The 71,666-nt window shown below is 48.8% G+C and overlaps 1 protein-coding gene across 1 annotated transcript; it reads left to right on the forward strand.

The window, feature by feature from the left end:
- The first annotated feature begins 5,566 nt into the window (after positions 1 to 5,566).
- LOC112061245 (antigen WC1.1-like) lies at positions 5,567 to 59,138 on the forward strand. The gene is made up of 14 exons (XM_065584743.1): positions 5,567 to 5,667; positions 12,492 to 12,806; positions 13,261 to 13,572; positions 28,410 to 28,727; positions 39,497 to 39,811; positions 40,800 to 41,114; positions 42,850 to 42,912; positions 42,999 to 43,313; positions 47,822 to 47,959; positions 55,265 to 55,360; positions 56,346 to 56,429; positions 57,097 to 57,186; positions 57,609 to 57,761; positions 58,708 to 59,138. Exons 3-14 carry the CDS (start codon positions 13,515 to 13,517, stop codon positions 58,830 to 58,832), a joined length of 2,070 nt encoding a protein of 689 aa, XP_065440815.1. The 5' UTR covers positions 5,567 to 5,667; positions 12,492 to 12,806; positions 13,261 to 13,514; the 3' UTR covers positions 58,833 to 59,138.
- Positions 59,139 to 71,666: the final 12,528 nt, after the last annotated feature.

Genomic DNA, 71,666 nt, shown 5'->3' on the forward strand with positions numbered 1-71,666 from the left:
CATGCAGCTTTAACTTAAAATAATCCCAGGCTTCTTCTGCCTTTAGATCCATTAATATGTTTGCCCAATCCACTTCCCTTACCAGTCCTCTTAATTTGTTAAAATTAGCCTTTTTAAAATTATAAACCCTAGTCTTTGATTTAATTCTGTTACTCCTTCCATTTAGTTTAAACCGAATTAGCTCATGATCACTGGAGCCCAAGTTGTCCCCTACAACCACTTCCTCAACGAGGTCCTCACTACTCACCAAAACCAAATCCAAAATGGCCTCCCCCCTCGTCGGTTCAGCTACCACTTGATGAAGGAATTGATCAGCAAGCACATCTAGGAACATCTGAGCCCTATTATTGCTACTAGCATTTGTTCCCCAATCTATATCTGGGAAGTTAAAGTCCCCCATAATTACACAATTCCTATTAGTATTTACTTCCCTAAATACATTAAATAGTTCTTTATCCATATCCTGGGTTGATCCTGGCGGTCTATAGCACACCCCAAGCACTATCCCCGGAGAGGCTCTAGTAGTTCTTTTACCCAGTGTGAGTATTGCCCAGACGGACTCCGTCTTATCTATTCCATCAACTATTATTTTTTTACAGCTTAACTCATTATTGACATACAATGCCACCCCCCACCTTTACTTTTGTTCCGGTCGTTCCTAAACAGCGCATACCCTTCCATACCTGTATTCCAGTCGTGACTGCCGTTCCACCACGTTTCAGTTATTCCTACGATATCCGGTTTCAATTCTCGGACCAGGAGCTCCAATTCCTCCATTGTGTTACCTAGGCTTCTCACACTGTTGTATAAACATCCTAATCTATGCCGTTTAGCCTGTCTCCCATTAGTAATGCAATTTGTTACAGACCCCTTACTGTTCATTCCCCCTCTCCTTCTTATGTCCAATCCCATCCCCCTGGCCATATCTCCTCTTATCTCATCACTCGCCTTTTCAATGTTGAAATCTGGTGTGAAGATTAACTGTACATCTCCCAACCGTCTCCCCCAACTTCCTAGTTTAAAGCTATTTTGATGAGATGAGCCAGCCTCCCTCCCAGAAGTCTATTTCCTTCCCTACTCAGGTGAAGTCCATCCCGTGAGAACAGCTGTCTGTCCCCGAAAGCCTCCCAGTGGCCATACATTCCAAAGCCCTCCTTATAGCACCACTCTCTTAGCCAACTATTTATTCTCACAATCCTATCAGCCCTTTGCTGCCCTTCTCTAGGAACAGGCAGAATCCCACTAAAGATAATCTGAGCCTCTATCTCCTTGAGCGTCTTACCCAGCCTGGCATAATCTCCCTTGATTCTCTCTAACGAGAACCTAGCCGTGTCATTCGTTCCTACATGAAGGATTATCAAGGGGTTCTTACCTGCTCTTTTTAGTATACTTTTCAACCGCAGGTCCACATAGCATATCTTTGCGCCCGGTAGACAGCACACCCTTCTGTTTTCTGGGTCCGCCCTGGTCACAGGCCTGTCTAATCTCCTCAGTAAAGAGTCCCCAATCACATACACCTGCCGTCGCCTGGCAACAGTGCGATCCACTAATCTATTCTCTGATCCCTCTAGTCCTAATCCGTGTCTGTTCCTATCTTCCCTTATACTCCCCCTTGTGCCTTCCTGAATCCTCTGGGGGCCCAGATTTGGTGCTGTCTCCATCAACTCCTCCCCTCTCTCTATTGGACTAGCCGCTCTTCTCTTCTTCCTCACCCTCCCACCTTCAGTCACCACCTGCTGCCCCTCCTCCTCGTTATCCAAACACCCAAACCTGTTCCTGAGTTCTATTTCCCCCTCACTAGCCCTCCTTTTCCTTGGCCTGCTTCTCATGGTCACATGCTTCCTCCGCCCTTGTTCTCCTCCTAACATTCCCCCCTCACTGTCCTCTACCTCTGCTTCCACCTGCACCCCTGAGCATTCCCCTTCAGTCCCTCCTTGCCTGTCCTCCATCAGCTGCTCGAACCCCCATCTAAACTCCACCAGGGTATCTATCTGCATCTCCAACCCCTTAATCTTTTCTTCCAGTAACGCTATTAGGCGGCACTTCATGCAAACATACCTCTGTTCCGGGTCACCTGCTAGAACTATATACATACCACAGCTTTCACATGCAGCCATCTGCATTCTGTTTGCTGCAGCTTGGCTCATGGCTGCCGCGGTCTCTGCCCACAGCACCTGGGGACACAGAGCACACCACACACCGCGCCCTCCTGCCTCCCCTTCCACCTCCCCCTGCAAACTCCCACTCAAACTCCCCTGTTAGCAGCCCTGTTTGCTCCCTCCTGTGCCGCTGCTCGCAGCTGTGCCGCTGCCTGGCTGGGCGGCCGCTTTTATGGTTAGAATCAAACTGATTTTTTTATCATTATTTTTCAGGCCTGCTAGTGACTAAATTATTCACCAGCTCTACTCATTAATGATGAACTCCAATCCTTCTTGTTTATTATCCAGACTCCTAGAATTGGTGTATAGGCCATTAAATAATTATGTCTTTCCACGTCCTTTGATGCTTTGATTTATTTCATTCTCAACATCATGTTTTGTGCTAAAGGAGTGCTTATTTGTTCCCCCTTTCCCCCCCGTCACCTTTTGTTGTTAGTTTAATGCCCTCCTGACTAGTCTAGCCAACTTGTTCCCTAGAGCAGACGTTCTCAAACTGTGGTCCATTGACCATCAGTGGTCTGCGAGCTCCATTCAGGTGGTCCACAGATAGTTCCCTCTAAGGTGCATGCCTGGGCAGCCACACACAAGAGAATGAAGGGCCACCCACCTAATTAGTGGAGACATTCAGGTGTGGTTCCGCTAATTAGGTGCCTGGACCCTGGAGAAGATGCACATGTAAGGTGAGGTGGTGGCCTTGGGGGGGGGGGAGGGGTAGGTGGGAGGGGCAGTGGGGTGAGAAGAGAGGATGTGGGGAATTTGGGACATATAGGGTTGCGGTGTCCAGAGAAAGAGGTGACTTTCCCCAGCTCCAGGGCTGCGGCTGCCTGTGAGACCCCGCCCCCCGCTTCCCAGCCCAGCTTGGTGGCTGACGCGGCGGGGAGACCCCACTCCTTTCCAGCCCCAACTCGGGGGCTGCTGCGGCAGGGGAGAGAGGGCACATCCATCGCATTAGATAGGTAAGACTAGTAATATTAAAATATGAGTTGTGTGCTTTTATTTGTAGAACAAAAGAAAGGTTAATTATTATTAAAGTTTTTTTTATATAGCACTTTTATGCAAAGCGCTTTACAATAGTTAGGTAATGGTACAAACTAAATTTGAAAAGATCATTAAATGGTCCGCCAAGACCCTCAACAATTTTCAAGTGGTCCGCGAAAAAAAAAAAAAGTTTGAGAACCACTGCCCTAGAGGATTAGTTCCCCTTCCACAGAGCTGGAGGCCATCCAAACTGTACCGCCCCCTCTCCCCATAGAATGTTCCACAAAACCCAAACTCTGTACCTTACACCACTTACCTAGCCAGTGGTTCACTTGCAGAATTTTCTGCTTTCTATTTTCCTTTGCTTTCAGAACAAAAAAGGAACTCTGAGAAGATCACTCAGACATTCTTCTCTTTCAGCACCTAAATTCCCTGACACTATCTATAATCTGTGAGGTATCTCAGGAAGCAGTGTCATTAGTGCCAATATGCACCATCACCAGTGGATCGTTGCCCACTGACTTCAGAAGCCTATCCAGTCTTGGAGTGATGTCTCATGTCTTGGCTCTGGGAAGACAGCACACCTCCTGTTGTCCAGCTGTCCCTTGCAGAATGTTCTTTCCATTCTTAGGTGTGGTCTACACCAGTGGTTCTCAACCAGGGGTCTGGGGCCCCCTGCGGGGGCATGAGCAGGTTTCAGGGAGTCTGAGAAGCAGGGCCAGCATTGAACTCGCTGGGGCTCAGGGCAGAAAGCTGAAGCTCCACCGCATGGGGCCCACACCCCTGGTTGAAACCAAAGCCTGAGCAACTTAGTTTCGTGGGGCTCCCTGTGGCATGGGGCTCCAGGCAATTTTTCCTTTGGGACCAGTTCCTTCCTTCCTTCAATATGCTTCCTGAAACTGGCTGTCCAAGAGCTCCTAGGCTCTCAGGTGCTCCGTAGTGTCTGCACCTCTCCTTCCAACCAACAATATTTTGTTCCAGGTCAGCCACTTTATTCTTCATACACAGGAAGACCCATCTGGTTTCAGGCAGGAAAGAAAAAAATGGCACATCCAATCACAGTCACTGTTTTATCACTGGCCATCATGGTATTGAGCAGAGAACTGTACCTAAAAAGAAACCTCACACAGTCCCTCCTATAGACCCCCTCCAAAACTCTCCTGTTTGCGGCTTCTGTTCACCTGCTCTGGAGTTCATCTGACAACTGATCTATATACAAAGCCTCTCTGCTCAGCTCCATCCCCTTGCTAACAGAGAGGAATTACCCATTCAGAGACTTCAGACACCAGGGCTGATCAAGATCCAAAGATCCCAGCCACATGGCCCTCATTGAGACAAATAAACAGACCTGTCTCATCTAGCCAAGCAGCCACACAATCCTCACTGAAAACAAACAGAGGGGCCTTTTGAGACCCCTCACAAAGTCTCTCTAAAGGCATGATCTGCAGGTATGCTCTCTGAGACTCCCTGGATGAGGTCAGGGGTGGGGGTGCCACCTGGCTGGGGAAAGGCAAAGAGATTTTTGGAGTCAGCAGCACCAGCAATAGGAAGGGAGCTGTATCTGCCCTCTCTTCCAGTAATAAACACATGTTCTGCTCTTACTGAGCTTGTGCAAAAGTCACCATTCCAGGGAATCTCCCTGTTCCTGCAAGCAAACAAAGACTGCAAGGTCACCCAATGAATCAGTGAATTAAAAACCAAGAAGCTGTTTTCTTTTCCATGTATTTTCAAAAGTGTGTAAGTGAATTAGGCACATAAGTCCCATTGGCTTTTGGTGGGACTTGTGGTCATAAAAAGTGTTTTTGGAAGTTTCATCTTTTGTCACTACTTTGACATTGAAAGCCTTTTGTTCTTATGGTTCTGATTTAGACACTAACCCAATCACTATTGTGTGTCACTGAAGCAGAACACAACATCCTTCCTAAGAAATGCCAACACATGCACACTAACACTCTGCTTTGTGTTCTACCTATGCACTACCAAGAATTGTCACTGTCTTTCCCCAGCCCCCAGCAGTGTCACACTTTGCCCTCTTATTCAAACTCTCTCTTATCACTGGAACACAGGAACTGGCATACAGGGTAAAGGGCTACCCTATTTAATAAATGTCTTTTCTGTTGGGAGAAGGTGCCCTTCATTTTGTCCCCATGAAGGCATGGGAGAGGCTATGGGATGGTAGTGTAATCAGCATGCATTGATGAATGTATTGACTCTCTAGGTCACATTGAGGTCAGGCTGATTGGAGCGGACACTGCCTGCTCAGGACGTGTTGAAGTCAAACATGGGAAAACATGGGAGACAGTCTGTGATTCACACTTAGATTTCAAAGCTGCTACCGTTATCTGCAATGAATTAGGGTGTGGACAGGCTGTAGCCACATTGGAAGCAGCTCACTTTGGAGAAGGACGTGATCTGATCTGGAAGGAAGCGTTCCAGTGTGTGGGGAATGAGTCTCTTCTTGAGAAATGTCCCAGGATCTCGCCTCCTAACACATGCTCCCATGCTAATGATGTTGGCGTATTGTGCTCAGGTAAGAATTCATTCTGATCACTTTAATAGGTCACTAACATGGGCCCTACAGCTGGGCTGCTCAGTCTCTTTTCTCCCACATCTACATATCCCTCCTGTGAACCGACTTCCAAGAAGACTTTGTGTGTTTCCATGTTGCTCCAAAGAATTCCTGTCTGCTAGAGAGGGTGGCTCCACTCTCCCATCACCTAGGGGGAGCCAAGCTGTGATGGCGGGAAACCTCATTATCTTTCTCACATTCCTCATTCTATTTCAAGTCTCTCCAATAAACGGGGACAATTCGATTCACTTTTCTCCCACTACACAAATAGGATCCCAGCAGAGCTCTTATTCCCCTTATCCTCCACTAGTGACATGTTCTCCACTGCTGAGCAGTCTCCTCCCTACTCAGATAGATCTGTAAAGGGAGGGGGCAGGGTGTACTGGCCAGAGAACAGAAGCACAAATCACAAGACCTGGTCTTTGTTTCACACTCTGCTGATGTATTTAATAATGTTCCATGTCTCAATTTCCCCATCTGTAAAATGGAGACAACAATATACTACCTACCTCAATGAGTGGCTGTGAGGCTTAACTTCATTAGTGTAAAATGCTTTCAGGCACTTGAATGCATACTGCTATGAAGGAGCCAGGTGTTATTTTAAACTTACTTGACAGAATTGGAGCAGTTGTGGCTACTTTTATATTATTGCCCTGCAATGGGGGTTGGCTTTTTGCCACCCATTCATACAGATCTGATTATTAGAGACTAGCTGAAAGCCCGTGCTATTGCATGGGTGTAATTTGTAAAGTCATATGAAGCAACAATAACTTCTGGAAGCAAATATTAGGCAACAAACATAGAAAGAATATAAATTAAAAACATTTGCATTGTCAAATTGCAATGTACTGTGGCAAATTGCCAGCACTATTATGATGCATCCTGCATTTTCTCCTCTTGTGGGGGTTCACAGTGCCATTTCTCACCCCTGAACTGGGGTATCAACTGTACCATTAGCATCCCAGAAAAGGGGAGTGGAGAGGAAGGGACCCAGGTCCTCCCTCTACTCCAGGTCCAAGCCCAGGGACCCTAGGGATAGCAGTGAACCACTTGAAATAGCAATTCCTTCCCCTGGGCTACTTCCCTCTCCCGCCCTTCAGCTTGTGGGGCTTCATGCCCTCTCTCCGCTTGGACCAAGTTTCTCCCAACCCCTTGTGTCTGTAGAGTCCCTCTGCTCTGCACAAGCCCGGTTTCCCTTTACCTAGGGTCTTGGTCTTCTGGCCCGCCACAACACTTCTCCAAACTGCTCTCTGCTCCAACACCAAACCATTCTGCTTCAACTCCTCCAACTGTCTAATTGAAGCAGGGTTTTTTAATCAGGTGACTAGCTTCAGGTGCTCTAATTGGCTTAATTGGTTTCAGGTGCTCCAATTAATTTGTAGCAGCCTCTCTTCCCTCTACTGGGAATAAGGCTCTCATCATCCTGGGGCTTACATATCTCCCATCAATCACTCTCCTGCTACCCTCTGTCCATGCTATATCACAGTATGCACATGTGATACCTTTAGCTCCTATCACCTAACTCAGCATTTCTCAAACTCGAGTCCCTGAGGGTACTCCAGGGGGTCAGCAAGCCCCACTGATCAACTCCTCTTCCTCCCTCAACTCCTCCCCCTCCCTGCCAGCGCCTCCTTCACGCTGGGGAACAGCTGTTCCCCAGCGTGAAGGAGGCGCTGGCAGGGAGGTGGAGGTGCAGGGACCCTGGGTCCGCACCGCTCCCGGAAGCGGCCAGTATGTCTCTGTGGCCTTGGGTGGGGGGGGCAGGGGGTTTCTGCATGCTGCTCCCAGCCCAAGTGCCGACTCTGCAGCTCCCATTGGCCAGGAACCACTGACAGCGGTATATGCCACTCTTTTTCGGGAGCTGCTCGAGTTAAGCACCGCCAGCCCAGAGCCCTCACTCTGTTCCACACCCCCACCCCAGCCTAGAGCCTGCATCCAAACTCCCTCCCAGATGCGGCACCCCTCACCCACTCCTGCACCCAAACTCCTTCCAAAATCCCACACCCTGCACCCCCTCCTATGCCCAAACTACCTCCCAGAGCCTGCACCCCCTTCTGAATCCCAATTCCCTGCACCAGCCTGGTGAAAGTGAGTGACGGTGGAGCAGAGCAAGTGACAGAAGGAGGGGGGATGGAGTGAGCGAGGGTTTGGCCTCGGAGAGGGGGAGGGACAGGGGCGTGGCGTTGGAGAAGAGGCAGGGAAGGGGGCAGAGTAAGGGCTGAGCAGTGCGAGGTGGGGGTCCCCCCCAAATTTTTAAATCAAAATGGGGGTCCTCTTTCCTCTAGACTTAACATGCCCCATTTTTTAAACTTTTCTTCATAGGTCAGGTTTTCTAAACGTTTTATCATTTTTGTTGTTCTCCTATAGACTATCTCCACATACAAAAGATTGTCCACCTCTTTTCTAGTACACCAGCTGAAGCCTAACCAGTGCCAAGTAGAGCAGAACAATTACCTCCCATGTCTTACATATGACACTTATGTTAATGCACCTCAGAATGATATTAGCCTTTTTCACAATTGCATAACACTATTGAGTCATATTCAATTTGTGGTCTACTGTTACCCCCAGATCCTTTTCAGCAGTACTACTTGTAGTAGGAAGAGAACCTGAGACATAAGCCCTTGTATCAGAGGCCTGGTATGAGACAGGACCCTGCTCATAGAACCTGGCAAGAACTGGGTGGATGTTGCAGAACTACACATTCCGAAGAAGTGCTAGGCACAGAGTACTTATGTAAACACATGCCGATATCAAGTGGTACCAGAATATCCCAATATCTAGGATGGTACAAAAACATTCCCCAAGAATAACAGGAACATACTGACCCCTCCTAAAAGGTCCCCTCGGACTCTCTAGTCCATCTTTCCACCTAGACAAACTGGACTTAATTGTAATTGGTCACTTACACCAAAAATCACATCACATTTAGATTGCTCAGAGTGCCAGGAGACCAGTCACTTACCTCAGATCAGTTGGTACCCTAGATCTTACACCAAAGACAACTCTGGTAGCCAATTCTATAGTAAACTAACTAAAGGTTTATTAGCTAAGGAAAAGAAATGAGAGTTATTCAGAGGTTAAGGCATGTCAAATATATGTACTGGTGAGTCACAGTCTATAATTCCAAATGGTAGCAGAGATGTAGGCATCTGCCAGTTTCCCAAACATCTACCCAGAATAACTCAGGGGATCTCCATCTTCTCATCCAGTTATTCCATCTTGTTAGAATCCAAACAGTCCAGAGATTGAGAATCTTTCCCTGATTACATACTTACAGCTTCTTTTCACAGAAAACAAGTCGACAGGGTCACTATCCACATGGACTCTTCCTTTGATGACAGAGAGTGAGGAATGCATTTTGAGTCTTTGACCTCTGATCATTATACACAATGCCCACTTGCTTTGAAATTAGTACTTTTTTATTAGAGCTCTTCATTTGCATTCCACAAGGCTTCTTTTTCAATGAGATGTTTTCAGCTGAAAGAAAACACCCCAGGGAGATGAATTCACCTGAAACAATATCCCTAAGATGTGTGTACTGCTCCGTTTCTGTCTGTGGGTATTCCATTCCCCCCCACCCACAAACACACCAGTTCAGGAGAGTTTTTGATATGTGTCAAAGATAACCATTCCCAGCTCCTCACCCCATCTCAGCAGTGTGATGTTGGCAGGGGTGAAAGTAACATAAAAGACTTACTGATAAGGGGCCCAGCTCTGGGACCCCAGAAGGGGCAGGGATTTGGGCGGAAGGGAGGGGCTGGGGGTCAGCATCCCCCAGCCAGCCCATGTGAGCTTCCTGGCCCATGCCACCTGTGGCTCCGGTAGCAATTTAAAAGGTCCCGGGGCTCTGGCCGCTTTCACGGTAGTGGCGGCCAGGACCCCTGGGCTCTTTTAAATCAGTGGGCCCCGGGGCAGCTGCCCCTTTTACCCCACGCCTGTCGGCATCCCTGCCGGTAGGTTCCCTGCCAGCAGAGCCGCTGACGTGGGGTGCAGGAAAAAGGGGCAGCAACGTTAAAGGAAAGGAAAGACCCCTCTAGAACCTGGCTTACATGAGGAGGCCAGGAAGGCGGTCAAACCCCCATAGACAAGCAGGGCTCCCCAGATCCTGGCACACACATAGGGACAGGTAGTGCAGCTCAAGCACCACTAGGGCTTCAAGGACCTCTAGATCCCAGGTCCCGGGCGGGCGGGGGGGGAGGGGGTAGAAGTGGGGCTCAGACTCCTGCATCAATGCAAGTTCTTTCCAGAACCTGGGTCATATTGGGGGGCAGGGCCATAGATGGGTTGGGGGTCCCTAAATCATTGCACACACACATAGGAGGGAACTGTGGGGCTGACAAGTGCTCCTGCCCCTATTCTCCACCAGTCCCACATCACTCACCATCATGTCCACCTTCCCAGCATCCCACCCCTCCACTCCCATTCCCTCAAACCCCATTCCCTCTGTGATGGGTTCCCCCCCTCTCGGGGTGCCACCTGGAACTGGGGTACCACTGAACCCACCTGACCCACCAGCCTGGGCTTCCTTTACACTGTACTGCTCTGACCAGCCTGTCAAGCCCTCTCCCAGGCTCCAACAAATGTACAGGTAGGGACACACCCAGCTGCAGCTTCACACAGATGCTGAGATCAGCTCTGCATGGGAAGGCTCAGCTAAGGAACTGCCCAGTTACTCAAGTGCACACCCCATTCTGGAGGGTAAACCCAAAGTTATACTGTCTTGCGCTGCACAGAGAACTATACAGCATAAGCTCATGAAATTTGGCCCCTCCCTGAGTGTGGAGGAAGATCTGCAACAGCTTTTGCCCCCAGTTATGAATTCCACACTCTGGTTTTAAACTAAAAAACAAAAACAAATGTATTGACTACAAAAGAAAGATGTTAAGTTATTATAAGGGATAGCAAACAGATCAAAGTCGATTACCAAGCAAATAAAACAAAAACACAATCTAAGCTTAACATACTTACAAAATTGGTTATAAGTAGCAAATTGCAGATTCTTGTAGGCAACCTGTACTTGCTAGCTGCTTAAAACTCCAGATATTCCTTTCACAGGCTAGAAAACCCTCCGTAGTCCAGTCTTTTATTTCTCAGGTGTTTTCAGCAGTCTTCTTTCTTGGGTGGGGAGTCAGAGAAGGACAAACCCTGATGATGTCGCTCCCCTGCCTTAAATATTTTTTCCATATGGCGGGAACCCTTTGTCTCCCAGTTTGATTCCCATGCCCTGACAGTGGAAAAAGCACTAGTATTATCACAGAGTCTAGTATCAGGTGACATGGTCACATGTTTCTGTAGGGCCACAGCAGCCATGAGACAAGGAAGGCTCCCCAGTGGGAGATTAGTATCTTCTAAGGCCTATTGTTTTTATTAATGACCTTTTCCAGCCAGTCATCTAGACTGATTGCATTCTGTCTAGTGGGTGTTCCCAGGTGTAAACACATTTGTAATAGATGTATAGACATTATGCCTATCTTCAGATACCAAAATGATACATTCATACAAATATGATAATCATATTCAGTAAATCATAACCTTTCCAATGATATCTTACATGATCCACCTTGCATAAAATACATCTTAGTTATGCAATAATCATATCATAACCATATCTCTATGAAGGAAATGGGACGTAGTGTCACACCCTCCCCATCATCTGATCCCCCAACCTCTCTCCCCCTAGTCCCACCTACTCTTCCACCACCCTTCCCTCCCATTGAGCTCCTTCCAAATATTCCACTGTACTCAGATTACATTTTTCCCAAATAAAAATCCCCCTTTAAGAGAGGCAGATTGGAGGAGTACACCTGCTTTTTAATTTATTTATTTTTCCAGGTTGGTGCCCAACTTCAGTGACCACTATTTATCTTCAAAGCCACCCATGTCTCATAGTTTACTGGTAGTTTTCCAAATAGCTAGCCCCTCTCACTGCACATGCGTAATATAATACTTTAGGTGCACAAGTAGGCAAGCAAATTTCTCAAGCACCTCACTGGAGAAGTGAATTCTTTTTGAAATAAAATTTTAATTTGATTTCCCTCAAAGGGCTGGTTGATGCCATACACTCTGTTGTGGGTAACCTTTGAATGTCTGACACCCTGGTGCAATGAGCTGAGCCCTAGTTTCATCTCTCTGTGTGAGCAAAACTAAATGGCCAGAATCTTCCAACTTTAAGACAAGCTGTCTTTTTTCTGGGCGCTGTATCTTGGGAACCGCTTGTTAAATGGCTCCAAATTTGGGTCACTTATAGAAATCTGTGCTACTGTACGATACACCAAATATCAAGGCAACTTAAGGAACCATATAGATTTTAGAGCACTTAGAAGAGTTGAGCTTTAAACAATAGCTAATCTTAACCTTAACAATTGCAGAGCTGTCACTTCGCTATAATATCACCACTCTGTAGTGATATCACCCCCAGTCAGACCACTGAGTACTAATGTTTGGATTCAGTGAGCTCCTAAATATCTAGGGCGGACACAACACCCATGGCACGTAAGAACTTCAGTTTCTTCACATGACATTTGTGTGATATCCTGGGGACAGCCCCTTCAGACTTCTGACGAGCCAAAGAAGAGACTGACCCCACCCACACAGAATCCATCCCAAGTGTGACCCTGACCTTACATAACCCCTCACCCAGGGCAGACATTGGCAATAATGCCTGCACTGTAAGATCTTGATTATCAAGTCTGAGCATCCTGATTTAACAAAGTGCCCAGTAAACTGGGAAATAATTATCCCAACAGAAATGTCCCTCTGATCTCCATTCTCCTTCTTCTCAGGGTACGGTGGGTACAGGCTGGCAAACGGCAGCACAAGGTGTTCGGGGAGAGTGGAACTTCACCATGGAGGCACCTGGGGAACCTTCTGTGATTCCCAGTGGGATTTACAGGCTGCCAGCACCCTCTGCCAGCAGCTTGACTGTGGATTCGCCCTGTCGATTCCAGCAGGGCAGCTCTTTGGCACAGGAGATGGGCCTGTCTGGAACGGCACTTTTGGCTGTGAGAGAAACAAATCCCGCCTGAGAGACTGTCTTGTTACTGCGCTGGGCACAACTGAGTGTCCCCCTGGGAGCGAAGCCAACGTTGTGTGTTCAGGTGAGCAGCTGCAGTGGGAAAGAAAAGAATTGGGGATTGGGGAACATCCTCAGCCAGATCTTCACAGTGTGTCAATCGGCCAAGCTCCATTGGGCTCAGTGAGGCTATGCTGATTTACACCAGGTGGGGCCCTGGCCCATAAATTGGCGCCTTGTCCCTGCACCAGCCAAGTCTGCTGGAACTGATCCCTCTGTGAAATGCTTGTGGTGCCTTGAGTATGGACTGTACCAAGGAAACCAAATTCTGGTCCCTTGTCCTCCCTTTGCACTAAGTAAGATGGATCAAGTATCAGTTTGTGAATGTGCTGGTGTGGAATAGCCCCACAGCCCCCACAGAGTAACTGCTAGTATTGAACATGAGCAACAATCCCTTCCTGTTCCCCACTCCCCTCCCTGTCGTTGCCCTTAACTCTGATCACTGCGCCACCTCGACACTCACTTTCCCTCGTGCTCAGGGTGCCTGGGCGGCAGGTTAGTGAACGGCACCGAGTGCTCCGGGAGAGTGGAGATCCGACATGGAGACACATGGGGAAGCCTCTGTGCCTCCCACTGGGATTTGCAAGATGCCAACGTCCTCTGCCATCAGCTGAACTGTGGATACGCCGAGTCTATCCGGGGAGGAGCCCATTTCGGGGAAGGGAGCGGAACCATATGGAGCGAAGCTTTTCATTGTGAAGGGACTGAATCCTGCCTGTGGGATTGTTCTCGCATGGCCCTCGGCAACCCAGCCTGCTCCCCCAGAGACACGGCCGGGGTTATTTGCTCAGGTAAATTTAATACAGACGTGTATATGTTAGTTACAGTGCAGTGTACTGCCCAGATTAGGATCTTCATGAGTAGTCCCATTGACTACAGTACTCAAGGTAACTAGGGGTATCAGAATGTTTCTCTCTTTAAGTTCCCCAGATCAGAGGCTCCTCCAGGTGCAGTGAGGGGTGGCGAGGTGGATCCTAGCACTATGACAGAGTGAACTTGAGAGAATGGCTCTGTGCTATAAAGCTGGGGTTTGTGATTCACAGATTCCCTCAGTCCCAGCACGGCTGACTCAGCCCTTCATCAGGTTGATGTTGGTGTTGCAGAAGCAACCTGTACGCAGAGATCTCATCCAAGCTGTGGGGCCATTACAATCCCATTTCACTCTAGAAAAGTAGGTGTTTGCCCTGGTGTTCCTGGCCAAAATGCTTCCCCCATTGCTCATCCTGGGTTGTGTGCTGGTGGGCTGCAGCCCTCAGCTGCAGACTTTGCTCAGTGGCTGTGTAGGTTTATAGATCATTAATTCCCCACAACACTTCACAGAAATAGTCACTTCTTTGCGAAAGATCCCAGTTTTCAGAAAAGTGTTCAGATGGCTCCAGAGCTTGGCTCCTGAGCCAGCTGGGAACTTTCACAAAGATCCTGCACTTAGTGAGAGCAGCTGGTGCTTTGATGAAGATCCTCCTCTACAATGCAACACAAATACTGCAGGGTCATAGAATCATAGAATCATAGAATATCAGAGTTGGAAGGGACCTCAAGAGGTCATCTAGTCCAACCCCCTGCTCAAAGCAGGACCAATTCCCAGCTAAATCATCCCAGCCAGGGCTTTGTCAAGCCGGGCCTTAAAAACCTCCAAGGAAGGAGACTCCACCACCTCCCTAGGTAACGCATTCCAGTGTTTCACCACCCTCCTAGTGAAATAGTTTTTCCTGATATCCAACCTGGACTTCCCCCACCGCAACTTGAGACCATTGCTCCTTGTTCTGTCATCTGCCACCACTGAGAACAGCCGAGCTCCATCCTCTTTGGAACCCCCCTTCAGGTAGTTGAAGGCTGCTATCAAATCCCCCCTCATTCTTCTCTTCTGGAGACTAAACAATCCCAGTTCTCTCAGCCTCTCCTCATAAGTCACATGCTCCAGACCCCTAATCATTTTTGTTGCCCTCCGCTGGACTCTTTCCAATTTTTCCACATCCTTCTTGTAGTGTGGGGCCCAAAACTGGACACAGTATTCCAGATGAGGCCTCACCAATGTCGAATAAAGGGGAACGATCACGTTCCTCGATCTGCTGGCAATGCCCCTACTTATACAGCCCAAAATGCCGTTAGCCTTCTTGGCAACAAGAGCACACTGTTGACTCATATCCAGCTTCTCGTCCACTGTGACCCCTAGGTCCTTTTCAGCCGAACTGCTACCTAGCCATTCGGTCCCTAGTCTGTAGCAGTGCATGGGATTCTTCCGTCCTAAGTGCAGGACTCTGCACTTGTCCTTGTTGAACCTCATCAGGTTTTTTTCTGCCCAATCCTCTAATTTGTCTAGGTCCCTCTGTATCCGATCCCTACCCTCTAGTGTATCTACCACGCCTCCTAGTTTAGTGTCATCTGCAAACTTGCTGAGAGTGCAGTCCACACCATCCTCCAGATCATTAATAAAGATATTAAACAAAACCGGCCCCAGGACCGACCCTTGGGGCACTCCACTTGAAACCGGCTGCCAACTAGACATGGAGCCATTGATCACTACCCGTTGAGCCCGACGATCTAGCCAGCTTTCTATCCACCTTACAGTCCATTCATCCAGCCCATACTTCTTTAACTTGGTGGCAAGAATACTGTGGGAGACAGTATCAAAAGCTTTGCTAAAGTCAAGAAATAACACATCCACTGCTTTCCCCTCATCCACAGAGCCAGTTATCTCATCATAGAAGGCAATTAGGTTAGTCAGGCACGACTTCCCCTTCGTGAATCCATGCTGACTGTTCCTGATCACTTTCCTTTCCTCTAAATGTTTCATAATTGATTCCTTGAGGACCTGCTCCATAATTTTTCCAGGGACTGAGGTGAGGCTGACTGGCCTGTAGTTCCCCGGATCCTCCTTCTTCCCTTTTTTAAAGATGGGCACTACATTAGCCTTTTTCCAGTCATCTGGGACCTCCCCCGATCGCCATGAGTTTTCAAAAATAATGGCTAATGGCTCTGCAATCTCACCCGCCAACTCCTTTAGCACCCTCGGATGCAGCGCATCCGGCCCCATGGACTTGTGCACGTCCAGTTTTTCTAAATAGTCCCGAACCACTTCTTTCTCCACAGAGGGCTGGTCACCTTCTCCCCATGCTGTACTGCCCAGTGCAGCAATCTGGGAGCTGACCTTGTGCGTGAAGACAGAGGCAAAAAAATCATTGAGTACATTAGCTTTTTCCACATCCTCGGTCACTAGGTTGCCTCCCTCATTCAGTAAGGGGCCCACACTTTCCTTGATTTTCTTCTTGTTGCTAACATACCTGAAGAAACCCTTCTTGTTACTCTTAACATCTCTTGCTAACTGCAACTCCAAGTGTGATTTGGCCTTCCTGATTTCACTCCTGCACACCTGAGCAATATTTTTATACTCCTCCCTGGTCATTTGTCCAATCTTCCACTTCTTATAAGCCTCTTTTTTGCGTTTAAGATCAGCAAGGATTTCACTGTTTAGCCAAGCTGGTCGCCTGCCATATTTACTATTCTTTCTACACATCGGGATGGTTTGGGTCCTTTTTCCTGCAGGCTTCTCCAAAGATCTTCAAAGGCTTCCCCATGCCACACCAGAGAACTGCCATAGCTGATAGATGGCAAGTTATCTGATGGCTATCCATAGTGGCTTAGGCCAGGTTTTTCCAGCTGTTTCGCTGTTGCTCCATTCAGCATGGGAATGACTAACTGGTTTAAGAGCCTACGTTTCATTTTCAGTAAGGATTACCTAAAGCAATAGTGAAACCCCTTCTGTCACTGTAGTGCCCCTAGTGTAGACATGGCCTTAGTAAAACAAACATTTAATGCACACAGAAAAAAATGTCAATAGGATTTGGAATACTATAAGTAACTTTTAAACAAAAGCTATTAGACAGTAAATCCACAGGTTCTCCTTATACAGACTTTCTCCCTTTTGTTTCAGTTCCAACTTAACATGTTCTATACTTCAGCACACACATCAAAACACATTCCCCACTGATCTTCTCTTAGAGATGATTTCTCAGGCTTTGCAGTGTGGTTGTAACATGTAGAGTGTCTTCAGAGCTTGAGAAACGGCAGAATCTCAGTTGTTTCAAACATTTCAGAACTCGGTGCGCAACAAAATAGTCTGGGCATCTCAGCAGCTAGCAGCATTCCAGCCCTAGGTTTAGGTCAAGAATTGACTGGGTCTCTCAGTTGCTGGTAAAACAGAAATCTGTAGCCTGTATTCAAAGTGGTACCAGGATTGGAAGCAGCCTCTACAATATCTGTTCCCTGGATCTCTGTAAGGCTCTCACTCCATAGAGCACTGTCCTCTCCCCATAAACCCAGCTAAGGCAGGCAAGAATTCACAAATGCTCACCTCACTAAGTGCTGCCCCGTTCTCTCTCTTTAACTGAGACAGAATCCCAGTTTAGAGCAGTCAGCTGATAGCTAAATGTAAATTCCATAGGCTCTGTGGTCTCCACAATAACAAATACTGCCCCCAACTCTTCCTCTAGGTCCATAGAACACACCATGGTGCAACAAACATTATCCCAATGGAGGGCTGCCCTAGAAAATAAAGCTGGCAGAGCAATGCCCTGTATCCACGGTGGTACAGGGGTTGGGACCAGCTCCCACAGCAGACACATCTCTCAGTGCTGCATCTATCAGCCACTGAGTCCACAGGGCTGTCTTCAACATGGTATACATTAAAAAGCTGGGGTATAAAAAATCCACACCTCTGACTGACATAGTTAAGCCAACCTAACCCACACTGTAGACCACACTAGGTAAACAGAAGAATTCTTCTGTCAAGCTAGCTACCACCTCTCGGGGAAGTGGATGAACTACAGCAAAGGGAGAACCCCTCCGGTCGGCATAGGTAGAGTCTACACTAAAGGGCTACAGAGGTGCAGCTGCAGCGCTGCAGCTGTGCCGTTGTAGCCTTTCAAGTGTATAAAAGCCCTTCAACTCCTGTATTTATAACCTCCTCCCCCCACCCTGCACTCTAGCTCTGCCCTCAGAGGGTGACTAGGGTGTGACCTGCCAGCTGGGTTGCCCATAATGTAACAGAGGCCCAGAGTATCCAGCTAAAATCTATGTCCCCTCCCCACTGCACCTTTCGCTTCCTGTCAGAGAAATAAAGTCAAATGCTGCAGTACAAGGAGTGTGGGTCGCACTGACACTCTGAAAGTGCAAAACACTGTGATAATACAGTATAAATATTCTTACTCTACTTCAGCACAGGAAAAATAGCAGCAGATCACAAGAAACAGAGCTAGCCTCACTCTTTCTCTGGGCCGTTGGTGTTCACAGTTAGTATTTGTACTTCCTCCTTCCACTTCTTACTAACTACAGGGTTCATTTACACCTGCTGTGACGAAGTGGGAATATTCTTAATGTTTTCTCTGAATACTGTGTGAGTGCCTCAATTTCCCCTTTGCATTTCTTAAGTATCTAGGTGGTGGGATATGGGGGTGTGATTGATGCAGAGCCCAGGGCCAGCTCTGGCTTTTTGGCCACCCCAAGCAAAAAAAACCCAAAAACCGACGGCGCGGCTGGAGCGCGGGTGCAGGGGGACCGGCTGGGGGAGAGGGGGAGGGAGCGGGCAGGAGAGAGAGAGAAGGGGGCCACCAGGGCTACAGCAGGGGCACTGCCACGCGGCCTCCCGCTGCGCTGCCTCCTGCCGCCTGCCGCGAGGGCTCCACTCCAGTCGGCGGGGAGGGAAGGAAGATGACTGCCCTGCAGGGCACTCTGGTTCTCACCGCCGCCGCCCCCTACAGGGCGGCCGGAGCGGAACAAGAACTAAAAAAAAAAAAAAAAAGCGGTCGTGCCGCCCTAGGATTGGGCAGAATGCCGCCTCCAACAATCTGCCACCCCAAGCACCAGCTTGCTCAGCTGGTGCCCGGAGCCGGCCCTGGCAGAGCCCTAAAGGGCCAGTGTGATGCTGTCTGCACAGAGAATGGCCGACGCCCTGTCTCCTGGAAACAGATGGCGTGGGCCCCTCTCCTGGAAATGTGCCAACTGAAGGTGTTGGAGAACAAAGAGATCAGGTGACCTCCTGACCCGGGTAAAGGCAAAGGCTGGAGGAGGGGCTGGAGAGTTTCAGTTTGGAGCTGGCTGGGGAAATGGAGGGAGGCCCAGATGGGGCTCTGGCAGTAGCGTAGCTAGGGGGGTGCAGGGGAAGCAGCCGCTTCCCCTTAGCACATTTTCCAAAAGTGACGCCTTTCCGGGCAGCCAGCACTGGGCTATGGACTTGAAGTCTGGAGCCGGGTTTTGCATGCAGCCGCTGGCTGGCTCTCGGCTCTGCGCTGCCCTCCCACATCCCCAGCTCTGCTCGCTCGCTCCCTCCGGGGCTGCAGGCAGCGTCGGCTGTTGCCTGGCTCCCCGGGAATGAGGAGGAGGAGGCTCCCATCCCCTCCACCGCTCCGGCTGCTGCTTCTCCGCCCCCCACGCCTCCTCCCCCCTCTTCTCCCCCCGGTGCTGTGCAGCACGGAGATCCGCCGGTGCAGTGCAGTGTCAGGCAGCCCCTCTGCACAGCCCGGGCTCAGCTGGCATCATGCCTCTGGCAGCAGCTCTCCAGGTTCTGTCCTTTCCTTTCATCCATTACTGCCAACCCCTGCCTGCCCCCCTCCCCGGCAGCTGCCATGCACGGGTCCCGCCTGGGCATTGCACGGAAAGCCCGAACGCCCAGCAGGCACCATCCCCCTCCCTTGCACTGAGCTGCATGCAGCCAGCCCTGTTCAGCTCGAGAGAGCACCTGTGCAATCCCTGGGTGCAAGGATAACGGGGTTTAACCCACCTGGCTTGCAGCTGCACTTGAGGCTGGGTTGCAGTAGGCTGCGGCGTGTCAGGCCAGCCCCGGCAGAGCAGTACCCTGCTGTAGAAGGGGGATTTTTCTGCCATTGGTTGACACGCTTAGTCAGATTGTCAATGATTTGCTCTGTCTCCCGCCCGCCCGCAGCTGCCCGGCTCGCCAAGCCGAACCCCGCTTGGCGCACCCTGTCCAGGCAGGGGTGGGCTCTGCCGGGATGGGAAGGGGTGGCAGCGCAGCCCCCCAGCCTTTCCACAGCTTATTTGCAGTCTCACTGACATGAGCTAGGCGTATATTTCTCTCTCTCATTGCCACTCATTCAAACTTGGCCGGGCTGCCCTCCCCTGCCGAGAGGACCAGGGAAAACAGGGCAGGTGCTGCAGGACGGGAGGCAGGATGAGCTGCTGGGCTGTGAGAAAACTGCCGGCTCCAGAGGGGAGTCCTGACTGCCTCCTGCAGGAGCCCTGAATGGCTGCCCTGTCCCTTGGGGCAGGGCAAAGGGAAGGCAGCCAGCCAGAGGGGGTTTCTTCCCTGGCAGGGGTGGAGATTCTTGGTAATCGCCAGCCCAGCTCCCACCTGGCCTGAAATCCTGTCCCTCCCTGAGACATAGCGAGAGCTGGCAACCCTGGGCTCAGCAGAGGGCCCGATCTCCAGTGCCCTCACCCTTGAGGCACCTTCTAAAAACGGATTTGCAGCCACCTGCTGAAAATACCAGGCTGCCTTCCAGCCATGTGGCTAGTGCTCTGTGCTCCCAGGCCAGGGAAATCCAGGCCGAGTCTCATGAGTGGGAGAATTAGTATCTCTGGAGCCAGGGGTCAATCCCCAGCCAATGCAGAGAAATCGAATTTCCGTACAGTTAGACCCGGGATAGCGACTGTGGGGACTTTTTTGCTAACATTTCCTAGAACAGACAAAGCCTGAAAATGCAGAAGGGATTTTGCAAGAGAGAAATTAGAAATTGGCCAGGAATAATTCCCTGGGTCTTATGGAAAGTTATTTCCAGTCTGAAGAGCATTTGTGTTATAGACAACGTTATCCGCCCACTTTGCCTTATAAAAAGGAACCAGACTATCGAATGAAAACTGTTGAATTTATGTTATTCATTAAATGTGCAGTAAACATTTCAAAAGGAATCTAATCCCAAAATAAATTAGAACAGAGCCCTAGAAGTATTTCCTCCTACTCTGCATTGTTGAAGTAGCGTATGTTTATTACAAGAATTGGAATGGCCAACCTAGCCAGCATTATGACACGATGGTTTAGGTGAGTGCGACAAGAACTTGTGAGACTGTATTTTGGATAGCAATTAATGTATGTAACACTTTGCATGAAGTATGGTCAGGGGCGGCTCCAGGCACTAGCGCAGCAAGCCTGTGCCTGGGGCGGCAAGCCGCAGGGGGGCGGAAGGGGCGGCATGTCGGTTGCTGTGAGGGCGGCAGTCAGGCGGCCTTCGGCGGCGTGCCTGCTGGAGGTCTGCTGGTCCCGCGGTTTCAGCGGCAATTCGGCGGCAAGTACGCCGAAGCCGCGGGACCGGCAAACCACCCGCAGAAACGCTGCCGAATCGGCGGGACTGCAGACTGCCCGCAGGGATGCCGCCGAAGCCTGCCTTACTGCCGTGCTTGGGGTGGCAAAAAACATAGAGCCGCCCCTGAGTATGGTAAGGCAGGGTTCTCAGGCCCTACCCAGCAAATGGACCAGAGGAGGCTAGCGTGAAATCAGAGCTTTGGCCAATCTGACCATCTTTCCACATTAGACTGTAGTGACTTCCAGCTACTGCTCATTTCCAGATGAAATACTATACAACACCAGAGGTCTAAGGTACACACACATCAGGAGAAGGAACAGATATAGATTTTTATTTTGTACAACATAAAATAAACCCCATTTTTCCAACTGTGGCACATGAAAGAAAACAAACCCCTCCAATACAGTATAAGTGCGCATAATACTGAAACCAAAGGGCAGGGGAGAGCAGGCACAGCTATGCAGGCTGCTTACAACAGAAGGAGAGGAACAGAACACTTCAGATTAATCCTTTTATTAACAAAAAAAAAGTTTTAAGACAGTCGTGCGTAGAAGTAGCAAAGTCCACAGAGGCTATGGGGAAGGCTGCCAAGCTGCTCTTTGGACTGGTATCAGAGGGGTAGCCGTGTTAGTCTGAATCTGTAAAAAGCAACAGAGGGTCCTGTGGCACCTTTGAGACTAACAGAAGTACTGGGAGCATAAGCTTTCGTGGGTAAGAACCTCACTTCTTCAGATGCAAGTAATGGAAATCTCCAGAGGCAGGTATAATATAGTCTGGGTTATAGGAAAGATGGGCGAAGACAGGGCTGGACCATGAGTCACCTTTATAGAGAGCCCGGCAGTGCAAGGCATCCGGAAGATGACTATAAATTCAATAGGATACCACAGGACCCATGGGTGCACAACAGAGAAACCCTCCATTTCTCCAGTTGGTGGGAGCATTTTGGCCCCAGTCCACCAGAGATGCACGTAAATATCCCCACTGACTCAAATGGAGCTACAGTTTACTTAGGCCTTGGCTACACTTGCAGATGTACAGCGCTGTGAGTTAAACCTGACTTTGTGCAGCTGAGTAGGGAAAGCGCTGCAGTCTGTCCACACTGACAGCTGCCCAGCGCACTGTTGTGGCCACATTTGCGGCAATTGCAGCGCTATTGGGAGCGGTGCATTATGGGCAGCTATCCCACAGAGCACCTTTTTCCATTCTGGCACTGTGGGTTGTGGGAAGGGGGCGTGGGTGCGGGGGATTCTGGGTCCTGTCCCAATGCCCCGTGATGCATGGCTTCGCATCCCAGAAATCCCTTTGTTTCCGTCCACCTTTGGCGCCACCTTTCAATGGTTTCTGTGCAGCACGATCTGTCTGTGGGAAATAGAGTCCGAACTGCTGAGGAGTGTGCTGACGAGTCTCACTAGCACGTCACGTTTGAAGAACTATTCCTTAAGATCCAAAGTGACAGTGAGAGTGAGGGTGAGGAGTCCGACGATGCTATCGAGCCGCGTAACGCGTACGACACAAAATTGCTTATGGCATTCACGGACATGCTCAGCACCGTGGAACGCTGCTTTTGGGCTCGGGAAACAAGCATCGAGTGGTGGGATCACATCTTCATGAAAGTCTGGGATGATGAGCAGTGGCTGCAGAACTTTCGGTTGAGAAAAGCCACTTTCATGGGACTGTGTGAGGCCCTTGACCCCACCCTGCAGCGCAAGGACACGAGATTGAGAGCTGCCCTGCCAGTGGAGAAGCGGGTGGTTATTGCAATCTGGAAGCTGGCAACTCCAGACAGCTACCGGTCGGTCGCAAACCAGTTTGGAGTGGGAAGGTCGACCGTTGGAATCGTGTTGATGCAAGTTCATTAAACGCATCCTACTCAGCAGAACCGTGACTCTGGGTAACGTGCAGGAAATAGTGGATGGCTTTACACAAATGGGGTTCCCTAACTGTGGAGGGGCGATAGATGGGACACGCATTCCTATTCTGGCACCACCCCACCTAGGATCCGAGTATGTTAATCGGAAGTGGTATTTCTCTATGGTTTTCCAGGTGCTTGTGGATCACCGTGGGCATTTCATTGACATTAACACAGGCTGGCCCGGAAAGGTGCATGACGCCCGCATCTTTTGGAACACTTGGCTGTTCAGGAAGATGCAGGCCGGGACTTTTTTCCCAGAGCGGAAGATCACGGTAGGGGAAGTTGAAATGCCCATTGTGATCCTTGGAGATCCCGCTTACCCGTTAATTCCGTGGCTCATGAAACCCTACACAGGGAGCCTTGACAGCAGCAAGGAACAGTTCAACTACAGGCTGAGCCGGTGCCGAATGACTGTGGAGTGTGCCTTTGGCCATTTAAAGGGCCACTGGCGATCTCTGTATGCGAAGCTGGACTTGGCCGAAAACAGCATCCCCGCAGTTATATCCGCGTGCTGTACCCTCCATAATATTTGTGAAGGGAAGGGTGAAAGCTTCACTCAGGCATGGACCTCTGAGGTTCAACACCTGGAGGCTGAATTTGCATAGCCAGAGAGCAGGGCTATTACAGGGGCCCAGCGCGGGGCTGCAAGGATTAGGGATGCCTTGAGGGAGCAATTTGAGGCTGAAAACCAGCAGTGATATCCGGTGCCCTGCACGGGAGTGAAGTGCAGTAGTTCCAATCTTTAGGAATCAGTGTCTGCTAAGCAGACAAGCAGACTTGCAGTGCCTGCTTATTTCCTGGGCTAAGGAGTCTTTTACTTTATGCAATAATAAAGAATGTTTTCAAAGCCAAAGAATCCATTTATTGAAAAGAAAAAAAAATATTTATTGAAAAGAAACAAGGGGGTGGAGTGGGGAACAGTACAATCACAGATTCGCATGTGTCCTGTCTGGTATGCTGTGCAGTGATTGCTGCACTTCAGGACAGCTAAACTGCATGGTGATGGGGGTTGAGTGCAGAGGGTAAGCGTCGTGGTTTTCAGGGCTGGGTGGTGAAGATACTAGTGTTGGAGGCAGCGGGTGGCGTGAAGAACACGGAAGTTGGGGAAAGTGGGTTGGAGGTGACAGTAGGGCACAACGGAAAGAGTTTTTGGACAAGGACTGTGGGGGGTGGGGGTGGCGTTTGCGGTACTGCTCCTCTTTCTGCATGGCTACCAGCTCCTGGATAGCATCTGCTTGGCGCTCCAGGATGCTTATGCACCTATCAGTGCTTTGCTGCCGGTGCGCGGTGCTTTGCCGCCGGTTCGCTGCGTTTTCCTGGCGGATTCTGCTTTCTCTCTCCCTCCAGTTCTGTGCTTTCTCATTTTCTTTAATAGATTGCCACATCAGTTCTTGCAGCATGTCTTCTTTGCTTTTTCGCGGTCTCTTCCTGAGTCTTTGCAGTCTCTGAGCAGGCGATAAGAGGGACGGCTGAGGTCTCAAGATTGATGCATCTGTATAGGCAAAATGCAACATTTAACAGAGGCAGCATTGTTTATACCAGACAGAGTAATGATTCCCCCCGCACTTAAGGAGTAGAAAACACACAGGGTCTACACAATAGCATAATTTTCCCGTCCGAAACAGAGCACACATATCCCACGGGAGCCTCAAAATGGTGAGTAAGGGGGACTGATTGTTTCAGGGCTGCACTGTCCTCTGGGTTTCTGTGCCTTGGGGAGAGCCAACAGCTTCAGGGGGCACCTACACTGAACGCTGTCCCGACATTTTCCACAGGAGTTCGTCCTGGACGATATCTCGCTGCTGAGGGTGACCTGGGAAGCAAGGGAGGGTCTTCTGCTGCAATGCAGCTTCCGTCCTGGCCCATATGCAGCTTGCCTGTTTGCAGCAATGGTCCCCCCGCCCCTCGCGGCACAGTGGTGCGGACACATTAGCCTGGCTGGGACAAGGACCACGGTGGCTCTCCCCATAAACCTGCGCAAGCGCATTGCACGCATTCTGGATGAGACATTCGAGGAGATTACCGAGGCCGATTACCACGATGTGATAAACCACATCAATGCACTATTCCGCATCTAGGCATGCATGCCTAACCCTCCTCTCCCAAAGAGCCCGCACCGAAAAAAATCCTTCCTGAAAAAAAAAAACCGCTTACCGGGAACCTGCTCTTCTGTTTATCCTCCACCAAGTACCGGCCGCTGCGACTGGCTACCTTCCTCCTGGCTCGAGAAGAGCTCCTGGCTGCATGGCTCCAGGGATTCCGGGGTGTCTCCATCTGGCCCACCACCATCACTCCCGTTTTCTTCTTCCTCCTCCTCCTCCTCTTCCTCCTTCCCCCACCCCCACCGGCTCTGACCTGTCCATGGTGGTGCTTGGAGTGGAGGTGGGGTTAATCCCAAGTATCACATCCAGCTCTTTGTAGAATCGGCAGGTCGCGGGGGGAGCACCCGAGCGGCTGTTTGCATTGCGGGCTTCGCAGTAGGCACTCCGCAGCTCCTTCACTTTAATCCTGCACTGCAGGGCGTCCCGGTCATGGCCCCTTTCCATCATGTCCTTTGATACCTTCCCGAAGGAATCGTAATTCCTACGGCTGGAGCGCAGCTGGGACTGTACAGCTTCCTCCCCCCAAACACTGATGAGGTCCAGCAACCTCCATGCTGGGGCTCGCTTGGCGCATGGAGGCTTGGTCACCTGAAAAGATTTGCTGATAGCACTCCACGCCACGCCGGGCTGAGCAAACAGGAAGGGGATTTTTAAAATTCCCGGGGAATGTAAAGGGTCGGTCACATGGTTGGTTACCTGAGGCCAGGGCAGTAGAGTTTGAACTGATGACCAGAGTGGCTAGAACAGACATTGTGGGATACTGCCGAATAATTCTGGAGGCCATTCACAGCGCATTGGGCGGCCACACTGGCGCCGCAGCGCTGCAGCTGCAGCGCAATACTCGCTATTCCTCTCGGAGAGGTGGAGTACATGCAGCGCTGCAACCACGGAGATACAGCGCTGCAAATGCCTTGCCAGTGTGGACGGGGAGTGAGTTACAGCGCTGGGGGAGCCTTTACAGTTCTGTAACTCACAAGTGTAGCCAAGGCCTTAGAAAGTGACTTCTCCTATATAGGTCATAAGGATCCTATCTATCTGAATACTGGCTGCTCTTTCTTTCTTTGATCTGCAGTGACTGATGCATTTCAGATGTCAGTTGTGGATACAGGAGGATTTCATTGCATCTTCTCTCTTGGCCCCAGCTACTGTTCTCCCTTCTTGTTGCACTGATAGTGGGTGGGTGTGTCTCACCTTTTTTTTTTTAAATCATAGGGACAGTCTTGTCCTCTTCTTCTCTCCTGATGTCAGTGTAGATGCAGGCAGTCATATAGTATCTCAAATGCAAAGCTGCATTTCACTGATCTGAGGTTTGAAGAACAATGTTGAACTAGCTGTTTTACAGGATGTCTAGATTTCATTCCTGTAGTACCAGAACTGGTGATAGGAAAGCAGGAAGAGGTTTGTTTTTTGTTGTTGGTTTTGTGTGTGTGTGTGTGTGTGTGTGTGTGTACAGCTTAAATTGGTTAAAAACCCTAATTTTCAGTACTCAGTGTTTCAAAAATGTTAGACTGCCAACCTGTGTCGTAGAGATGTCTTTTGTTTAAAAAAACCCCATGAATAAAGCTACTTTGAGGGAAATTACTGCTTTGTCCAACCCCGAAGAGCTATGAGATCTTTGCTCACCAATTCTCATAAAACTTGTATTTGTCATGCCTTTTTGGTGACTTTAGTATTACGATCTATTATAAATAAAGTGCATTTCATTGCTTGATTTTAAAATGAAATTAGTAACTGGAAAAAATGGCCAGTATTTTATTTTAAACCTGTGACAATTATAAACAACTGTATTCTGTCATTTACTTTCTAGGAACTAACGTATATCTAAGTATAATCTAAAGTTCTCCTGTGAAATGCCGGCTGTGCAAACCCTTCCGTGGCTGGATCATTCTTGTGTTTTTATTTTAAGTACAAATAAATATGTATAACGAATTTAAAAGTATGTAATTAGTAATTTGATATGTCGGGTGGTGCCTTTTTTTGTGTTCGCTCCCCCTGATGTTAGAACCTGGCTACGCCACTGGGCTCTTGCCTCCCCGGCCCCAACATGAACCTGACTGAGGGGTCCTGTTCCCTGTACCTACAAGTTCTGTTTTGGATTGTGTTCCTGGCTGAGAGTCATGTCTGACTGCGGATTTGGGGTGCAGGGCCCTCTGGCTTCCCCAGGAGCCCCCCCCCCCCACCGTATGAACTCGCTGTGGGAAGCACACTGTGTGAGAAGGGGATGCTGAATACTCCGAGGTCAGACCCAAGAAGGTCAAAACTGTGTAAGCTTCTTGCCCTGGAGACAGTCTGCTCACAGAGAGGAGTAATATTCCCCCAGAGTCCTGACTGGATTCATATGGAATAGTTCCAGAGCATTGTCCAGTGACTCTGTGACACCTACTCACAGTATAGGAGTCTTAATGTGAGAATCAGACCATATATAACTTTAATAAAAATCAAAATAATTGAATCCCTGTCTTAAGTGCAATATTAATCTCATCTTTAAATATGGAGTCACTACTGTCCTCTGTATGTATATTTTTATAACTGTTTACATATTTAGGAAGATTTGACAAGTTTACAGATCATATTTTGGGAACACTTGTCTCCTTTGAAATGCAAGGTGCCGTACACACTGTATAAATCTCCAATGACCTAATCACCAGAAAGAGTCTTGGCTTCTCCCATAAGGAACTTCAACATCTTTACATGCTCACAGTGAACAAAGTTTTAAAATGAAAAATACATATGTTTAGAAAAAAATGGGACCTTCCTCCCCATTGCCCAGAGGTCACTCACCCCTCCAAGCAACATCTCCAGCCAAGACAATAGCTAGAGTTCATGAGAAAGGTAACTCAAGTGTCCACAGTTGCAGACCTGGCCTGGAAAAACCCAGCTGAGTGCAGAAAAGACTAGTGTTGTAAATCACACCTATCTCACAGCGCTGCCACTATCAGTGTGTGGGGTGAGCACTAAGCACTTTTGCACAGAGCGTTTTGGTAACCAGGGGCCTGATGTGCCAGGTGTTCCTGAGCATTATCCACTCACATTGACTCCTTAGGGAGGTGATAGCGCTCCACATTGTGCAAGCTCTGATCTCAGAGCTGGGGAATTCTTTCTGTCCATCACCTCCTGCATTTCTGAGTAGACAGACAAATGAAACCCTTGAGAGAGGTTGTTCCCTCTATCACTGCACAGTGGTGAGGGTTACCTTCCACTTGGCACAAAAACCTGTGTTTTACCTCACATCTGTGTGTTATTTCTAATGCAGTACCAGCAGGGAGTGTTATTCAGCATATTTTGTGTCTCTGTGAGCCCAGGTCGTTCTGAGGTGCTCAGACTGTTGTATGGAGAGAGCCGATGCAGTGGGACAGTCGAGATTTTCCTCCATGGTGCGTGGGGCAGAGTCCTGGATGACCAGTGGGACATGGATGATGCCAGCGTGGTGTGCAGACAGCTCCAGTGCGGAGTCGCTGAGAAAGCTTATAACCCCCCTAAGTCTGAGCGAGGAAGGGGCCCCGTGGGGCTGAAAAGTGTCCGATGTGGTGGAAATGAGACTCGTCTGACTCTCTGTGACAACTCCGCATCTGAGACAGCCCAGACAGGAATCGCTGAGGACGTCGGTGTCATTTGCTCAGGTGACTTACTGTGAAAATCTTCTAAATATCCTGTCCTTGTTCAGTGGGAACATAACCCACCCTAGGGCCTGCCTCCACCCCACCTTGTGCTGTGATCTCAGCAGTTCTTGAAATGATGTGGATCTGAGGTTCAAACTGTGACCCCTTTATAGTAAAAATATATTATATACAGAACAAAGCATAGCCATGTTATACGGTTAATGCACTATAGCAACTTCTCTCTCTCTCCTGTATTTTTATGTTCAAAAAATTTCATGAAAACTTTTTTCCTGTGAAAAATCTTCACAATAAGATAACAAACTTTCACAAAAAGTCTGTTTTCATTGAAAATGTTCAGATTTTTTTGAAAAACTTGGACTGTTGATTAACCACAGTTAACTCATGCATTTAACTAAAAAAATTAATCGAGATTTAAAAAAAAATCATTATTAATCACAATTTAATCACACTGTTAAACAATAGAATACCAATTTAAATTTGTTTTATTTTTGCATGCAGTTATTTTTTGTACATAAAATCTACATTTGTAAGTTCAACTTCCATGATAAAGAGATTGCACTACAGTACTTGTATTAGCTAAATTGATAAATACTCTTTCTTTCATTTTTTATACTTCAAATATTTGGAATAAAAAATAGATATAAAGTGAGCACTGTACACTTTCTATTGTGTTGTAATTGAAATCAATACATTTGAAATGGTAGAAAACATCCAAAATATTTAAATACATGGTATTCTATTATTGTTTAACAGCACGATTAATCACGATTAATTTTTTTTAATCATTAGCTCTATGAAAAACCCAAATTTATTTGTGAAACATGAAAAATATTCATGGTCATTCATATTTTGTGGGGAAAAAGATGAACTTCCAAGCAGCTCTAGTGTATATAGTGGCTTCTTGATTTTAAAGTCTTAAAAAACATGCTGTCTTGTATCAGAAAACAATAGTAAGAAAAGGAAGTCAGATGCAACCTGTTTTGACCAAGACTGCCATGGATAGTAGCTCTGGGCTAGATCCCACAAGGGACTTGGGCATTGCAAGGCCTGACTCCTAGGTACCTTGCCATCCAATGGAATCCTCAGCTCTGAGTCACACACCCAGCTCCCCGTACAATGCACGGGGAGAGTTAGGCACCAGAAGCCAGAAAGCTGAACAGTGAACCACCTAAATTTGCCAGCAGTGAAATGCCAAGGAAGGGAGTAGGACCTAGATACACAAAGTTCTTTAGATGCCAACCTGCTATTGATTTAAGCCTCAGCCCCCTGACACACAGGCAGAGGTAAACACCTCTGCTCAGGGATCTCAATCATGAACCCACTCCTGGAGCTAGGCATGTAAGCCAGGTCAGCTCTCTCATCTCCCCATTTTACCCATAACCCAGTGGTTAACGCACTCAGCTGGGAGGTGGGAAATCCACGTTCAAACCCTGCTCTGCCTGATTTGGAGCAAGGACATGAACACAGGTGAGTGCCCTAGTCACTATAGACTATAGCAGGGGTCGGCAACGTTCGGCACGTGGCTCGCCAGGGTAAGCACCCTAGCGGGCCGGGCCAGTTTATTTACCTGCTGACGTGGCAGGTTCGGCCGATCGCGGCCCCCATTGGCCGCGGTTTGCCGTCCCGGGCCAATGGGGGCGGCGGGAAGTGGCGCGGGTTCCAGACCTATGTTGTACTGTGAAGTGGAAGGGTTGAAGTGACAGGAACCATCTTGTTACTCTCGCATTTTTGTACTTGTTTTGGTGCATCCACTGCGGAGGGGCATGGTCTGTGACAAGGGTAAACCTCCGTCCAAGTAGATAGTAGTGGAGGTTTTCTATGGCCCATTTTACCGCCAGGCATTTCTTCTCCACTACGGCGTATTTCCGTTCCCTAGGCTGGAACTTCCTACTGAGGAAGAGGATGGGGTGTTCGTCGTCTCCAACCACTTGTGAAAGTACCGCCCCCAACCCTACTTCAGGTTTGTAGGATAAACTCCTTCCCCCAGTCTGGGGCTACTAGTATGGGGTCTGTTCAGAGGGCCGCCCTGAGATCTGCAAATGCGCCTTCGGCTGTGGCAGACCATTTTACTATGTCTGGGCCCCGAGCTTTTTTTAGGTCCGTTAATGGGCATGCCATAGTGGCGAAGTGGGGAATGACCTGCCTATAGTACCCCACTAGTCCCAGGAATGCTCTGACCTGTTTTTCCTGGAGTGGTCGGGGCCACTTTTGTATAGCTTCTAACTTGTTCAGTTGGGGCTTCACCATGCCCCTCCCCACTATTTACCCGAGGTACTTGCCCTCAGCTAACCTGATTGAATATTTGGAGGGATTCACAGTCAGCCCCGCCTTCCTCACTGTGTCCAGGACCGCTTCCACCTTCTCCAAGTGCATCTCCCAGTCAGGGCTATATATGATGACGTCGTTGAGATAGGCTGCAGCGTACTTGCCATGGGGTCGCAACAGTTTGTCCATTAGCCGTTGGAAAGTAGCGGGAGCCCCATGCAACCCAAAGGGGAGGATGGTGTACTGATACAGACCCTCTGGAGTTGCAAAGGCTGTCTTCTCCTTGTCGGCCTTGGCCAGGGGGATCTGCCAATAGCCCTTGGTCAGGTCAAGGGTAGACATAAACCGTGCTTTTCCCAGTTTGTTAATTACCTCATCTATCCTGGGTATAGGGTACGCCTCAAATTGGGACACCTCATTCAGCTTGCGGAAGTCATTGCAGAACCTCATACTGCCATCAGGCTTAGGCACTAAAACCACGGGACTTGGCCATTGGCTATGAGATTCTTCGATGACTCCTAAGGTCAGCATTTTCCTGACCTCTGTCCTGATCTCTTTTGGCCTCCGGGATCCGGTATGGCTTGACATTCACCTTCACTCCAGACTCTGTGAGGATAATAATATCATTAATGGAGATATCCCATCTCCTAGAACTGGAAGGGACCTTGAAAGGTCATTGAGTCCAGCCCCTTGCCTTTACTAGCAGGACCAAGTGCTGATTTTGCCCCAGATCCCCAAGTGGTCCCCTCAAGGATTGAACTCACAACCCTGGGTTTAGCAGGCCAATGCTCAAACCACTGAGCTATCCCTCCCCTCAGTAATCCTGCCTGGCTTTTCCGAGAACACATCCTGGTTGCATTTGATCAGGCTGATCACTTCCGATCATTGTTCCGGAGTCAACTCTGGAGATATTCCCACCAGGTCGGGCTGGTTGCTTTTAGGGGATGGTGCCCCTAGCGCAACCACCGGAGCTTCTCTATCCTGCCAAGGCTTCAGCAGATTTATATGGTAGATCTGCTCCAGCTTCCGGCGACTCAGCTGTCGCACCTTATAGTCGACTTCTCCTATAGCTTCTATTATCTCGTACGGCCTCTGCCACCTGGCCAGGAGCTTACTCTCCACTGTGGGTATGAGCGCCATCACCCGGTCCCCCACCTGGAACTTCCAGGTCACTGCTTGGCAATTGTAGTATGTCTGTTGTGCCCCTTGGGTCTTCTCCATGTGTTCGCGCACAAGGGGGGCGACTTGGGATATTCTGTCTTTCATCTGCAAGACATGTTCAACAACATTTCTCCCAGGGTTCGGCTGTTCTTCCCAGTCTTCTTTAGCCAGGTCCAGTATGCCCCTGGTGTGGCGCCCATATAACAGCTTGAAGGGGGAGAATCTAGTAGAAGCCTGAGGGACCTCCTGTACGGCAAACAGCAAGTAAGGCAGCAGGGCGTCCCAGTCTTTCCCGTCGCGACTAACCACTTTCCGTAACATGTTCTTCAATGTCCTATTAAAGCATTCGACAAGACCATCGTGGTAGACTGAGGGTCCGTATGTGGAACATTGTACATAGGTCCTTCATCAGCTTAGACACAAAGGCAGTCCCTTGGTCTGTCAGGATCTCCTTAGGTATCCCTATTCTGGAAAAAATCTGGACTAATTATTTGGCTATGGTCTTGGACACGGAGTTCCGTAGAGGTACGGACTCGGGGTATCGGGTGGCATAATCTAGTACTACCAAAATGTACTGATGGCCCCGGGTTGACTTCTCCAATGACCCTACTATGTTCATGGCTATTCGCTCAAATGGGGTCTCAATAATTGGCAGAGGTATCAAAGGGGACCTTAAGTGTGGTCGGGGCCAATGTATCTGGCATTCCGGACAGGATGTACAATACTGCCGGGCTGCCGCATAAATGCCGGGCCAAAAAAACCTCTGTAGAATCTGGTCAAGGATCTTATCTACCCCTAGGTGGCCCCCGAACAGATGGCTGTGGCCAGATCCATCACGGCCCTCTGATGCTTCTGTGGGACCAAGAGTTGTTCTACGACTTGCTCTTTGACCCAGACTACTCTGTATAGCAGATTGTTCTTAATCATATAATATGGCCCTGGGCCCTTAACTCTCCCCTCCATGGGGCCCCATTTACCTCGACTACTTCTTTACAAATATTGTTGTATATGGGATCATTGGCCTGATCCTGACCAAAATTCCCGAGTGCGGTCTCCATTTGTCCAAACTCAGGGGGGTTCTACCTCCGTCTCCCCCTCGGGGAAAGCCCCTGGAGAACCAGGTCCGGCGATAGGGTTGTTGATCACTGGCCCAGTCCTGCTGTCGGTTGAGCCCCTTCTTTACCCTGCAAGCGTAGACTTCTGGTACTGGGTCAGGATCCTCGTCCCCCTCCTTTTATCCGTCCTCCATTCCTTCCAAGTCTTCCTGGACTTCCCGGGCAGGGAGAACAAATTATGGTTAAATTCATGGAAGGCCGGAGGGGGGTTAACTATCTGGGCCACCCCCTGGGTTCCGGGGTCATTATTTTCTTCTACCTCCTCCCCGGGGAGTAGGCTATCAAACCCTGGGAAGTCTCATCCGATAAGGACTGGGTAGGGGAGTTTCGGAACTACTCCCACCGTCAACCTAGTGGGGTTTCTGAGAACTTCTTCTATTTTTATGGGGATGGTTGGATAATAGTTGACATCCCCAAGCACACAGGATATTCCTGAGCGCTTGGCCCGGGATAGTTGGTCCTGCCCGACCAGCTTCCCCGAGACTAACGTGATTGCACTTCCCGAGTCTACCAATGCTGTGGTCTCTATACCATTCATCTTAACGGGCCTAGTGTATCTATGAGGGACCATCGCAACCCCAACTAGACTTATTAGATCACATGGTCCCCCTATATCTCCCAATTCGCATTGGATAGGCTCTTCTAGATTCGGACATTGGGCAGCAATATGCCTCAATTCGCCACAGGTATAACATCGGTATCCCGCTTGGGGCAGCCCCCTGTTTTTCAGGCTGCTGTTCTTTATCCCCCGAGTCTTTCTTCCCCAGTCCTCAAGTCTCTCCGGGACCGCTGGCTGCTCTTCTGCCTCCTTCCTCCCGTCCATTGTCCAGCCTGGGGCTAGGGCAAACCAGGGCCTCGGCGCAGAGACTGGTCTCTGATACTGGCACCTTCCTTCCCCAGTGGTCTGAGAAAGTTCTTGGCTGCTAAGTGTCTCTCTACGAGGGAAACTAGTTCATCATAGGAGGAGGGATCATTTTGGTGGACCCACCCTTGTATGTCCAGCGTCAACCCCCTCACATACCTGTCCAACACCAGGATTTCCACTACCTTCTCCAGCCCATGGGTCTCGGGTCGGAGCCACTTCTGGGCAAGGTGGATCAAGTCAAATAGCTGGGACCTTGGCGCTTTGTTGTCCCAGTATTTCCACTCTTGGAAGCGCTGGGCCCTTATAGCCGGCGTCACGCCTGACCTCACCAGGATTTCCGCTTTCATCTGGGGGTAATCCATAGGTGCTTCTGTGGTCATGTTGAAATAGGCTTTCTGGGCCTCCCCGCACAGAAATGGGGCCAGGATACCTGCCCACTGGTCTTGGGGCCAGGCCTCCCGCAGGGCTGTCCTCTTGAACGCGAGGAGATATGCCTCTGTATCGTCGCCTGTTGTCATTTTCTGTAAATAGTTGCTTGCGCGTAGCGGCCGGGTCCCCTGGGGCCCGTGCGTCAGCATGGTCAGGGCTTTCAACTGGTTCACTACTTCATTCAGGGTGGCTGGATCTTGGGCCGCCTGGTTCATCAGCAATTGGTTTGTCTCTTGTTGGACACATACTGACTCTTCGTGGACCGCTATCTGTACCTGGTAGCCTCTTGTTGGGCCGCAGTGGCCTGTCTCAACGCCTTCACTACGTCCTCCATTTTTTTTTTTTAATTTTTTGCGTGTGATTTACCCTGCCCTGAGATGGCTTGCCACAGAGCCTCACTCACTATACCACATCCCACCCCTGACACCATGTGTAGCAAAGTACTTTCTTCCCCTCAGCAGGCTCAGTCCTTTTTGCCTTGGAGACACAGGCTTGGGCAAGGCAGATCCTTACAGGTAGCACAGGGTCTGGCTATTCCTTCCCCCAGTCAGTCCCTTATGCTTGTTTTTCTTCCCTTCTGGGGAGGGAGTGCAGCTTCCTTCCAGGAAGGGTTCAGTGTTTTGCTGCACCCAGCCTACTGGCAGCTTCCCTGCTTCTCTCACTCTCTCACCTCCCTCTTTCCACGCAGGGGAGGGTTTAAAAAGGTCTCAAGCAGTTGAAGACAACTGAACCTAACTAGTTTCCTAGTAACCCCTTTTCCAGCTGAACCTTGTTTCCCCGTGGTTATCTCTCCTCAGTGGATTGGGAGAGGCCTTTTAACCCCCTGGGACTAATTACTAACCCCCCACCCCCATAGCTGTTTGTCCTGGGTTTACCACACCCTATATCATGCTCTGTATGTTACTGCACTGATATCATTTTTCATGCCCATTCCAACTGCAGGGTAACTACAGCATATTAAGGGCCTATTTCTTTTCCCATTGTGTCAGTGGGAGCTTCACAGTTGATTTCAGCAGCGTAGAATTAGGTCCTAAGTGTCTGGGAGTTTATTGTAGACACATGGATCCAATTTGCCTTTCTTTCCCTTTATTTGTAAAATAAATTGGTACCAAGTCTGCTTTTCTCTAACGTTCTGGTACCTCCTGTCATGCTGTCTGGAGTGGCTCACCACTGTAAGTGACTATCTCAGGGCAGACTCAAAAAAACAAGAGCAGACACCCAAATTGCTAGTCTGGTCAATAAAAGGGGTCTCAAACTCAATTTGCCTTAGGGCCAGTGCCAGTCTTTGAATCCGCCCAGTGGGCTAATAATGTCATTGAAGATGGTGTTCAGAAAAGAAAACATTTATATTGTATTTTTTATTCTGAATTTCTTAGAAATAATAAAGCTGTCATACAACTTTATACAATTCTTCACCTGCCAGAGAGTTTTTAGTGTTTGCCAGACACCTGGCAATGCTTCAGTTCTGTCAGTTTGTTGATGTTTGGCCTCCCTGCCTGAGCAGTTGAAACCTTCAGGATTGCAGCAAGGTGTGCATCAGATAGTTGTGTTCGGTATTTTGACTTGTTTATATTCATTGTGGGAAAAGGTGATGCTGCCTCCATGGCTGACTCTGCCCAGCAACTAATGATGATATCTCTGTCCCTGTCCCCCAGCCAATGGGAGCTACAAGGGGGCGGTGCCTACAGCAGACATTGCGGACAGCCTGTCTGCCTGAGTCTCTCCTTCCATCTCTCCTCCATGGGCCGCAGGGGGGAGGTTCCTGGGCTACAGATGGTCCGCAGGCCAGGAGTTTGAGACCCCTATTCTATAATTAGATTTCACCAAGCCAATCACAAACATGAACTCCTGGATCACTACACAAGTCTCACCATGGAGTCACAGACAGTCCCTTTAGGCTCTTCAGCCTAACTTGCCATCCAGACAAACTGAAAGTTGTGATAAAATGTCACTTAATCATAATATCACACCACACCAAGTTTCTCCCAGTCCCAAGAGACCAGTCAGTCACTCCAGACCTTATTCCAACGATAACGCTGGTAGCCAGTTCTATAGTAAATAACTAAAGGTTTATTAGCTAAGAAGTTATAATTTATTAGCTAAGAGGGTTATTGAGAGTCTATAGCAGGTAAAATATAATAGGCAAATCAGTTTGTAACTCCAAATGGTGGCAGTGATGTAATAAACTGTCAGTTTCCCAAAAGTCTTTTACAGGGTGTCATGAGGTACTCCATTCACTGCTGATCTGGCATCTCCTCCTGGTCATTCTGGGGATTAGCTCTCGAGGCCAATGCCCCATCCACAGTTTGCACATCATCACTCTGACTCTGGTCTGCAGCTCCTCTTCCTCCAGGACCTGCAGCATCCTCTTTGTGACTTAGCCCTCCAGTTAGGTCATTCAGTGTTTCCCCTTATGGGATTCAGGCCATCAACTGCCTAGGCAGTCTTCCCATTCACTGCCCTGGTGCCACTCCCTCAGTGGCTGGTAGGGGAACCCAGGCCTGCTCAGCAGTTCTGGGCTTCCTCCCTCTGCCCACACTGCTCCTTACCTGGACTGATGTAGTTGTGGGTGGTCCTGTTTTGAGCAGGGCGTGGGACTAGATGGCCTCCTGAGGTTGCTTCCAAACCTAAGCTTCTATGATTCTATGACTGCTTCCTATACTCTGGTTCCTCTCCTCACTCTGGCTGTGCCAGCCTCAAGAATCCACCTCCAGGGAGTAACTGCAGACTATATCCCTGCAGCCCCCAAACACTTCTCCCTCTTCCCAGGGCATGACTGCTGCCTGCCTTACTGCAGCCTTTCCCAACAGCCCCAGCCCATAGCCAGCTTCCTGCCTTTATAGGTCTCACCAGTTCCTGAACAGGCGAGTCTCTCTAACCAGCTGATTCCGGCCTAAAGCTCCACTGTTTGCAGTGTAATTAGCTGATTAGGTTCATCCTGCCCAACCCAGCTCTTACAGGGCTAGTGTGGGGAGCTCACCCCTTCACACAGGGCTACCCAGAATAACTCTGGGGATCTCTGTCTTCTCATTCAGTTATTCTTCTCTGTTAGAATCCAAACAGTCCAGAGATACAGAATCTTTCTTTGAATCCATATTTATATTTTCTTCTCACAGAAAACAAGCTGACAGTCTACCCATGTGGGCTTTTCCTTTGATGACAGGGAGTGAGAAATGCACTTAGATTTTTGACCTCCAACCTTATGCATAATGGCCATTTGCTTTGAAATTAGCATTTTCTGTTAAAGTCCTTAAATCCTTAGCATTTCACAAAATTTATTTGATGTGTAATATGTGTTATTTAGCTACAAATGTATTTACCATGTACATGTTTGGCATTACTAGGGTTACCATATTTTGTGCCTCCCAAAGGAGGACACTCCACGGGCCCGCCCCCGCCCCCAGCCCCGCCCCCGCCCCGCCCCAACTCCGCCCCCTCCCCAAAGTCTCCGCCCCCTCCCCTGCTTCCCGCGAACATTTGAGTCGCGGGAAGCCTGAAGCAGGTAAGGGGGAGTGTGGGGGGAGGAGGCGCGGCCCAGGCTGGCCCCGGCCCTGGGGTGCCGGCCCCGGGCCCGGCCCCCGGCCGACCACCCCCGGCCCGCCCAGCACTGCGGTCCCCGGCCCGGCCCCCGGCCCCGCCGGCCCGGCCCCCGGCCCGGCCTGGCACTGCCGGAGCCCCCGAGCCCCAGCCGGAGCCCCCGAGCCCCTGGCCCGGCCCCGCCGGAGCCCCCGAGCACCCACCGGAGCCCCCGAGCCCCGGGCCCGGCCCCACCGGAGCCCCCGAGCCTCCGCCGGAGCCCCCGAGCCCCCGGCCCGGCCCCGCCGGAGCCCCTGAGCCCCGGGCCCGGCCCCGCCGGAGCCCCCGAGCCCCCACCGGAGTCCCCGAGCCCCGGCCCCGGCCCCGCCGGAGCCCTGGAGCCCCCGCCTGAGTCCCCGAGCCCCGGGCCCGGCCCCGCCGGAGCCCTGGAGCCCCCGCCGGAGTCCCCGAGCCCCGGGCCCGGCCCCGCCGGAGCCCTGGAGCCCCCGCCGGAGTCCCCGAGCCCCGGGCCCGGCCCCGCCGGAGCCCCCGAGCCCCCGCCGGAGCCCCCGAGCCCCCTCCGGAGTTCCCGAGCCCCGGGCCCGGCCCCGCCGGAGTTCCCAAGCCCCCGGCCCGGCCCCGCCGGAGCCCCCGAGCCAGGCACCGCACCGCCGGCCCGGCCCGGCCCCCGGCCCAGCCCCCCCGATTTTCCCGGACATGTCCAGCTTTTTGGGCTTTCCCCCCGGACGGGGATTTGGAGCCCAAAAAGCCGGACATGTCCGGGAAAATCCGGACGTATGGTAACCCTAGGCATTACATTATGACAGGAATAGATAAGCGAAAACAATACCAGTAATGTTCCACTAGTTTTCATAAAGTTTAAACATCTGAATACACACCTATACATCTAACCATTACTTTGATCTACACGAGTGAACTGATCTAAATACACTCTAGCGTGACCTGGTCAGCCAGTATCATACCCTCCCCATTCTGTAACAATTGAAAAGAATATTTGGTTTTGGGTAAATTAATTGCCTAATAATTCCTTGAACAACTTGATGCTTATCATTTAAGAGTTGTTTGAAAATATTCCAGATTTCAAGTAAGGGCTGATTCAGCTAACCCTTCGTCTCACAAACAGCTCTGACCCATGTGATGAGTCCCTTAAGGATTACTCTGATGAATAAGGAATTCAGAATTAGGCTCTTTCACTCACATGCTGTTTACCAATACTGCTCTGTAAAAAGTATTCCTTGTTTCCTTACTCAGCTTCTCTTCTTCTCTGTGTTTCTTGTTAAAGACAGACTTTTAAGAGTATTTCAAACCTCAGCCATTGTAGCATCATAATTGATTTGCATAGAAGCTGTGTAATTATCATCATATTGCATATTAAAAGCTGGTATCTATCCCTGCAGGGAGCAGGCGGATCAGACTGGTGAATGGGACAGGTCGCTGTGCTGGGAGAGTGGAGATTTATTACAATGGCAGCTGGGGGACAGTCTGTGATGATTCCTGGGATCTGTCAGACTCCAATGTCATTTGCAAACATCTGGGATGTGGACATGCCATCAATGCAACTGTCTCTGCTCATTATGGGCAAGGATCCGGGCAGATCTGGCTGGATGATGTGAACTGCTCTGGGAATGAATCCAATCTTTGGGAGTGTCCTTCCAGAGGCTGGGGCCAGCACAACTGCAGACACAAAGAGGACGCAGGAGTTCTCTGCTCAGGTCTGGTCCAGGAATGCTCACATGAGCCTGGTTACCAGGGGATTTAATGGAGGGGGCAGACAATTGAGGAGAGAGCTGAGAATGATAGAGCCTTTACCTCATTGTCTCTTCTATATGGTGCCCATACATCCAGTTTTGGCCGGGACAGTCCCCTTTTTAAGCCTGCCATGGCCATCCTGACTGTTTTGGCAAAACAAGTGATCATGACTTGGCAAGAGCAAATTGGACAAATGCACAGTTTTGCAAAAAAAAGTGGGATATGACCCCTAGTGGGATGTGGAGGAACATGTGGGGGTGGGGAGAGTGGCAACACCAGTCCCGCGCTGGAGGGAGGACTCGAGACAGCAGCTTTGGCTGGCCCAGCCCCACATGGGAGGACAGCAGGGGTCTTGTGCCGCCCTGCGCGCAGGAGGGAAGAAGGGGGCCTAAGGCTGGCCTGACACTGGTGGGTGTCAGGGGGGCTCAGGCCAGCCTACGTGCCGAGAGGGTAGGGGAACCTCAGGTTGTCCCTGTGGGGGTGTGAGGCAGGGTGGGCTTACGCTGGCCCCATGTGGGGGGTGAGGGAGAGGAAGGAAGGCCTTGGGGCTGGGCCCCACGTGGGGTGTTCCATTTTCCCTTTTAAAGAAAATGTGATCACTCTATTCTTCTGTGGTCATTATTAGAAAGTCACCATTTCCCATACGTTCCCACCCAGGGGTATTGGAGATATTGCAGCATTTCTCTAGTGTTGGGAGGGCAGTCACTGCTGTATTGCAGGTATCTGTGTGTGTAACTGCTGGGAACCGGTAACTTTTCAGAGGTGACCATTGTATTTCTAATGGGCCTGTGGCGTCCAGAAGAGTCTCTCATTCTTAGAGCGATTCTCTCTGACATTTGCTCCTGCCGAATGATGCACAGGATCATTAGCAATCGCTGGGATTTCACTCTTCACACCAGGTCATTTCAGAATCAGATGGTTTAAATTCCCTTTTTGTGCATTTCCTTCTAGAATTCACGGATTTGAGGCTGCTGAGTGACAGTGACTGTGCTGGGCGGCTGGAGATTTTCTACAATGGGACGTGGGGCAGTGTTTGCTCCAATGGGATGTCTGGAGACATCACAGCAATTGTCTGCAAACAGCTGAACTGTGGGGACGGAGGGCAGATTGAAAAAGACTTTACATATGGAAAAGGTTCTGGTCCCACGTGGCTGGACCATGTTGCATGCACTGAGCAGCACAGGTCCCTTTGGCAGTGCCCATCAGACATGTGGAAACAGCAGTCCTGTGATAACCGCGCAGAAGAGACCCATATTTCTTGCAGTGGTAATTCTGAAACTCAGTGCACACGCATGCTCACACCCTCTACATGTTTAACTCATTGAAAGGGTGTGATAGAAATTGTGAATGTATTTACTTTTCAGTATAGACAATCTTACATTCGCAGCAGTGACAGACATATCATATAATCATAGAAGATTAGGGTTGGAAGACACCTCAGGAGGTCATCTAGCCCAACCCCCTGCTCAAAGCAGGACCGACACCAACTAAATCATCCCAGCCAGGGCTTTGTCAAGCCAGTCCTTAAAAACCTCTAAGGATGGAGATTCCACCACCTCCCTAGATAACACATTCCAGTGCTTCACCACCCTCCTAGTGAAATAAAAGTTTCATTGTCCATTCTAGGAATGAGAATACAGCCCCTGGAAAACAAACATGGGAGTTATTTATACAAGCTGTGCGTTACACAGTGCAATCAGTTAGTGAGACCCCACAAGTGCCCATAGGCAGGGGAATTTGGGGTGTGAGGGGTGCTTCAGCACCCGCAGGTTGTGTGCGGGGTCCCAGCTGCCGGCCCCGTGCTCCGCTGCTGGTCCCGCACATAGGGTCCTGCTGCTGGCCCCACAAGCAGGGCTCTGCTCCCGCCCCCAGCTGTGGTCCCAGCCTCAGTCCCCTTATCCCTAGCCACATCTCCCCCACCCTCCCCCCTGAGCCACGGCTCAGTCCTGGCCCCAACTCGGGGGAGAGGGGGCATGGATATGGGTAAGGGGGGCAGGTCAAAAGTTTGGGGACCACTGGTTTTCAGCCCCCAACTGTAAAAATTGTTCCAGCGCCACTGTAAATGCCTCCCATTAGTGAGTGTCATTTGGGAATCTCAGTGGCTATACTTTTGGGATGAACAATTAGAGATAGGCCCAATGTCAGTGAAAAGGATGTGAGTGGTCACGCTGAGCGGTTGAAGTAGGAGTCATGCCCAGTGGTTAGAGCAGGAGCTGGTAGCCAGAAATTGGAGCCAAGGGTCAGAGCCAGAGACCAGAGCCGAAATCAGAAATTGGAGCTCAGTGTCAGGACCAGGTTACCTGGAGCAAGGCAAGGGGTAAGTCTGGAGTCAAGGCAAGAGCAAGGCTGGGAACAAGACAAGAAAAGGAGGTATCCTAGCTGTGGGAAATGCTTTGAGCAGTTGCTGAATGGCTGCTCTGGCGCTGAATTCAAGACCTGGACTGCTGACCCTTCCCACCAATCAGGCAGTACGACCAGTCAGGCAGCCTCATACAGGCCGCTGCCTTTGTTAGCTGCCTGGAGACTAGCTCTGCTGCAGCCCCTGCTTCCTGAGCCCCAGGCTGGGAAGTCTTGGTCAGGATCAGAATTCCCGAAAAGTGTGTCTGTGTCTGTGCGTGTAGGTGAGAGTTTGTTTCAGATTTAAAGTCCCATTTTGGTCTCAATTCTAATACCACCGTGTCTGGATCCCCACAATAATATGGGTGAGTTTCAGCTGACAAATCTGTTTACCTTCAAACAGGGCCAGAAGCAGCTGCACACAGGGTGGATGGAACAGACTCAGATAACCACAAACACACACACCAGCAGGGAGCTGCATAAAGACTTCAACAGCCAGAGAATCCACTGAGTAATAAATCCGTTAGTTTTGAAATAAACTAGATTTTAGATTTAAGTTTATAAAATTGCTGAAATTTAGGGGTTTAATATACAGATAAACCCTACTGTCTCCCACATCACACATGCTTCTCGGTCCATTCAGTTCATCATTTTCTCTGCATAGGACAAAAAGAGAAACCACCTCAGACCCTGTTTGCCGAATGCCCGAACTCTCCAAGCTGCACAGGTATTTCTGCTTCTCTGTGTCTCATTCTTCGTCCTTAAGGACTTTCCCAGCTGTCCCAGTAACATGTGAGGTTTCTGCATTTCCAGACCGGGAGAAGTTACGCGTCGTGGGAGGAAAGGACAGATGCTCGGGGAGAGTGGAGGTTTGGTACCGTGGCTCCTGGGGAACAGTTTGTGATGACTCCTGGGACATGGAGGATGCTAACGTTGTGTGTAAACAACTGGGCTGTGGATCTGCTGTACCAGTCCCAGGCGAGGCTTCATTTGGCGAGGGGACTGGTCCCATCTGGGTGGAGACGGTGAATTGCAGAGGGACAGAGTCATCTCTCTGGGACTGTCCTGCCAAGCCCTGGGGTGAGAGCAACTGTGGTCATAAGGAAGATGTTGGAGTGAATTGCTCAGGTGAGTGACAGGAGATGTTTCTGCTACATGCTATAATTTTCCGGAAGGAGGATGGGTCCAATTGCCTTCCCCTCCTTGGTCACAGACCAGGCCCTCCCATCTCCCTTTGTGGGATCAGATTGGCGCAGACATCAGCCCACATAGCCCCTGCATTCATCACAGGCCCCAGTGTGCTGGTTTGTTACTAGTCAGTATAGGAGGACATGGCCCCTAAATCACTAACATACACACCCTGTGCTGGTCTGAGGGAGTTTGTAGAAGTGACATCTGGAGATCCCCGGGGACTCTGAGGGGCTCTACCCAGTGACAAACACATCACTTCCCCCAGACTCCAACTCTCCTCCCTTTAGACTCATAGACTTTAAGGTCAGAAGGGACCATTATGATAATCTAGTCTGACCTCCTGCACAATGCAGGCCACAGAATCTCACCCACCCACTCCTGTAACAAATCCCTAACCTATGTCTGAGTTATTGAAGTCCTCAAATAGTGGTTTAAAGACCTCAAGGTGCAGAGAATCCTCCAGTAAGTGACCCATGCCCCATGCTGCAGAGGAAGGCGAAAAACCTCCAGGGCCTCTGCCAATCTGCCCTGAAGGAAAATTCCTTCCTGACCCCAAATATGGCGATCAGCTAAACCCTGAGCATGTGGGCAAGACTCACCAGCCAGCACCCAGGAAAGAATTCTCTTTAGTAACTCAGATCCCACCCCATCTAACATCCCATCACAGACCATTGGGCATATTTACCTGCCAATAATCAAAGATCAATTAATTGCCAAAATTAGGCTCTCTCATCATACCATCCCCTCCATAAACTTATCCAGCTTAGTCTTGAAGTCAGATATGTCTTTTGCCCCCACTACTCCCCCTGGAAGGCTGTTCCAGAACTTCACTCCTCTAATGGTTAGAAACCTTCGTCTAATTTCAAGTCTAAACTTCCTAATGTCCAGTTTATATCCATTTGTTCTTGTGTCCACATTGGTACTAAGCTTGAATAATTTCTCTCCCTCCCTGATATTTATCCCTCTGATATATTTATAAAGAGCAATCATATCTCCCCTCAGCCTTCTTTTGGTTAGGCTAAACAAGCCAAGCTCTTTGAGTCTCCTTTCATAAGACACGTTTTCCATTCCTTGGATCATCCTTGTAGCCCTTCTCTGTACCTGTTCCAGTTTGAATTCATCCTTCTTAAACATGGGAGACCAGAACTGCACTCAGTATTCCAGATGAGGTCTCACCAGTGCCTTGTATAACGGTACTAACACCTCCTTATCTTTACTGGAAATACCTCACCTGATGCATCCCAAGACCGCATTAGCATTTTAACGGCCATATCACATTGGCGGCTCATAGTCATCCTGTGATCAACCAATACTCCGAGGTCCTTCTCCTCCTCTGTTACTTCCAACTGATGTGTCCCCAATTTATAACCAAAAATCTTGTTCTTAATCCCTAAATGCATGACCTTGCACTTTTCACTATTAAATGTCATCCTATTACTATTACTCCAGTTTACAAGGTCATCCAGAGCTTCCTGTATGATATCCCGGTCCTTCTCTGTATTGGCAATACCTCCCAGCTTTGTGTCATCCGCAAACTTTATTAGCACATTCCCACTTTTTGTGCCAAGGTCAGTAAAAAAAGATTAAATAAGATTGGTCCCAAAACCGATCCCTGAGGAACTCCACTAGTAACCTCCTTCCAGCCTGATAGTTCACCTTTCAGTATGACCCATTGCAGTCTCCCCTTTAACCAGTTCCTTATCCACCTTTCAATTTTCATATTGATCCCCATCTTTTCCAATTTAGCTAATAATTCCCCATGTGGAACCGTATCAAATGCCCTAGTGAAATCGAGGTAAATTAGATCCACTGCATTTCCTTTGTCTAAAAAATCTGTTACCTTCTCAAAGAAGGAGATCTGGTTGCTTTGGCATGATCTATTTTCTGTAAAACCATGTTGTATTTTGTCCCAATTACCATTGACCTCAATGTCCTTAACTACTTTCTCCTTCAAATTTTTTTCCAAGACCTTGCATACTACAGATGTCAAACTAACAGGCCTATAGTTACTTGGATCACTTTTTTTCCCCTTCTTAAAAATAGGAACTATGTTAGAAATTCTCCAATCATACGGTAAAACCCCTGAGTTTACTGATTCATTACAAATTCTTGCTAATGGGCTTTCAATTTCATGTGCCAGTTCCTTTAATATTCCTGGATGAAGATTATTCCCCCCCCCGCCCCCCCCGATTTAGTCCCATTAAGCTGTTCGAGTTTGGCTTCTACCTCGGATGCGGTAATATCTACCTCCATAGCCTCATTCCCATTTGTCATCCTACCATTATCCCTAAGCTCCTCATTAACCACAGGCACCAAAACACAGGCACAACACAACCCCCTCCCTTCACTAGCCTGTCTATTCCTCTGCCTGCCTCTCTTAGGGTACGTCTACACTTACCGGAGGGTCCGGCGGCAGGCAATCGATGTTCTGGGATCGATTTCTCGCGTCTGGTTAAGACGCGATAAATCGATCCCGGATCGATCCCGGAAGTGCTCGCCGTCGACGCCGGTACTCCAGCTCGCTGAGAGGAGTACGCGGCATCAACGGGGGAGCCTCCCTGCCGCGTCTGGACCCGCAGTAAGTTCGGACTAAGGTACTTCGAATTCAGCTACGTTATTAACGTAGTGGAATTTGCGTACCTTAGTCCGAAGTGGGGGCTTAGTGGGGACCAGGCCTTAGTCTCGCCTGCAAACTCCCCTTGCAAACTCCCACTGAAACTCCCCTGTTTACAGCTCTGTTTGCTGGCTCCTGTGCCGCTGCACCTTTCCCTTTGCAGGTGTGACAGAGATAACAGCATCACTGAGTAGAACAGAATCATCCCCCTCTCCCATCAAGAGTTAAATTTACCTGCTGCTGGGTCACAGAGGATGAGCTGCAAGCTGCAGCCTAAGGCAGGAGCTCCTTTCCATGTGTAAGCAGGGGAATGGTCCCGCTATTGTGCGGAACTTTCCTGGCTTATACAGTACCCCAGTGAACTGGGCTAATGAAGGAATCTGAGTTCTCGCTCTGACTTCCTTTACCCAGAGGCCTGCCTGACCTCAAGGGCTCCCCTTCCACTCTCCTTTGTGGCAGAGTCCTCATAACTCCAACAAGGTTGGGCCCAGGATCAACCCCCAACCTTGTTGTGCTCACTTAGGGCAGGGGCTAAGTTGTCCCCACTCCCAGGGTCCCTCTCTACACTGGATGCTTCCCTGACCCACTGATCATTACATACAGTTCAAAGCAAATGCAATTTATTAAACAGCAATCAATTTAAAAAAAAGCGGCGGGGGGGGGGGGAATGGGAAAGGTTAAAGGAAAACACGTCACCCCGGTCTGTGGCATGGGGACATCACAACCAGTGTCTCTGGACTGTAAGGGAAGTTCACAGTCTGTTCCTCACTCGTCCCAGGCCTCCTTCTCAGGCCCTGGCTGTGCTGCAGGGATGCTATGGGTCGGACACTTGCTCTGATGGTGGCCACATGCCCTCAGGCTTTAATTGGCAGAACCCTTCTTCCCAGCGTCGACCCCGCCCTGTCGGAGTTACAATCTCCCACCAAGTCTGGCTTGCAAGGCCTCTTGGTTGGAGGTGTCTCCCTGTGCTGGGCCCACTGCCCAGGGTCTCCCTCGCTCTGCCCAGCTGCTCAGTGCACCCGGCTCCGGACTGCTCCAACCCGAGTTCCAGCTCCATCACTCTCTCTCAGCTCCAGCTCCACTCTGCCTCAGCACGGCTGCTGCTACTCTGCCTCCAGCTACCTGGGCTGCTTTTCTGGCCTCTCTGGATCTGGTTGACATAGCTGTCCTCCCAGCACAGGTCTCCCCTGTGGGCTGATTCTGTGACTCTGCTCCCCCTGGGCTGCTTCTGTGGTTCTCTCTGGCTGGCGCGGCTCTGCTCCCCAGCTTAGCTCCGGCCCCTGCTCTCTCATTAGCTCCTCCCCACTCTGTTCCAGGCAATTCCAGCTCACAGGGAGGACAGGATCCACCCCAGCCTCCTGACTCCTTCATTAGCCTGTCCACCCTGTCAATCAGGCTGACCTGGAGCACTGGCCTCTCCCCATTGTTCCTGGGGACTGTCAGCCTCAAGGTCCTGATTTCCCATCGAACCTTCCCCCTCCTTCTGGTACTGGGAGACGGCCAATGGAAAAAAAACCCACTGAGTTTTAGTAAGGGGCCTACAGTCCCCTTACACATGGCCTGTGAAATCTAGGGGTGAATGACACCTGGGTGGGAGCTGCAGGCCCTGCTGAGCCTGACGATTCCTGTCTGCTGGCTCCAGCTGACAGGGCAGAGCCCATGATTTAAACAGCAGCCTGTGACCTATCCCCATGGCGCACAGACTGTGTCCCAGCCCGTTACCCTGCTGTCCTTGGCTATGCAATGAGTGACTGGGGAGCTCCCTGCCCCCCCACCCCCGCGTGACTCTCACAGGATAATATCTCCCTGTTGCATGTTCATTTCCATCCAGCTCCCGCACGCCGCACTCTGACCAACAGTGGGAGAGTCACGGTGCCTGTGGTCATCTGCATTATCCTGGGGTCCCTGCTCTGCCTGGTGTTAATCATCCTAGGTGCACAGGTGCGAAGTGCCAGGGCACAGCGCAGAGGTGGGTGCTGATTAGTGTCACTGTGTGAAATGCCTCTGAAATAACAGGGGGAGCTGTGTCTAAGGGGGGTGGGGTGTTGGCAGTGTAATGGAAGGTTAAGTTGTATTATACTGTTCAGCCACAAAGTGGCGTTGCATGTAACAACTTATTTTAGCTAACCTCAGCCATGCCTGACAGAGCATTAAGGGATTTTATTGTGAACACATCTGGTGAGTATTTCTCTGGGAAGGAAGCGCTGTAGCCATTCCATATCTGGTAGAGAAACCTGACCTGCTAATAGCAGCCCTGCCACCTACCATGTACAAGGTGTATGTGACATGGTGCCCAAAGTTAAGCAGTGCCAGAAGAGAAGAAAAACAGAAGGAAGAGAGCAACAGAAGTTGCAGACAGAAGGAGGAGCAATGAAGGTTGCAAACAGGGGGGGAAAAAAGCAACACTGGTTGCATGATTTCATCAACATCTCCCTCTTCATTGCCCCAGAGAACTTCAACTTTGACAGACCTTCATAATTGACAGTCTAGAAGCAACATTTTGCAAGATTTCAATTGCTATAAAACTCCATAAGGAAACTGAGGTATGGTGTTTAGTTCATGCTATTTGGAAGCAAACAGAACATTTCTTTAAATCCTTTGATTTGCCTGAGGACAGTCACAAAGATGACTAGGAAAGGGTTCTGGCTATGTTTGATGCATACCTTATACACTGGAAGCTCAAAGTTACAGAACTGACCAGTGAACCACACACCTCATTTGGAACTGGAAGTACGCAACCAGGCAGCACCAGAGACCAAAAAAACACAAAAGTAAATATACCGGTAGTACAATACTGTCTTAAATGTAAACGACTAAAACAATTAAAGGGAAGGTTAAAAAACAATTTGACAAGGTAAGGAAACTGTTTCTGTGTTTGTTTCATTTAAATTAAGATGGTTAAAAGCAGCATTTTTCTTCTGAATAGTAAAGTTTCAAAGCTGTATTAAGTCAATGTTCAGTTGTAAACTTTTGAAAGAACAACTGTAACATTTTGTTCCGAGTTACAAATATTTCAGATATCAGAGGGGTAGCCGTGTTAGTCTGGATCTGTAAAAAGCGACAAAAAGTCCTGTGGCACCTTATAGACTAACAGATGTATTGGAGCATACTCACTTCGTCAGATGCATGTAGTGGAAATTTCCAGAGGCAAGTATAAATATGCAAGCCAGAATCAGTCTAGAGATAACGAGGTGACTTCAATCAGGGAGGATGAGGCCCTCTTCTAGCAGTTGAGGTGTGAACACCAAGGGAGGAGAAACTGCTTTTGTAGTTGGCTAGCCATTCACAATCTTTGTTTAATCCTGAGCTGATGGTGTCAAATTTGCAAAATTGTTTCTGGGATCTATCATATGTGATGATACAGAGCCTGTCTGGAGAGTGAAACTGATCATTCAGAGAAACACTATTGACCTTGAAATTAACTTAGGAGCCAATGTAACAGTCATCTCACATGGGCCTTACAATCACCTTCAACCCCTCCCAGAGCTGAAGTCACCTGACACAGCTCTGACTATCCCTGGAGGCATTCTGAATTGCATGGGACAGTTCACCACAGAAATATCTTTCAAAGACAAAACCTTCTCATTCAGAGTGCATGTGATCGAAGGATCAAAGACCAACAGTGTTCTCCACCTCAGTGTGGCAGCCATGATGGGCCTAATGAGAAAATCAGAAGAACTTGACAGAGGGATTTTTGAAAGGAGACCCAGTACAACTAAACTCAAGATAAAATGCTGGAGCATATAGTGTACCTCAGAAAGAACAATCAACAGAGCAAACTCTACAGATGGCAGATGCAGAACAAGAGGAAGAGAACTCAGAGATTCCAGACAGGCCTCAGGCAGTCATTGCAACTGATGGAAAGCCAGATGGCCAAGTTGTTACTTGTTTGGGTTGGGTAATTAGAAAACTAGGACCACTGACAGATGTTAGGGCTTTTTCCCTCGCCCCTCTCTTGGTTCTTATCACGCAATCAGAAAGCAGAAGACCATAGTCCAAGTGCAGGCAATGTGATGTTTATTGGGGTTAATCAAGCAAGCATATCCATAGCTCTGTACACCACAGAGTTTTCCCTGTCCTTTTTCCCACCTTCCTGCACGGCCTTGGTCCCACCCCTTACAATATATGGTCATGTTCCGTTTTGGAGGATTGTGAGTATGGACACTTTGGTACTGCCTCTTTTGTACCCCATGGGAGGGGTAAAGAGTAAGGTTATGTTTCGGTCAGTGTCACCTTTTCTCTGGCTTTCTAGTGTTTCTCATGCTTCACCACCACCCCTCTTGCCCCTCCCATCTGGTTGCTTGACCTTGCATTGAGATAAGGGTCGAGTCAGTCTTCAAGTGCACGCTTCTATATTAAACTCCCACCATACCCAGCAACACTTTAACGCTTTTCCTTATTTCTTTTCATTGTGCTATGAACCCCATCTGGAAGCAACACACAGTGTTTTCATTCTTTGTTCATACATATTAGTAAGGAGAATATAAAAGTATCAAAAGTCAGACCCCAAATTTTATCCTAGGCTAAGAGACAGGCCTATATACTAACAAGAGACACTTAATAGACTGATCTGTGCAAAACTACAAAGATACCATGAAAACATAAATTTTGTAAATGCTAGGAATGTAGAACTCAAAAGGGGAGATGTAATGGAAGGCTAAACTGTATTATACTGTTCACCCACTAGGTGGCACCGTGTGTAACATACCTTGTTTAAGCTAACTTCAGCCATACCTGGCAGAGTATTAAGGTATCTTTTGGTGAACACATGTGGTGTGTACCTCTCTTGCAGGGAAGCTCTGTAGCCAGTCCAGATGACAGTAAATTGGGAGGAGTTGAGACTAGTGGAGACAACAGAGAAATAATACAAAGGGGAAAAGCAGTGGTCTCTTGCTCTCAAGTGAGGAGGGAGCCCACTCTGTCCCACTGTGTCAGGCAGCAGCACACAGGCTTGGGTCCCACTGTCTGGGCCGATCTGTAAACAATCTAGAGCTCACAGCCTCCTGTCAGGGCTGTCATCAATCAAGAGTCTAGGGCTCTGGCCCTCTAGGTGGGGCAGAGTATAAGCAGTCTTTAGTCTACACCATCCTGGCTGGGACAGCCAGAAATTAATGGTTTATTAGGGAAGCTCTGGCCCTCTGGGCAGGGCAGAGTGGGGAGCAGGTGTTGCCTAAGCCTCTTGGCTAAGACAGCTAGCAAACACACAGTCTGGGGCTCTGGCTCTTTGGATGGGGGCAGAGCAGGGAGCACCAAACAGTCTAGGGATTCAGGCCCTCAGGCAGGGCAGAGCACCAAACAGACACATTTGATGTCCTGGCTCTGGCAGACAACAGACCTCTTGGTCTAAGATGGGGAGGCTGCCACCCCAGGAATGGGGTTGGCAGCAGGGGATGGGGGGACCTTGGCGCACCCTACTTCACTGCGTCGTAGCCCAGGGCCCTAACAGTGGTGGACTGTTCCATTGGGTCAGCAGGGATCCAACTAAAATATGTTGACTCGGGTTTTGACAGTGAAACAGGACCAAAGTCCAGTTTCCTTGGGCTACTTCCTACCAGCGTCTGAGTGAGGGGTTCCATAGTGCCTGAGTTCTTGGTCTCATCGGGGTATTGGCCAATGGCAGTCCCGGCAATTTCTCTCCGGGGATTGTCTCCTTTGGGGACAGGATCCTGCCCAGTGCAGGTCCAGCTCCAGAGTTCTGCAGCAGGCTGGAGACAGGGAACAGAGGGTAGGAATAAATGGTAAATTTTCAGAATGGAGAGGGGTAACTAGTGGTGTTCACCAAGGGTCAGTCCTAGGACCAATCCTATTCAATTTATTCATAAATGATCTGAAGAAAGGGGTAAACAGTGAGGTGGCAAAGTTCGCAGATGACAAAGCTGCTCAAGATAGTTAAGACCAAAGCAGACTGTGAAGAACGTCAAAAAGATCTCACAAAACTAAGTGATTGGGCAACAAAATGGCAATTGAAATTTAATGTGGATAAATGTAAAGTAATGCACATTGGAAAAAATAACCCCAACTATACATACAATATGATGGAGGTTAATTTAGTTACAGCTAATCAGGAAAGAGATCTTGGAGTCATCATGGATAGTTCTCTGAAGACGTCCACGCAGTGTGCAGTGGCAGTCAAAAAAGCAAACAGGATGTTAGGAATCATTAAAAAGGGATAGAGAATAAGACAGAGAATATCTTATTGCCCTTATATAAATCCATGGTATGCCCACATCTTGAATACTGTGTACAGATGTGGTCTCCTCATCTCAAAAAAGATATACTGGCATTAGAAAAGGTTCAGAGAAGGGTAACTAAAATGATTAGGGGTTTGGAACGTGTCCCATATGAGGAGAGATTAAAGAGGCTAGGACTTTTCAGCCTGGAAAAGAGGAGACTAAGGGGGGATATGATAGAGGTATATAAAATCATAAGTGCTGTGGCGAAAATGAATATGGAAAAGTTATTTACTTGTTCCCATAATATAAGAACTAGGGGCCGCCAAATGAAATTAATGAGCAGCAGGTTTAAAACAAATAAAAGGAAGTTCTTCTTCACACAGCGCACAGTCAACCTGTGGAATTCCTTACCTGAGGAAGTTATGAAGGCTAGAACTACAACAGGGTTTAAAAGAGAACTAGATAAATGAATGGAGATTAAGTCCATTGCTGGCTATTAGCCAGGATAGGTAAGGAATGGTGTCCCTAGCCTCTGTTTGTCAGAGGGTGAAGCTGGATGGCAGGAGAGAGATCACTTGATCATTACCTGTTAGGTTCACTCCCTTTGGGGCACCTGGCATTGGCCACTGTCAGCAGACAGGATACTGGGCTGGATGGATCTTTGGTCTACCCCAATACGGCCGTTCTTATATTCTTATGCTCTAACATTAAAAAGCTTCAGGTATAAAAAATCAGTTTGGAGGGCCCTCCTGCAGTGTTTTCTGCATTACTCAGATTCTGAGTTTTCTTATACAAGAAAAACAAACAAACAAAAAATAACCAACCAGCCAAGACTTCGAACTCAGTAGTTATAGCTATTTCCACTGTGCAGAGTTTCACAGTGTAACTGATGCTACTAATCTGGTCACCGTACAGGAAACTGGCAGCAGTTCCTATGTTCCCTGGCTCCCATTGAAATAAAATGCAAGGCCCTCACTTTATGTTTCCTGTCCTGCCCTAGTAATTCCGGCGAGGGGGGCAGGGCAAGTTTGGCTCTGCCCACCAGAGGCAGTGTAGTGGTCCCTCATTCTCAGGTGGGGAGGGAGGCCACTTCGCCTCACTAGAGGAAATAATACAAAGTGACTGCAAATATTGTTAGAAAAAGAACATGTTGAGATTCCATTTAGAAAAGTGCAAGAAAATCCATGTGAGGTAAAGATCTCGAATAGAGAGATACATCAGGAGGGAGGGTACGAGGAAGAAGAAATGCTGTAAAAGAGCTTGGGTGATAATGGTGAAAGAGATCAGACAGTTCTATTAGGCATTTAGGGAATATCTACACTGCAGTGAGAGGTGTGATTGCAGCACATGTAGACATACCCGAGGTATGCTGGCATAACAACAGCAGTGTAGTTGCGTCAGCATGGCTGTGATGTGGGGTAGCCACTGGAGTATGCACCCAGGCTCCTAGGCGAGGTTGTACATGAAAGGTTAACCTGTGCTGCTGTATCTGCTGACACAACTACATGGCTAGCTAGATCTAAGTCAGCTCAGATGTTGTTGTACCCTTATACAAGAACATAAGAAAGGCCATACTGGGTCAGACCAAATGTCCATCTAGCTCAGTATCCTGTCTTCCAATAGCAGCCAAAGCCAGGTGCTTCAGAGGGAATTAACAGAACAGGTAATCATCAACTGATCCATCCCCTGTCGCTCATTCCCACCTTCTTGCAAACAGAGGCTAAGGACACCATTCCTGCCCATCCTGGCTAATAGTAATTGATGGACCTATCCTCCATGTATTTATCTAGTTCTTTTTTGAGCCCTATTATACTCTTGGCCTTCACAACATCCTCTGGCAAAGAGTTCCACAGGCGTTGACTGTGTGTTGTGAGAAGAAATTCTTCTTTTTGTTTGTTTCAAACCTGCTGCCTATTAGTTTCATTTGGTGACCCATAGTTCTTGTGTTATGAGAAGGAGTAAATAACACTTCCTTATTTACTTTCTCCATACCAGTCATGATTTTATACTCATATGGCAACTTTTCCATACCCCTAATCATTTTTGTTGCCCTTTTCTGAACTTTTTCCAATTCCACTATATCTTTTTTTGAGATAGGGTGACCACATCTGCACGCAGTACTCAAGATGTAGGCGTACCATGGATTTATATAGAGGCAATATGATATTTTCTGTCTTATTATCTATCCCTTTCCTAATGATTATCAATATATCCACTGGATCCACCTTGGCCACATGCTTGCTCACCCCCTCAGAGAATACTAGTAGATTGTCAAGGCATGATTTTTCTTTACAAATACCATGTTTACTCTTTCCCAACAAATCGTGTTAATCTATATATCTGATAATTCTATTTTTACTGTAGTTTAAACTAATTTGCCTGGTTTTGTAAATTCGGATTCTGGCCTGTAATTGCTGTAATTGCTGTAAACGCTTCTTGAACCTTTTTTAAAAATTGGCATCACGTTAGCTATCCTCCAGCCATCTGGTACAGAAACTGACTTAAATGATAGGTTACATACTACAGTTAGTAGTTCTGCAATTTCATATTTGAGTTCCTTCAGACTCTTGGGTGAATACCATCTAATCCTGATGACTTATTACTGTTTAGTTCATCAATTTGTTCCAAAACTTCCTCTAATGACACCTCAATCTGGGACAGTGCCTCAGATTTGTCATGTAAAAATATATGTAGACAGTACTTTCCATTTTTAAAGTACTGCACAAATATTAGCTAATTAATCCCCACACAGTGTCTAGGCAGTACATATACAAGTACTATTTTGCCCATAGGTGTGAGCACCAGGATAGGAGAGGAATGATTTTGGGTGGTACTAGGAGTAATAGGATAAATGTATGTAGGGACCATTAAGGCTGAATATCAAGATAAACTTAATGACAGTGAAATAGCCAATAGAACAAACAGGAGAGGGACGTGGTCCCTGTCACCTGGGACTCTGAAATCTTAACTGGACAGAGCAGTGGGAATGTGCTGTAGGGACCAGTCCTGCACTGGGCCCAGGGAAAGGGGCTGGATGATCTCATAGGGTTTCCCATCCCGAGCTTCTCTGACCCTGTGCAAACCCTGCCCTCTGTTTTTAGGCTCCAGAAGATCCTTGGACCCTTTCTCTGAGGCCGTGTACGAGGAGATCGATTATAACCTGATGAGAAAGAAGCAGGAAATGTTTGATCGTTCAGGTCTGTGTGTGTCATTCCTAACAGGGAGAAAATCTATAATGCACTCTGCATTCTAAAGCTCTGACCTAGAGCTAAATTTCTGTAGCCTTCAAGCCTGTGAGTCCTGTATGGCTGCAGATGCTGGGTCTGTGACGAGATCAGCCAGTTTCTGGACTGAGATGAATGAGTTTCCTCCCTAGCAGACTCTGCATTCTGAGTCGGTTCGATCTGTACATCCTGCAGACTTAGGGGGTAATTAGTTATGGGTCAGGAAAGTGACTGTTCACGTCCTTTTGACTCAGTGTCAATCAGTTGGGAAGATGCTTCTCTCAGTTTAGCACATTGTGGGGCACTATGAGCGTGGTCAATACGTCTCCCTCAGGCTACTTCTGAGATACACATTGTCCTCTCTACTAATGGTGGGGGTTGGTCACACACTCTGATACTGGGAGGGGCGTGGCCTAATCTGGCAATAAGGCAGGGCAGGAGGAGTATCTTGCATAAGAAAATGGGAGTCATGTCCGTGGCTGAGGAGGTCTCGACCAGCAGCCTCAGCCATAATTTTCTGCTGGATCAGGCCATGAAGTAGCAACATTCAGGAGGAGAAGATAAACATTCCTCTCTAAACAGATTCTTACACCTTGAGTGTGACTCAAAACAGGCTCCCCAGTTCATGAGAAGGATTCAAATGAAACCCACAGGAGGGGATCCCATGGTTAAAGGCTCACTCAGTCCCTACCTCACCTCATGATGTCAATATGGCTGTTCCCAGCATCTTCCCAGTCTGATTTTATCCACGCCAAAGCCACATTTACCACAAAAAAAGGATATTTATCTTGGAAAGTTTGAGTAAGCCTCTCACCGCTCAGTCCCTGTGAATTCAGCATCTTCTCTTCAAGGAGCAATATACTGAGACCGTAGATCTTGCTCCAGGACCTGGATGCATTGCCCATCAGCCAGTTTTGCTACTCTCACTGTGATAACATCCCATTTATCATTTCTCCAGTCTCCTATTCAGATGAGTCAGTGACGAAGCTGCAGTATTACACCGGGGACAGCGAGGGGGAAAATGATCCTGGATCAGAACAAGGTAACAAGGGTGGGGTGGATACAGAGACACATAAAAGATTTCTGTCCAACTCTTGATGGAAACGTAAACAAATGGTGACCCTTTCTGTGTGTGGTTGACGGTGCACTCCCCCAGGGGAGGAGCTGTAGGGAACCGGGCAGAGAAATATTTACAAGATATGAAAGAATCTGACTTCCACAGGTGACACATGTCACTATACAACCCCTGATCTGTGCCCTATGATCTAAGCCCCTGCCTCCTCGGCATATAGCCCAATTCACGATCCAGCCCATATAAAGTAAGGACTTTAAACTATGTCTTTATAGAGTTCAGTTGAATTCACAATGGTCAGCTCTGGTGTGGCAGCTACTGTCTCCCAATGGGTCCAGGGTTAGCTCAATACCAGCATAGATCCTGATCTCATTGAAGGGCATGACAAAGTTGCCATTAGATGCTGTGGGGCAGGGCTGGGCCCTAGTTATTTTTGAGGCAATAAAGGTGGCACAATTATTGTTTCATAGAATGTCCATGACTCTCCCTTTTCCCATGGGTCACCCTGTGACTTCCCCTACAGAATCTATGATGAACAGCCCAAACTCCAAGACAACAGGCCTTTAATGGGGAACTAAAACCTGCTGGGGAAATGGGTGTGTTCAGGGGAAGCTGAGTGTGGTGTTTGCTTTTCCAGAGGGAGATTACCCAGGGGGGTCTCGGTTGGATTACAACAACGTGGAGGAGCCTGCCTTGAACAACGTCCCCCAGACTCCAGACAGTCGAGGTGAGCAGTGATGAATCTGCCTCCTGGAAGCCACGTTACCCCTTAGCTACTGCTGCTCCACCCCCTTCATTCCCTAGTCTGCCCTTTGATCCTGAGCTCAGGGCTGGGAAGAATTAACCTAGACTAGCCTGGCTGGAGCCAGGGAGACTCATTCCACAATTAACAGCTCCCCTCATTGTGCCCTTAAGGGGCCATGTCTTTGTTAGTTTTATGTTTCCTGTTTGCTTCCTCACCAACAGCCTCCTTTGATTTTTTCTGTGCAGTCTGGCAGGATAATATCAAACAGCTAAGCTGAGGTGTATGTGGCATTCATAAGAAATAATACACATAACTCCCTCGTTTGCCACTCCTGGCATGTAGCTTATTTCTCTATTCAGTGGAAAGCCTCTTCTCATTACCATTAATTCCAATCTTTATTTCAGAGGTCCCGGTCCTGCCTGGAGATGACCCAGGGGACGGTTATGATGATGCCAGAGAAATTTCTGACCCTGAAGATGACCCTGGTTCTGGACTGAGAGCCCAGGAAGTCACTGGGGCCCATGGGGGAAGTGTCAGGAACTGGGATTCACAGACAGGTGAGTGGTGTGTAGACAACTCACCTGGAAGAGCCTTTACTGGCCACTAGAGGTCACTGTCACTGCACTGAAATACAGTTATTGGTAAACTCCCAGCTGTATCCCCACCCTAACCTCTACTAAACCAAGTTAAATGGACTTAAATCAAGATTTAAAAAGATTTCCTATTAAGGTCCATGATCCTACAAATACTAGATCCCATCTGTCACTCTACTCACATGAATAGTCTTGCTGACTTCAGTGGAATTGTCCAAATCATCAAAGTTACAAGAGTCCATTGGCAGGATCGGGGCCAAAGCGCCTTTCCCCAAACAAGTGCCCTGGGTGGTAATGGGAAGAGCAGGTCCCTCACGTGTGGTTAGTTAGTGGCCTGGCATCAGGTTTGAAATCACTCACTTCAATATGTAAATGTCCCCGTTAGCATAGGATCAGAGTTAGGGCCAATGGCTGAGCTCCCGCTTTGCACCTCAGGGGAAACTGGGTTGGGATGAAATGTGCATTTCTTTGGTCTTGGTGGGAATAATGTGCGAACGAGCATTGTGTGGGCAGGTGAGATCTGTGATGCCCAGGCATGTTCTATGGGCTAGGGTCCCCACCCAGCTGCAGCCACGAGGTCTCTGCTGACGTGTGGTTCCTTAGGGACTATATCAGTTGTCAAAAGTTACAGCAGCTCCCAGTGGCCTATCAGGGAGTCATCACCAGCTCACTGCCATCCCCACACTTCTCCTGCACCAGGGAGGTCTCAGCACAGAGAGAATCTGTTTCCCCATGTTTTCTTTGAAGAACAGAGAGAGATAATGGATTAAACTTGTCAGAGACCCACTCAGAGGAACTGGGGGCAGGGGCTGATTCACAGCCCACACTGTACCTTGCCCATGCATTATGTGAGAGCACATGGGTGGAGAATGGATACATTGACTATAATGTACCTCCTTGCTATTTCCAGGCTGGAGTCTGCACACGCTAAGAAGTGAAGGGGCCTCTGGGGCAGAGAGTGACGCCCTGTCCCCACCTCCTCGTGACCCAGGTTATGATGATGTTGGTGATGGCGTCTCTGGGACATCAATATAAGAATGGCTGTGTTCAGATCAAATATCCTGGGTGGATGTAAATGCTGTATGGTTAAACTTTTCCTCTCCCAAATGCTCATTGGGCAATGGGGGTATTGGAGACAATCCCTGCCTGGGAACTACTTCAATTAGCTTTTTTATTTCAGTTTTGTTTAAATGCAAGAAATGTGTGTGACTGAGACAGGCGCTGTGATTTCCCCTCTAATTTCCCATTGATCAGACAGTCTGGAACTTCCCTGCTTTTTTGTTCCTAACATTTCTTCATTGTGAATTTTTGCTTTTTCTTATTAAACCCTTTTTGAAGATATGTTCCAGGCCTGATGTTTCTCTTAATAGGTGTGTTGGATGGCTGTATGTGGACCAGCAGGGAGAGAGATGGAGACTAATGTGACGGGTTTGGTCACAGAGACCCCCTTGGGACTGGCACCTGATGTGCTGAGATTATCCCTGAGCCCATTTTCCCTGCCAGCTTGGGACTCCAGAACCCTGGCTTGTTGAGCCAGACACACTAGTCTGCTACAACACAGACCCAGGTCTGGTCCACGCCCCCAAAGCTGCAGACTTCAACCAAAAGCTTCTCATTAGGTATCCTTTCTCCAGCACCCAGACACCCAGCTCCCAGTGGGATCTAAACACCAAATAAATCCATTTTACTCTTTACGAAGCTTATACAGGGTAAACTCATAAATTGTTCGTCCTCTATATCACTGAGATGTGCACAGCTGTTTGCTCCCCTAGGTATTAATCACTTACTCTGGGTTCAATAATAAACAAAAGTGATTTTATTAAGAATAAAATGTAGCATTTAAGAGGTTTCAAGTAACAACAGACAGAACAAAGTAAGTTACCAAGCAAAATAAAGCAAAAACACACAAGTTGAAGCCTAATACATTAAGAAACTGATTACAGGTAAAATCTCACCCTCAGAGTTGTTCTAATAAGCTTCTTTCACAGACTAGACTCCTTCCTAGTCTGGGCCCAATCCTTTCCCCTGGTACAGTCCTTGTTAGTTCCAGCAGACATCTTAGATGGAAAGCAGGGGTGTTCTCATGACTGGTAGTCTCCTTTGTTTTGTCCCACCCCTTCTATAGCTTTAGAACAAGGCACTAATATTTTCTCTCTGGGTCTCCACCCCTCCTTCTATATGGAAAAGCACCAGGTTTAAGATGGATTTCAGTATCAGGTGACATGTTCACATGTCCTGTGAGACCCCAGCCTCTATTCTTCCTGGGCTGGCTCACAGGAACACAGGAAGGCTTGCAGGTAAATGAACATTTACAACCAATTGTCCTAATCAATGCGAGCCATCAAGATTCTAGACCATCATTAATGGCCCACACTTTGTACAGATACAATAAGACCTCAGAGTTATACTTCGTATTCTTAGCTTCAGATACAGTGATGATACTTGCACCCAAATAGGATGAATATATTCAGTAGGCCATAAGATTTGAAATGATACCTTACAAGAGACCTTTTGCATAAAGCATTTTCCAGTTACATTACATTAAAACTCTTAAGCATATTTCCATAAAACATTATGGAGTGCAACGTCACACCTGAATCACCCAAAAGTAATAATGTTAAAATGTCACTTCTCAGGTATCGCCAGCTCTAGGATGGGCACTGCACTGAAAGTGAATGTTCTATCAGGGGTATGATAACAGTGAGAAACTCAGCAACTAAATATTCCTAACTCCAGAGAGGGCCCTAACCCCCAATCCAGACTCCAGACTTCCCTCTGAAATCCAGGAGGATAAATGGGAGGTTATTTACAGGCACCTTAATGAGCGCACACACACACAATTAGACAGTGACAAGAAGCCCCTAATCTCTTCTCTGCCCTACAAATTCTGATACTATGCCCGTCACTGTGGCATCAGAGCATCGTATAGAGATGCAGGAAGTGACATGATTTTCTTTCATCACACGTGGGTCGTTCTCCATCCTTCCCCCTGGGGAAAAAGTGCATATGGATTCTTATGGAGGGTTCTGGGGGTTTATTTGCAGATTTATTTTATGACATGCTGTGAGCTTATGCTACTAAAGGCAGATTTAAGAAGCTCACATTCAAGTAGAACAGAAAGAGGGTTCAGGTGGTTTTGTGATCCTGTGAGAGAAACAATTGCAACTAGCTGTGCTGGTTCTCTTTCTAAAAGATACACTTTAGTTCAACCAAAACTGTGGGCTTGATGTAGGAATTACTTTGTGAAATCTGTGTTATTCAGGAGGTCAGACTAGATGATCAGAATGGTCCCTTCTAAGCTTTGAAAGTCAAATATGAATCCCTGTTGTGAGATAACATAGCCAGATCTACAACACCCCTCCTCCAAAATAGTCAGATAGCTGTATCAGTGTCACTAATGAAAGAGCAAGCAAATGGCAGGAGTCTGCAGGAGATTAAAACAGCCCTACTGGGTTTTAGTTACAGTATGATCATGTCCACTCCCTGAGTGTAACAGAAAGGGGCTGTACTGGAAGCAAACACATACAGAAGTAAATAAGCATCCTGGCTGAGTTCTACAATTTCTAGCAACTGAACTATCTATTTACTCCTACGGCCCCATCCTTGTAATATCTCAGCCTCTCCCAGACATTCATCAATTTACCCTCACATCATCCCTGTGAGTAACGTAAGTATCATTGTCCCCAGTGTACAGGTGGGGAGCTGAGGCACAGAGAGGTTAATAATTTAGCCATAGATGATGCTTGGGATAACCCAGGCCAGTAAGGGGTTCAGTCAACATCTGCCTTGCAACCCTGGGTGCCTTCAATGCTATGTTGCTGTGACTCTCTATTGGCATTATTGCCTTGCTATGGAAGAGCACAGAGCAATCCTCACTCAAATGACCCATTGTTAGGCACATGCTCAAGAAGCCATGACTTCAAGCTCTCATTACCCAGCCTTTACTGTCTATGTTCTGGGTAATTTCATTGAGCAGGTTAGGGGGAAACTACTCTAATGTCACCTGAGATCTCCTGCTGTACCTGAGTTATTTTGGTCAGGACAAATCCTAGGCATGGCATGGAAACTACTCTGATTTCATGAATCGATGATCTCCTAGCCGTGCTGGCTCTCTTACATCTGCCATCAACTTCTGACATCTTTGACATTCAGGGGAGGGAGGGCATTTGCAATCTCTGAGACCCCTGAGGCTTTCCCCAGGAAGTATCTTTTTCAATTTCTCCTTGGAGGCCTTTGACAGGTGTCAGGGTCACACACCTGAGCGCCAGGGAGGAGCTGCTTTGGAGTTTTCGACTTTCTTACTAATTTCTTTTCATAGAAAATTGAGCTTCCCTATTTGGGAGGTTAGAGTTTCATCTCACTATTCAGTCTCATCCCCCTATCACCAGCCAAGATATGGGCTCACCAATCACTAGATTAAGATGGAAGAAAAGTTTCCCACCTAGGATTCTGCCCCTTTGAAGCACTGGTGGTGTTTTATCCTTCTGTCTTTCTTCCCTTTGCTCCCTTCCTCCTCTCTCTTCTTCTTTCCTTGCTTTTTTCCCTTCTCCCTGCTTCCCTCCCTCTGAGGAAATAGGTTCAGGGCCTGAATATATCTGTTTCTTGGCAGTAAGACAATATTTGCTTTCACAGCCACTGTCAAGTACCCAGCATCTTCCCCCTACTCTGCTGGCAGGGCAGTGTAACGCCCTCCCATATAGCTCCCCTCTAGCCTGTGCTGCTGTTGGAGAGTGAAGAGGAGGCAGAGACTCTGAACATGCACTGTTCAGTGTCCATCATTTAGAGCAAGTTAGTGGAATTTAGTGTTTCCTTAGTGGCTTCACCTTTCTGTCCAAGAAGGGGCAAAAATGGAGGGCAAATCTCCCCCAAGACTTGATTTCCTAACACAGCCCTCTTGAGCCCCTTGCACTGCGTCTGGACAGCACATTCCCTGCAGGGGGTTTTCCAGAGTCAACCCCACTGTGTTTGGAAATATCCCAGCAATAAGGATCCCAGTCCTTCCTTTGTAGGTGACTGTTCCTCAGGCTGAGATTCTCTGAGATGGGCCATCCCCTGTGAGGTGCTGAGCACCCACAACCCCTGTGATGGGATCCCCGGGGTGAAGCCTGGGACTGTGGGACCACTGTGGCCTCTTAACTCTCCAGACTGGGCTGTCTCTCACAATGCTTTGCTGGTGACAAGCAGCAAACCCCTCCAGGTGCTGTTATCACTCACCACGACAGTATGTGGAGCCCCACACCCAACTAGATTGCATGAGTGCTCCCAGAGCCACTCATGACTCACACAGAGAAAGGCACCAGCCAATTCGCTCCCAGTTCCCAGCACTGTGCCTCAGGAAGACAAGCAGTGCAAGTTTATTAATTGGTTTACCACTTCATCAATGGAAAGTGGATATACACCAGACTTTGCAAACCTGAGCAGATTTACCAAACATTTCAGGCAAACCCACTAGTAAAGTTAAACAGTTAAACAAGTTAATTGACTACAAAAGATAGCTGTTAAGTGATTATAAGTAATAGGCAAAAATTCAGAGTGGTTACCATAATAAAATAAAATATAGGTACACAGTCTAAATTCTCAACCCTATTAGATTGGGTAATATCTAGATTAAGTACTTTTTCTCACCCCCTGGATATTGCAGTTCATAGTAGACAGGTTTCACCCTGGAAACCTGGGCCAGTCCCCTCTGTTGGGGTCTTCAGTCTTCTGAGTGTCCTTGTTGATTGCAGTGTAGGTGGGGGAAGGAGAAAGGCCAAGCATGTGGCCGCTGTGTTCTGTTTTCTACCCTTAGTCCATGTGCTTGGAAAACAAAGGTCCAGGCATGTCTAGCAGGCATTGTTGAATCATAAGGTGAAGCAATACCTCGGTGTGTCTCCTGTGAGTAAGGCATTGAATTGAAGCTCCTCTGCTGGACAATGGCTGGTGATGTCTGTTTAGCAGCCACCGGGGCATTGCTTACCTCCCTTGTCATTCTCTCTGGAGAGTTAGCATCTGGGTGCTTCCCAAACCCACAGCATATTTTTGTGAAAACCATACAACACAATTCTTATAATTTTATATGCATATGCACATATTTAGATGGAAGAATGACTTTCAGCAAATCATAACCTTTCCCCTGATACAACACATGGCATGTTTTATATGCAATATCACAATTATATGTAAATGAGGAATATGGGGGTGTAGTGGGGCGGCTGCCCCACTCCCTGAGCGTTTGGGCTGCAGCAGACCAGTGGGCCTGCACAGACAGGGAGCCAATTGGGGAAGGCCTTATAGGGAGCCAATCAGGGCCCAGATTGGAGGGAGCCAATCAGGGCCAGGCTCCGCCCTATAAGAAGGCTGCTCAGGACAGGAGCAGGCAGTCGGTCCCAGGCCTTTGACAGGGGAAGGTCTGTCTCCAGAGCTGGGAGATTAGCACCTGGGACAGTACAGTATTGGGCAGGCCTGGGGGAGCACAAGGTAACTCCAGCCCAGTGTCTGCCAGACTGAAGGCCCTGAGGGGAAGGGCCTAGCCGGTGTGAGGGGCCAAAGGGGAAACGTCCCAGGGATGTGGACAGATAGAGGGAGAGAAGGAGGCCAGGATGGCTGCCACTAGAGGGTCCCTGGGTTGGGACCCAGAGTAGTGGGGCAGGCCTGGGTCCCCCCCCCCCTTTTCCCCTTGCGGTACACCCAGCCATCGGCCCTAGGGAGCGGCCATCATAGACCCACCAGATCCCTGACAAGAAGAGATTAGACTCAAAGGGTGTGGCTGGACATAGAAACTGCTGATTGCCTCCCCCCCCCCCCCCCGAAGGGGGTGAGGATGGACTAAGGGGAAATGCCAGAGGGCAATGGCTCGAAAAGGACGCCGCGAACTTGGGAGCAACGCAGGTCCGGACACGCCAATCGAGGGTGAGACGATGGACGGGACACCACCAGGAGGGGGCGCTCCACTGGACAAAACTAATTCCCGAGACGACCAGCAGGAGGTGCTAGGTGGTGAGTCCCAACCCCGTCACAGGGGGTTACAGAAAACTCCCTCAGGGTATAGAATGTCACAACCCCCATTGAAATCAATGGGTTCCAAGAGGGCCCAGCACCTCACGTCTGAGACCATCTGAATCTTAGGGTATGTCCACACTACAAAATTAGGTGAAATTTATAGAAGCCGGTTTTATAGAAATCCGTTGTATACAACCAATTTCTATGTGTCCCCACATAAAATGCTCTAAGTGCATGAAGTCAGCGGACCGCGTCCACAGTACCGAGGCTAGCGTCGACTTCTGGAGCGTTGCACTATGGGTAGCTATCTCACAGTTCCTGCAGTCTCTGCCGCCCATTGGAATTCTGGGTTGAGATCCCAATGCCTGAATGATCCAAAGCAGTGTCGCGGGGGGGTTCTGGGTACATGTCGTCAGGCACCTCCCCCTCCGTCAGAGCAACAGCAGACAATCGATTCATGCCTTTTTACCTGGGTTACCTGTGCAGACAACATACCACGCCAAGCATGGAGCCCGCTGAGCTCATCTCAGCTGACCATCACCATATGTCCTCTGGGTGCCGGCAGACGTGGTACTGCATTGCTACACAGCAGCAGCTAATTGCCTTTTGGCAGTAGACGGAGCAGTATGACTGGTAGCCTTCATCAGCGATCTGGGTGCTGGCAGACGTGGGGCTGGCAGACAGCAGCCCCTTGCCTTTTGGTAGAAAATGGTATATTACGACTGGTATCCGTCGTCATCGTACTGCAGTGGCTGTCAATCATGGGCACCTGGGCAGTCTCTACGATGATGGCTATCAGTCGTAGTATGCTATTTTCTGCCAAGTGCCCAGTATTTTCTGCCAAGCACCCAGAAGATGCCGAGGGCTATCAGTCATGCTGCACCGTCGTCTGCCAGCTTAAGATGTAAAAAATAGATTTGTTCTGTATTTATTTGCTTCCCCCTCCCTCTGTGAATTCAACGGCCTGCTAAACCCAGGGTTTTGAGTTCAATCTTTGCGGGGGGGGGCATTCTGTGTGACAGTTGTTTGTGTTTCTCCCTGATGCACAGCCACCTTTGTTGATTTTAATTCCCTGTACCTGTACGCCATGTTGTCACTCGCCCCTCCCTCCCTCCCTCCGTCAGATACTAGTTTCGCGCCTTTTTTCAGACCAGACGCCATAGCACTGGGATCATGGAGCCCACTCAGATCACCGCAGCAATTATGAGCACTATGAACACCACGCGCATTGTCCTGGAATATATGCAAAGCCAGGACATGCCAAAGCAAAACCAGGACCAGCCGAGGAGGCGATTGCAGCGCGGCAACGAGAGTGATGAGGAAATTGATCTGGAGATAGACCTCTCACAAAGTACAGGCCCCAGCAATGTGCAAATCATGGTGTTACTGGGGCAGGTTCATGCCATGGAACGCCAATTCTGGGCCCGGGAAACAAGCACAGACTGGTGGGACCGCATCGTATTGCAGGTGTGGGACAATTCCCAGTGGCTGTGAAACTTTCGCATGTGTAAGGGCACTTTCATGGAACTTTGACTTGCTTTCCCCTGCCCTGAAGCGCCAGAATACCAGGATGAGAGCAGTCCTCACAATTGAGAAGCGCGTGGCGATAGCCCTGTGGAAGCTTGCAACGCCAGACAGCTACCGGTCAGTCAGGAATCAATTTGGAGTGGGTAAATCTACTGTGGGGGCTGCTGTGATCCAAGTTGCCAGGGCAATGAAAGACCTGGTGATATCAAGGGTAGTGACTCTGGGAAATATGCAGGCCATAGTGGATGGCTTTGCTGCAATGGGATTCCCAAACTGTGGTGGGGCGATAGACGGAACCCATATCCCTATCTTGGCACCGGAGCACCAAGCCACCGAGTACATAAACCGCAAGGGGTAATTTTCAATGCTGCTGCAAGCCCTGGTGGATCACAAGAGACGTTTCACCAACATCAACGTGGGATGGCCGGGAAAGGTACATGATGCTCGCGTCTTCAGGCACTCTATTCTGTTTCGAAAGCTGGAAGAAGGGACTTTCTTCCCAGACCAGAAAATAACCGTTGGGGACTATAGTTATCCTTGGGGACCCAGCCTACCCCTTAATGCCATGGCTCATGAAGCCGTACACAGGCTGCCTGGACAGTAGTCAGGACCTGTTCAACTACAGGCTGAGCAAGTGCCGAATGGTGGTGGAATGTGCATTTGGACGTTTAAAAGCGCGCTGGCGCAGCTTACTGACTCGCTCAGACCTCAGCGAAAAGGATATTCCCATTGTTATTGCTGCTTGCTGTGCGCTCCACAATCTCTGTGAGAGTAAGGGGGAGACATTTATGGCGGGGTGGGAGGTTAAGGCACATCGCCTGGCCGCTGATTACGCGCAGCCAGACACCAGGGCGGTTAGAAGAGCACAGCAGGGCACGGTGTGCATCAGAGAAGCTTTGAAAACAAGTTTTGTGACTCGCCAGGCTATGGTGTGAAACTTCTGTTTGTTTCTCCTTGATGAACCCTTCGCCCCACCCCCAACCCGGTTCACTCTACTTCCCTGTAAACCAACCCCCCCTCCCTTCCCCCTTCAAGCACGGCTTGCAGAGGCAATAAAGTCATTGTTACTTCACATTCATGCATTCTTTATTAATTCATCACATAACTAGGCGGATAATTGCCAAGGTAGCCCGGGATGGGTGGGGGAGGAGGGAAGGAAAAGGACACACTGCAGTTTAAAACTTTAACTCTTATTGAAGGCCAGCCTTCTGATGCTCGGGCAATCATCTGGGGTGGAGTGACTGGGTGGCCGGAGGCCCCCGCACCGTGTTCTTGGGCGTCTGGGTGAGGAGGCTATGGAACTTGGGGAGGAGGGCTGTTGGTTACACAGGGGCTGTAGCGGCGGTCTCTGCTCCTGCTGCCTTTCCTGCAGCTCAACCATACGCTGGAGCATATCAGTTTGATGCTCCAGCAGCCGGAGCATCGACTCTTGCCTTCTGTCTGCAAGCTGACACCACCTATCATCTTCAGCCCGCCACTTGCTTTGTTCATCCCGCGATTCAGCCCGCCACCTCTCCTCTCGTTCATACTGTGCTTTTCTGTACTCTGACATTGACTGCCTCCACGCATTCTGCTGTGCTCTTTCAGCGTGGGAGGACATCTGGAGCTCCGTGAACATGTCATCCCGAGTCCGCCGTTTTCTCCTTCTAATCTTCACTAGCCTCTGTGAAGGAGAAACATTTGCAGCTGGTGGAGGAGAAGGGAGAGGTGGTTAAAAAAGACCCATTTTAGAAAACAATGGGTACACTCTTTCACGTTAAATTTTGCTGTTCACATTACACAGCACATGTGCTTTCGTTACAAGGTTGCATTTTTCCTCTTATATTGAGTGCCTGCCGGTTTGGTGTGAGAGATCACACCCGCAGTGCCAGGCAACAGATTTCGGCTTGCAGGCAGCCATGGTAAGCTACAGTCTTTTGACTTTTTTCACCTTCTTAACATGTGGGAATGGTTTCAAACAGTAGTGCCCTCATTTTCCATACCAAGTACCCATTGGGTTGGCCATTTAAAATGGGTTTGCAATGTAAAAGGAGGGGATGCGGTTCCCGGGTTAACATGCAGCACAAACCCAACTAACCCCCCTGCCCCCTCCCCACCCAATTCTCTGGGATGATCACTTCACCCCTCCCCCTCACCGCGTGGCTAACAGCGGGGAACATTTCTGGTCAGCCGAGCAGGAACGGGCACCTCTGAATGTCCCCTTAATAAAATCACCCCATTTCAACCAGGTGACCGTGAATGAGATCACTCTCCTGAGGATAACAAAGAGCGATAAGGAATGGATGTTGTCTGCATGCCAGCAAACACCGGGACCATACGCTGCCATGCTTTGTTATGCAATGATTCCAGACTACGTGCTACTGGCCTGGCGTGGTAAAGTGTCCTACCATGGTGGACGGGATAAGGCAGCTCTCTCCAGAAACCTTTTGCAAAGGCTTTGGGAGTACATGAAGGAGAGCTTTCTGGAGATGTCCCTGGAGGATTTCTGCTCCATCCCCCTACACGTTAACAGACTTTTCCAGTAGCTGTACTGGCCGCGATTGCCAGGGCAAATTAATCATTAAACACGCTTGCTTTTAAACCATGTGTAATATTTACAAAGGTACACTCACCAGAGGTCCCCGGTGTGCCCTCAGGGTCTGGGAGCATGCCTTGGGTGAGTTCGGGGGTTACTGGCTCCAGGTCCAGGGTGACAAACATATCCTGGCTGTTGGGGAAACCGGTTTCTCCGCTTCCTTGCTGCTGTGAGCTATCCACATTATCTTCATCCTCCTCTTCCTTGTACCCCAAACTCTCTTCCCTGTGTGTTTCTCCAGTGAAGGAGTCATAGCACACAGTTGGGGTAGTGGTGGCTGCACCCCCTAGCATGGCATGCAGCTCTGCGTAGAAGCGGCATGTTTGCGGCTGTGCCCCGGACCTTCCGTTTGCCTCTCTGGCTTTGTGGTAGGCTTGCCTTAGCTCCTTAATTTTCATGCAGCACTGCTGTGCGTCCCTGTTATGGCCTCTGTCCTTCATGGCCTTGGAGACCTTTTCTAATATTTTGTCTTTTTTTTTTTTTTACTGCTACGGAGTTCAGCTAGCACTGATTCATCTCCCCATATGGCAAGCAGATCCCGTACCTCCTTTTCGGTCTATGCTGGAGCTCTTTTGCGATCCTGGGACTCCATCACAGTTACCTGTGCTGGTGAGCTCTGCGTGGCCACCTGTGATCTCCACGCTGGGCAAACAGGAAATGAAATTCAAATGTTCATGGGGCTTTTCCTGTCTACCTGGTCAGTGCATCTGAGTTGAGCACTGTCCAGAGCGGTCACAATGAAGCACTGTGGGGTAGCTCCCGGAGGCCAATAACGTCAAATTCCATCCACACTACCCCAATTCTGACCTGCTAAGGCCGATTTTATCGCTAATCCCCTCATCGGAGGCGGAGTAAAGACACCGGTTTAAAGGGCGCCTTAAGTCGAAAGAAAGGGCTTCGTCGTGTGAATGTGTCCAGGCTTAATTCGATTTAACACTGCTAAAGTCGACCTAAACTCGTAATGTAGACCAGGCCTTAGGCAGGGAATAGATTCCCAGGGAAAGCCAGGACTCCTGGGTTCTAGTTGATCTCCAGTCTGTGGGGAGGGGGGTGTTTCATGTTGTCATAAGTGAGCCTGCAACTTTATCCTAATGGTAAGTTCAATTGTAAGTTGTGAAAGTTCATAAAATGTCACAATAACCTGTAACAATAAATTTTGACATGAAAGGAGTGAAAGGGAGGCAAAAGACTAAATTAGTCCAAAGAAGAAAGCCTATTGATTTAACCCATAGACTACATTAAAATCATGCCTGGTAAAGAAGAGAAGTGTGGGACCGGAAATCAATAGACCAAAATTGATATATTGAAAAGTAGACCTAATTGGTGGACAAAATAATGAGGGGATGGGCTATTCCACGCATCATTCCCTTTTGGGGTCCTCAGAAAAAGAGGTGGTGGTGGTGGTGGGTAATTAGGGAATGCTGGCTAACTGAAAACCAGAACAGGAAGGAGTAAGATTCAGCATGATGGCTGCCACCCCCACCATCTTCTGGGACCCTGGGATCCACTGTGACACTGTTGTGATTCAATCGTTCTAATCCCAAGAGATGTCCTGACCAGACCTGGGCAAAGAGGAGGACCCTGATGACATCACCACCTTCACTGGCTCTGGCTGAATCCCAAACACCATCTGAGATGTGAAGCTTTGTCATCATTCTCCACCCCCGTTGATTGCAGTGTAGGCGGGGGAAGGAGAAAGGCCAAGCATGTGGCCGCTGTGTTCTGCTTTATACCCTTAGTCCATGTGCTTGGAGACCCCGTTGTGTCTTTTGGTCGAGTCTGTTTTCTTATCCCATAACCACTGTTTTATACTATCATTGGTCATATTCAGGAATTGTTCCTAAATTATCAAATCCACCATTCCTTGAAAGATAGTTACAGATCCTTTATCTGGTGTACATAAGCCACATTACTTAATCCAGGCCCTCTCTGAAGGGCTCTAAATTTTACTCTTTAAGTGTCACGTGTAACTTGAAATTGTTTCAAAACCAAATTCTTAAATTTACCATAGTCAGAAGCCTCCCCAATAGGCATTTTGTTGAATATGTCTAGAGCTCTTCCACTCAATTTTGCTACCAATGTGGTCATCTTCTGGTCTTCAGGAATGGCATGGAGGGTGCACAGTCTCTCAAAGGTGAGGAAATATTCAGCAATATCACTGGATTCATTATACTGTGGACATAGTCGCTCCCATCCTTGGATTTTGGGTGGAGGATTATTTGGTGTATTCGGCTGAATCCTTGATAACTCCAGTGCATGCTTCTGGGACTCCCTCTGGATCTCCATAGCCCTCTGGTGGTCAGCCTCTTCTTTGGCCCTTTCTGCTTCAAACCTTGCCTTTTCAATTTCCAAAACTCTTTCATGGGTAGCTGCCTCTGCCTCCCTTTTGGCTTTTTCTTCAGCCTCAAATCTGGCCAATTCCAGTTTCTTTTGTGTGTCCGTTTCTGTCATGGTCCCCGTCCCCTGCCCCCCGGTAAGAAAGAAACAAAAAAACTGTTTTTGTGACTTCTTTTGCAAAATGGTAATTGCTTGCTAGCTCTCACAGCTTGAAACCTTTCTCTAACAAAAACCTTCGTTAAAAGAATTAACACCTCTGCCTTCAGGCAAAGAGTGATAAAGATCTGTCTCTCCTTCAGCTCCGAGAAGAGAAAAAAAATCTTAGTGGCTTTTGGTTCCAAATGAATCCCACAGCTACCAACATGTCAAGGTTTCTTCCCCATTCTGAACTTTAGGGTACAGATGTGAGGACCTGCATGAACGACCCTCTAAGCTGCCACCACCAAATG

This window comes from Chrysemys picta, chromosome 1, assembly GCF_011386835.1.
Source record: "Chrysemys picta bellii isolate R12L10 chromosome 1, ASM1138683v2, whole genome shotgun sequence".
Taxonomy (NCBI): Eukaryota; Metazoa; Chordata; order Testudines; family Emydidae; genus Chrysemys; species Chrysemys picta.

What these genes read in the sequence shown, in the direction of transcription:
- LOC112061245 (XM_065584743.1), top strand. Translation starts at nt 13,515, where the DNA reads ATGGCCCTCGGCAACCCAGCCTGCTCCCCCAGAGACACGGCCGGGGTT. An exon ending in TGCCAGGGCACAGCGCAGAG is followed by an intron (nt 47,960 to 55,264) that starts GTGGGTGCTGAT and finishes CTCTGTTTTTAG; the next exon opens with GCTCCAGAAGATCCTTGGAC. An exon ending in GAACTGGGATTCACAGACAG is followed by an intron (nt 57,762 to 58,707) that starts GTGAGTGGTGTG and finishes TGCTATTTCCAG; the next exon opens with GCTGGAGTCTGCACACGCTA.